The 72089-nt window shown below is 35.2% G+C and overlaps 3 protein-coding genes across 3 annotated transcripts; 1 reads left to right on the top strand and 2 right to left on the bottom strand.

The window, feature by feature from the left end:
- The first annotated feature begins 27782 nt into the window (after positions 1-27782).
- On the top strand, positions 27783-33893 carry LOC110799646 (uncharacterized). Its single transcript, XM_022004931.2, has 4 exons — positions 27783-27942; positions 28041-28177; positions 33102-33227; positions 33400-33893. The coding sequence occupies exons 1-4, from the start codon at positions 27904-27906 to the stop codon at positions 33569-33571; spliced, it is 474 nt and encodes a 157-aa protein (XP_021860623.1). The 5' UTR covers positions 27783-27903; the 3' UTR covers positions 33572-33893.
- Positions 33894-34791: 898 nt separating this feature from the next.
- Positions 34792-41205, bottom strand: LOC110799643 (FAD-linked sulfhydryl oxidase ERV1). Its single transcript, XM_022004927.2, has 6 exons — positions 40964-41205; positions 39648-39725; positions 39005-39052; positions 37102-37166; positions 35431-35508; positions 34792-35037 (listed from the first exon to the last, which is right to left on the bottom strand). The coding sequence occupies exons 1-6, from the start codon at positions 41120-41122 to the stop codon at positions 34923-34925; spliced, it is 543 nt and encodes a 180-aa protein (XP_021860619.1). The 5' UTR covers positions 41123-41205; the 3' UTR covers positions 34792-34922.
- A 2011-nt stretch (positions 41206-43216) lies between these two features.
- LOC110799642 (protein sym-1) lies at positions 43217-55358 on the bottom strand. Its single transcript, XM_022004925.2, has 4 exons — positions 54849-55358; positions 50916-51144; positions 43776-43900; positions 43217-43673 (listed from the first exon to the last, which is right to left on the bottom strand). The coding sequence occupies exons 1-4, from the start codon at positions 55242-55244 to the stop codon at positions 43590-43592; spliced, it is 834 nt and encodes a 277-aa protein (XP_021860617.1). The 5' UTR covers positions 55245-55358; the 3' UTR covers positions 43217-43589.
- Positions 55359-72089: the final 16731 nt, after the last annotated feature.

Raw genomic sequence — 72089 nt, 5'->3', positions numbered from 1 at the left:
CCATGTATACGTTTATACATTTGTACATTGTTTGAGAGTTTGAGTACAATAATGTATCTTCAAAGAAAAAATGTTGGGTTTTTGTTGTTTGTAAGTTTAAAATGTTTTTGAACTAGCTGAACAACTATCTTTACAAAAAATATTAATCTCTTGACTAACCATTGTATAACATTTTAAACTATGGTAGATTTCAATCAACTGTAGGTTTGATGGTTGCGTTGTATTGTAGCATAATCAGCTCAAATATATGTGAATTGATAAAAATATACGAAGTACGAAGTAACTTGGATGGACGAGTTTAGGAAAACATATTGGCCCATGTAAGTATAACCCCAAAGGGGTACCGGATTACAACTTACTCACATTGGTTAACCTTTGTAACCAATTGTCTGTTGGTTCAGTGGTGATTGGGGCTGAACTTGGTAGGGAGGACTCGTGTTCGATCCCCTGCAACTACAATTGGGAGGGGAATAGAACCTATCCACCCAGAACTCGCCCCGAATCCGAATTAGCCCTAAGGGTGAACCGGGTGCTAACACAAAAAAAGACATTGGTTAACATTTGTGCGTAGATATGAATAATCACAACAATTTTAGATATCTTATCTACAGAGTATTACGGAGTACATTATATTAAAAAAGACACTAGGAATAACGTATGTCCCTTCCTAAAAAATTTCAGCAAAAAATCTCTTTCCTAAAAATACGTATCTATTTTTAATCTATTATTTTCTCTCCTTTTCTATAAATTGTTTATGTATGGAAAAAATATATGATTATAAAATATGACAATATTAATTATACAATTTTGGTAATATTTTTGTCAAATCGTTATATCAATAATAGAAAATATTTTTACTCAATATTTTTGTCAAATTAACTTATCAAGCATATGAATATTTCGGTCAAATTATCATATTAAACATATAAAATATATAATACTATAGTAGGGCGGAGATTGCATATTAGGTAATTAAATGAGTACGTTCAATATTTATTAATTACGCATTACCTTTAAGGGAATAAATATTTTCGTTAAATATTTTATAAAAAAATGGTGAAATAATAACTTTCGAATCCGTCTTGCATGAGACCTAATTAGAATAACACAAATTTTTCATAAAGGCCAATCTACGATAATATATTGTGTGGCGGCTTAAAAGAGGAAGGTTATCCGCACCTATTCTGTTCTTTTAGTTACCCTTATTGATGTTATAAGTTCTCTTTATTGTAGTTATAAGTTACCTTATTTTCAAGGCATAGAAACATCTTATTCAAAAATCATTAAATGACAATTTTGGGTTGGTTTGCTGGCTTTTATGGCTTAGTTTATTTGTTAGAAAAAAAATACTTTTGACTTACTGTATTTGCAAAATAAACAATTATGAGTATTAATTAGACTTAATATGGATTTTGAGTTAGCCTTTTTATTATTTAGACTAATATGTATGAAGATCATTTTAGAAAATTGGCATGATCCCACTATTTTTAAAATAATCTTAAAGTTAGTTAGGAAGTCACATCTTTTCGATGGTTAGGGTCACATTTATCCTTGAGTAAGGTAACTTTAGTTCTCAAATAAGGTCACTTATATCTTTGGTCTGGTTCACTTTCATATTTGGATGTACAGTAAAATACCGTAGATCGGGGGCACACAAAAATTTTTGTTAGAATAAAAATCAGTTTCTCTCGCTAAATCTCCCCTTTTCCCCTCTATTTTAACTCAAGAAATCAATGGTTCCACTAAAAGAATGATTAACCCTTAACATCACTCTTTAAAACTTATAACTGGTATGTAACCCGGGCGTTGCCCCGGGATTTGACTTTTATTCGGATTTTTTTTAAACATGTGCACGTAGAGATGGTGTCATTATCAAATTACGGTGGTAACATAAGATTAGTGGCCGATCAACAACTTCCCCGATTAAACCCCACATCCAAAAATATAAACAAAGTCGGATCCTTTTCTTCAAAGTAATAATTGTACATTTATGAATTAAGTAATCATTCCTTTTTTTGCATTCACTTTTATTCAATGTATTGTTTATTGTAAAAGGAATATATAGGCTTATATGGAAAGATATTACATAAGTTGTAGTTGGTTAAGATGGTAAGAAGTGTAATTTTTAACAAAGAGGTTTGGTGTTCGATCCTTGTTAGATGTTTTTTGGTTGTAATGACGTATCATGATGCTAATTAGTGGTGACGTGGCGTAATAAGGAGAGGTCTACGTGACACGTATACGTTCTTCAAAACGCCTTTTAATATATTAGTATAGATATTGGTGTTATTCCTCCAAAGGAATCATAAATTAGAATAAAATCTTTAGGTCTTTGCCTTGGAGCATTGTTAACCACGGGGAGAAATTTTTCTCATGAGGAAAAAGGTGGGGGGAAAATCTCAGCCTTAAGACTAATGATCCTCCTTAGACTAAAACCTTTCTTAATTAGCCACTTTTGAGTGAAAAATGTCTCGTAGGATCGTGGTATCAAAGGTGATGAGACCGTCGTTACGCTTAGCTAGCTTATTGATAAAACTAGTTTTTGGCCCGTTCTACGCACGGATTATAATTTAGGAAACTTAATTAAAAAATGGTAAATTGATATACCAAAATGATAAAGGTATAAATGTATAATAATTCACTACAAACTTTCACTAATAATTTTGATAGTACGTAGACAAACTAAAATTTTCAAGATATATTGGGTGGAAAGATTACTTTTGTGGAATATAATTATGAGCTCCCACAAGACCACAAATACATTCTTAGTTTAGGAGTATAGCTTTTATCCAAAGGATTTTAAAAAAAATGAGAATAAGAGAAATATGCTAGTACGGCGTAACTAAGCTAAGCATATGTATTATTTGGATTAAACCAAAGAAATCCACAAATCTTCAATATGCTAAGAAATTCACGATTGTTGTTTGTTGAATTAAAAAACTATGTTTGATTCATGAAGTTTCGCACCCTATCCTTTGCATCACAATCAAGAAAACTACCAAAAAGGAAAATGGCCTAAGAATTAAGAGTTGTTGGTCAAGCTAACCAGACGTGATATGTCAAAATTCTGGAAAATATCAAAGACTAAACCATTTTTTTAAAACTCGAAATTATGCTTACAGAGTTAGGGGTGTAGTAGTAGTATCATACAGATTTCAAAACAAAAATGCATCCATGTTGTCGTTTTTTTAAGTCTTTTGTAAAAGAACTTGAAATATGATGATGATTGAGGCAAGTCAGGCAACGGGATGCAAATTAGATGCACTGTAGATTTAAATGGGCTAAAAAAATGAATATAATGATAACATAACTAATACCAACCTCATTAGAAGAAATATTTGTCCAAAAAACAATGAGGTGGGCATGAATTAGAAGTTCATGACATAATTTTAAATTCTACCCACCTATAGGAAAATAGTAAAATTCGTTAGAATGAAGAAAATTAGCAAAATAAGTTAGGGAGGGAGGAATGACGGTCTATAAAAAATTGTAAACATGTAGGTTAAATAAATAGTCCAATTCGTTAACCCGAGAATTATAACCATCTGAAACGTTTCTCATTCTTAATTGATCCACCATAACTGCCAATGTATTAATCAATGTCTCTATTTATTTATTTATTTTTTTGACGGCAATGCCTCTAATTAAATTGTTCTAAACGGTTAAACTAAAATTGGAAAGGGAAGGATGAAATGTTGAGGTGACTTATTATGTATTAAATGAAGAATTTATTATGTATTCTTGGCCACGTATCTTCTAAGTGATGATGATTATGTGTCCGCCACGTGTCTTCAAAATGGTGTTGCTTACGTGTCCTTAGAACGGAGTTGGTTTTCCTTTTTAAATACTAGGTATTGAGGTATTGATTTGTTCTCCATAATTTTTCCAACCATACATTAAACTCAACTGTCAAATATATATTTACAATGCAGCTCAAAAATATATTTTTGGCCAACGTATAAAGAGGAATCTCTTCCATCCAATATTCTCCTAAACTCACACCTATACACCTAAATAGCTGATTATGAATCGTTATTGTACTTTTATGGGGTTGTCTTTTCTGATTCATTTTTCACAAGAAAACAAAACAGCTGTAAGGGTTGTGAGCCAATAGAATTTAAGGATAAAAGTGTCAGCTCATTAATCAATCCAAACTTAAAACTACCAATAAAATTACAAGATTTATTGATAAACGACCAATAAAATTACGAGGTTATAAACACACATATTCACCCAAAATCACCCAAAAAACAATATGATTTCAAGGAATATAATAACAATTTCTTGCACATATATTTTGACAAATTTAGGACAATTACGGTATTTAAAATGTATTCTTGCACAAATATTTTGACAAATTTAGGACAGTATTTAAAATGTTTGATGAGGGAATAATGGGAATAAAAGGGGAGATTGAAAAGGAAAGAAAAAAAAAATGTAAAAGTTATTTTGGAACACGTTAAAAGAAAACGGGAAATACATTTAGAGATGGAGGGACTAATTCGTATAAGACTACTCGTTTTTAAACGAACAAAAGGATATATTGCAAATTCATGAAAGATTGAATATATATGCTTACATTTTTCCCATCGTTAAAGACTGAATACGTATGCTCATATCCTATTTTGTCCCCTATATGATTATGGCCATGTTCTTTTGGTCTTAATTTCAGTTTTATTCAGCGTTTATCTCTATTCAGTTCAGTTCAGATCAGTTCAGTTCAATTCTATTCAGTTCAGTCTAGTTTAGTTCAGTTTAGTTCAATTCAGTTCAGTTCATCTCCATTCAGTTCAGTTTAAAAGAACGGTGTTGCGTTCATCTTCGTCTTTAATGATCTTATTTTATTATTATTTTTATTATTATAATGTTAAATTTACTATTTATTATATTGTAATGTTCATTTTTATTTATTTATTTTATTGTTGTTGTTGTTGTTGTACGTTGTTGCTGTTGCTGCTACTACTATTACCAATGCTATTGTTATTATTATTATTATTATTATTATTATTATTATTATTACTACTACTACGGAGTACAATTGTCATATTATTTATTATTTATTTCTTCATCTGTTTTTTTTAAATGACACAATTATTTAGGCACGTTTGCCAATGCATGATTTATACATATTAATCTTCAATTTTGGTTAAGAAAAAATTATAAAAAGTTGATATTAAAAAAATATTTATTGTGACGAATCTAATAAGACCGCGCACGATTATGTTTTTTCTTAAGTATAAATCACAAAATAAAGTCAAATGAGTCTGTGTAAATAGTATCGAAAATCCAATTATATCAAGTAATAAGAACGGAGGAAATTTATTATTTATTATTTATTATTTATTATTTATTTATTTATTACACTAGATAGTGTCCAAAGAAAAACGAATGTTTATAAAGTGAACGTTTTTTTGTTTAATTTCACTTCTCTCCAAACTAAGAAAATCACGTTCTCCGATATATGGGTGTAGTCCTATTTACATTTATACCATGAAATCATACAAACAAAAATACATGAGAAATACAAAAGCAGAAAGAGAACTAACGTGTCTAAAAGAAACCAAAGAAAATGCTTTGGTAACAAGGATAATTAAAGAATTATACTTTGTAGAAAGGGAGAGAAAAGAAAAGAATATGACATTGCATCTTAAACAACTAAACTTAATTATCAAATCTAATTGGGTAAATCTTGCCTTGCAAATGTCATTAAAAAGGCTACACCACCTTAGAATTATTAAACTAATTTTAAGTTATCCTTCTCTAAAGTGTAGAATTTATATGTGACATCACTAACTTGTGTGCATTTCTTGAATATTGACTTTTCGGAAATTTCATGAAATGCCCTCGAGTTTTGCCATAATTCACCAAACGCCCATCAAGTTTCAATAATTCATAAAATACCCCTCACAATTCGTACAAATACCCAACATACCCTTACTAATAACGGGCCGTTAGTCCGCCGTTAGCCAAGTTTCCAATTCACCCAAATGCCCCTATTCTGAAACTTATTTCACCAAATGCCCCTAGTAGGAAACTTATTTTACCAAATGCCCCAAATTTAAATGTAGCTATTCTGATGTTCCGACAGCTAGTTTTTGTGTTTGAAAAGTGGTTCTTGGTCATGGTTGGCTATAAAAACCCCTTTGCTGAATGGTTCTTGTATTTTAGATGTTATTTTACTTTACTTTGCTAATTTTATAAGATTTGTGTCATGAGTTTTCTTTCAAAATCATCTTCCACACCCAATGAGTCCACATATATTAGGGTACCTAACAAATTTTGTTATTGTAGTAGGAATGGAGGTTGAAGTGGTGTTCCACAAGCTCTTCTGGATAGCTGCTAATGCTTTTTGGGGTAGTTTTTTGCACATCTGTTTTGATCTTGCACATATTCATTGAGTAGAAAATAACATTAAATGTAGTTGGTGCAAAGATGTTTTGTAAGTGAAGCTAAAAACAGAAATGCTTCCCAGTTTGGTATTTTGTGCAGATTATGCAACATCAATTATTTATGAAATGTGAATTTGTTTCTCATTACTTGTGTTTACTTCATGATTACAAACAGTAAAATTACAAACATCAATATCCCCATTTGTATTACAACTTTGACTAATTTTTGTTGTTGTTTTAGCTTCTTCTTCATTTGCTTCAATTCTTCTTGCATCTTACTGTTTCGCCTGTTTTCAATACTTTCTCCTTCGCCTAAGCTTCCCCCGCATTGTCCTTCGTGTTGTTGCCCCTTGTTTTTTTGCTCAACTACTCCCTTTCACCATCTCAGATTGTTTCAAGGATCACACTTGTAGTACAACCTTTGTGGATTGAGTGTTGTATCAAAGCTTCGAATGACAAATTTCCTACCACAATAACAAAAATTGGTAGGTACTCTAGTATATGTGGACTCATTGGGTTTGGATGATGATTTTGAAAGAAAACTCATGACAAAAATCTTATGAAATTAGCAATGCAAATCAAAATAACATCTAAATTACAAGAACCATTCAGCAAAGGGGCTTTTATAGTCAACCGTGACCAACAGCTACCTTTCAAACACAAAAACTAGTCGCTGAAACATCAAAATAGCTATACATAAGTTTGGGGCATTTGGTGAAATAAGTTTCACAATAGGGGCATTTGGTGAAATAAGTTTCAGAATAGGGGCATTTGGGTGAATAGAAAACTTGGCTAACGGCAGACTAACGGTCCGTTATTAGTAAGGGTATGTTGGGTATTTGTACGAATTGTGAGGGGTATTTTATGAATTATTGAAACTTGATGGGCGTTTGGTGAATTATGGAAAAACTCGAGGGCATTTCATGAAATATCCGTTGACTTTTTCATGGTGGTTGTACTTGAAGAGAGACTTTTAAAGGAAAAGCGACGCATACGTACAAAATTGTAAGTGAATAATGGCAAATTTGTCAAAAAGGAACACCCAAAAATAAAAATAAAACTCAAAAGATTCGAACATAAAAGCAAATAATATTATTATCGGCTAATTTTTCGACACATAAAACAAAATATACAAGTATTAAATATTGGGTATGAAATCCTTTAACGCCGGTCAATAACTACAAGGCACCCTTCTATAAAAGGAAAATAAAATATCTGTATATTTCTATAAAAGGAAAAGAAATAGATATAATTTTAAATAACAATATGTCTTACACATCTAAATACTTAGCCGAAAAAGGTTTCAGTTCTTAATAAAAAGAAAATTAAAATATATTAAATCTCAATAATCAACCATCACAACCTACGAGAAAAAGCGAAAGAGAAAAAGGTGAGATAATACTTTTGAGTTATGGTTTAATATGGAGTGTAACATTTGGTGTCTTTACTGCAAATTTTCCAATATATAGTCTTAAAATTACATATGTTTATATAAAAATAAAATTTTAAAACTTTGGACATGATTGGATTTTTGGACTCCAAACAATTGAGTCCAAGTCCATTCCAAAACTAATTGGACTTGAAAATTTGAGTATGAGTCCTATCCAAAAAAAATTCAAATTCAATACAATCCGACAAGTTTGGAATGAATTGGATTGGAATTTGTTCAATACACTTATGGAGTACATCCCTATTGGTGGAGACTAAAAACAACAAGTTACTACCATTATTTTTTCGCGTGAAAAGACGAAAAATGCTCTGGGATGTTTTTACGGAGCCATGCGACGGCAGACTGCAATACTCCGTACTCCGCATAATAATGTACGGAGTATTACAGAATGTAGAGTGAGGCCGGACATATTTTGTGTTAAAGTAGTTGGGGAATGTGGACAATGGTAGCTCCCCGTTGGTGCGTCGTTTTCCAAGTCAACGATTATAGGGAAGAATATAAAAGTTTTCTGTATCATGATTCATGGTATCTTGATTAGTTGATGATGTAACAAAAAAGAGGTGGCAATTAAGTTTGCGTATTATATTTCAACAAGTAAAATATCCAGTTAGTTAGTACTTAGTTATGACACTTATGAGTATCAATTAATCAAATACGGAGTATGATAATATACAATAGATTACAAATAAATAAATCATTGAACTAAAACGAAAGCCATATATTAAATTATTAATTAATTCATTAATTAATTAGCACGTGTAACATTGATGCCGTATATTCAAAGTACTGTTAGCTGGAGTAATGCAAAAGATAATGGAGCAACCACCAATGGTAGATTTAATTAATTAGTTTATGTCTCATGTGTTTACTAAAGTAGATGAGCAAGCATGTAGCAATAACTCATCATCACCAATGCAACTTCAATTGTATGACTTACTAATATTTTAGACTTATAAATTCTCATGAGATGATGAGATGTATGTGTTGAAAATTGAGGTGCAAATAGACCACTCTTTTACGCTTTATCTTTTCAAAAAATTGCATTTTAACTTAGCTTTTTAAAGGAAAAATTGATTCATTATTAATCTTAGGCCCTGTTTAGTTCACCTTATTTCTCTTGATCTGATTTGATTCTGATCTTTTCTGATCTGATCTGATCTGAACTTATTTTTTCTGATCTGATCTGGTCTGATCTGATCTAATCTGATCTGATTTGATCTGGTCTGATATGATCTGATCCGATTCTTTAAAATTAAGTTTAAACAAAAATCTACTTTTATTAATATTAAACGACTTACGTGTAAAATAAATGTTACACAAATTTATAATATTGTTATTATTTATTTGACTTTGCTCATGATTTAACAATTCAATTCCTTATATAAGATAGACCTATATATGATTTAGATAGATCAGTTATGATCTAGACATATAAGTGCTGATCTGTATATGATCTGTACAGATCAGTTCTGATCTTGACATAATTTGTACAGATCATTTCTGATCTGGACATGATCAATTCTGATCTGGACATGATTTGTACAGATCAATTCTGATCTGGACATGATTTGTACAGATCAGTTCTGATTTGGACATGATCTGTACAGATTAGTTTTGATATGGACATGATCTGTACAATTCAGTTCTGATTTGGACATGATCTGACAGATCAATTCTGATCTAGACATGATCTGACAGATCAGTTCTGATCTAGACATGATCTGTACTGATCAGTTCGGATCTGGACATGATATAGACATGATCCGTACATTTTAGTTCTAATCTGGACATGATATGTACATCCAGTTCTGATCTGGTCATGATCTGTACAGACCAGTTCTAATCTGGTCATAATTTGTATAAATGAATTCTGATATGGTCATGATCTTTGTAGATCAATTCTGATCTGAACGTAATCTGTACAGAGTCGATACTAGACCAGTTATAATTTGGACGTATTGCTTCTGATCTGGACATGATTTGTACAAATCGGTTTTGATCTGAACATATTGGTTCTGTAAGGATCGATTCTGATGTAGACAAGATCTTTGCAGATTTGAACATTATCTGGACATGATCTATACAAATTAGTTATGATCTGGATATTATCTGATCCTATCAGTTCTGATCTGGATATACAATGGTTCTGATCTATAAAAATCAGTTCTAATATGGACATGACCTGATCATATCGTTTCTGATCTGGACTTAATAGTTTTAATTTGGACATGATGAATTTGAATCTTTTGTTAATGTTTTTTTATGCCTTAAATAACAGATTTTAATTGCACCGACAATAACATTAATTTTCATTAAAGCAATAATAGTAATAAAATATTAAATATAATAACAATTATATAAACATATACCAATATAATAATAATAATAATAATCATCTGGTCTGATCTGATCTGATCTGAACTTATTTTTTCTGATCTGATCTGATCTGAACTTATTTTTTTTGATTTGATCTGGTCTGATGATCTGATCTGATCTAATTAAATCTGAAATAAATAATAAGGTCCTGAAATAAGTTGAAATAAATCGGGCCTTAGTCATACAATATCCACAAAAGAAATACTCTGTATAGATTTAACGGTTTTTTCATGAAATGCCCTTGAGGTTTAACGAAATGCACCAAATGCACCTGCGTGTTTCAAATTACATAATATACCCCTATTTTTCCCGTACTGTTCACCAAATACCCCTGATTTGACATTCCGTTAGTCCTCCGTTAAGTCATGTTTATAATTCACCAAATGCCCCTATTTATAAACTTATTGCACAATATACACCTATTTGTAAACTTATTTGCACAAAATACCCAAATTGCAGAAATTGAATCTAACGGCTAATTTTATTAATGCGTCAAGATAATCACAAAATATATTGATAAAGAAAATCAATTCGTGAAACAACTGTCTTTGTTCAAAATATACTCTGCACTATTGAAAATAATACTTCACTATTGAAAATAGAAATATGATGATTAAACTAACAAACTAATGGAACTATGATGATAAAAGAATTAACAAAATAATACTTCACTATTGAAAATAGAAATAAGATCAAGGTGCTTGACACTTGAACATGCTATAGAATTCAACTAAATTTAACAGATACAATGATGATGTTACTCCCCCTGCTGCCCACAGATACCCAGCAACAACTATCAGCTTTACACGCTGCACCACCATCAGGGCCTTGCATTTCTTCTATTTAATCCTTAATAGAATCAAAATCAAGAACAGGCTTGACAGGTGCAAGAGAGAACCCGCCAAATTCAGATGAATAACCCTCAAAATCAAACCTGAAACTCTCTGGGCAATGCGTATTTTTAAGTGTACTTAAATCAACCTCTTCTAGATTCTCGCACAATGGACTCATGGGAAAAAAACTGCTCCCATAACACATAATTAATCCAGGAAGTAAACATCCATATCAGGAATTTTAAGACTCTTGCAAACATGAAATTGCTCGAAAATCTTCAAGAAACACTATAATTTGGGGGGAAAACTAAAGAATAAAAAATCATTTAACACCAAAAACACTATAATTTTGTTCTTAGAAGGAGGGGTAACTGATGGCGTCTTCTTTTCTAGTCTCTGCTACTTCCTAAGACTAACCAGGCTCGAATTTCTCTGAGCTCTCCTTAACCCAAAAGCATTTGAGGCTGAGGCTGAAGCTGATGAATCATTTTTACCACTACTCAACTTCTTCGAACTACCATCATCGTTTTCGTTAGATTTCAGCGCAGAAACTACATCATTCACCATTCTCTCACCTCCGAAATCACAATTATTACGCGCCCTATCAAGGATTCATAGCAAGAAATCCCAAAATTAAAATTAAAATTGCGCTCCCAATCTAGGATTCATATCAATGAAGACACAATTCCCAATATTAGGGTGTAGAAATTAGCGGAATTCGAAAACGCCGGAATTTAGAGAATACCTAATCCGAATTTTGCATTGTAATACGGAAATTTCTTAGCAATTCAGGGGAAATTGAAGAAGTAGAATACCCTAAACCTTCAATCAACGACTCGGCAAAACCCTTGTTTCAGTTTCAGAGCCTCGATTTCAATGCCCTAACCCATCTTCAATTCAGAGCCTCAATTTTAAAGCTCGAGCACCTTGTTTCAGTTTCAATTACCTCTTTCGAATCAACAGAGCTCTTCACTGCCGGACTTCCCGCCGGAATTCCCACATGCACCACCAAATCACAGGAAGAAGAGGCTTGTATTTCTGGGTAATTTGAGGTGAATCAATGGCTATTGATGAATTGGGGGTGAAATTGAAGATGGGTAAGAAACAACAGAGGAGATGAGAGGAGAGAGAAGAAATGAGATTTTTTTTAAAGTCAAATTGTATAATATTTGGTGAATAAGGGCATAAACGTAAATTAACGCTAACGGAGTACTAACGGCCGTTAAATCCAAGGGTATTTGGTGCACTCTAAGTTTAAATAGGTGTATATTATGTATTTCGAAACACGCGGGTGTATTTGGTGCATTTCGTTAAACCTCAGGGGCATTTCATGAAAAAACCGTAGATTTAATAAGATCCCGACAAGTGATTTCGTTTACACTTCAATTGGTACCAGATTCGAAGAGTGAATCCTTTTGGCATTTGCACGAGTTTGACGTTGCTTCATTTTGTGTGTATTTTGTTCTGATAGAAAGAGTTAAAGTTTTTGCTTTATGCGACCAATCTACTTGTTATTTTCATTAATTTTTGTTACTTTGGACTCCATAAAGATTGATGTTTTATGGTGTAAAATTTCGTAGCTTTTGGATCAGTAACCAACTTTGTAAAACATTAAAAGTGCGAACGTCTAAATCTGCAAATCAAGTACTATTGTTCTTTAACTCGATTTTTGTTTATTGTGATTGATATTGATGGATTGTTGAGAATATAATGTGTGTATATTGGTGAAGGATATTGAGGTTGTTCATTGGTTATAGTTTCACCAAAGTCGAATGCTAATTTATAAACTTTTCAAATTTGCGATATAACTGTTTGTTATCATAGTAGCGTCCGATAGTTTTCAGTCATTGTGAATAATATAAATATAAATTCTTGTTATGAATTAATGTCGGATTAATTCAATAAAGATCGATCGCTTTTGATTTGTGGTTTTCTAGTTGGGCAATAAATGAAGAACAATAAATAATCAAATAAAGAACAACAAATTTATAGTGGTTCACTCATAAATGAACTACATCCACTTTGGGGGAGGGGGATTAATGCTTGTATTAATTGTTATCCCACTTTTTGGACCAACGACATAACTGCTCTAACGTTTGATCATGTCGTAGGTGTTGTCGTGTCACAGGTAACATGCGCCAAAGGGGCACGTCAGATGCGACGTCGGACGACGGGACATAGGCGACGATAGACCAGCGACATGAGACCAGCGACGATCGACAAAGGAGTAAGCCAAGATAGGTTAAGATCCAGGCCCAAAGCCCAGAATATGCTGCGCCGTCACGCCCTCAGAACGGGTCCAAGAAGTCACCAAAGATCACGGAAGTTGTTGGAGAACAGAGAGGAACGTGGATAACGGCTAGAGGAAGACCCCTATCTTTTAGGGAGTCTTCCAACCAACAGGACCGTGACTCTTCAGATATAAAAAGAGACGAAGCAACAAGAAGAAGGGACAAGTTAACTTAAGCTCTCTACATTCAAGCAATTATTACTCTCGCACTTTAAGGAATTCCTTGTATCAGTTATTTTCATTAGAAAAGCATAAACATTCATACAAATTTCATAGGATACTTAGTGGATTGATAGCCTCATAGCTATCCGCGGTTTTTTACCTTATTCCTGGGTTTTTCGCGTCAACACCTCTCTGTGTCGTGTCTCTTTTACTTGCTTTATTCATTCATTTCTTAGTTAGTGTCGACCCGAGCCAAGTGTCGCCCCTAGACGAAATTTGGCCAAGGCGAACATTGTCGACGCACGGCCAAGGCAGCCTGCGACGCCTGCAAACATGACATATCTCCACGAATTAAAAATAGTACAAACTCACACACGACATGTAAAAAGAAAGTAAACTCACCCGTAAACTAAGTTCAGCAGTGTCCGATGCGACAGATAGAGGCTCCACCTCATGATAACGCTGATACGTCGACGGTAAAATCAATCGATCCGCATAAGGCCAAACAACGGCAGCCTCGCCATCACCCAAGAAGCGTGGGGGCAGAGAGATAACCGTATCCTCGACAGAACCTTTCTCGGCAAGACGCTTCTTGGCCGACCCGGCAGAGACACTACCAACGTTGACGGAAACAGTCGATGGTGCCTTGAACGGCTTCGGAGGTGACGACGAAGCAATGGGATGAAAACCTTCGCCGCCTATGACGACAAGCGTATCGGGCGACGCCCCTATCTTAGAATGTCGAGGAACGATAGACATGGCCCGATTGCCAGACACAGCAGACGAACTCTGCCCACCAGCAGCAGTAGTCGACCTCAGACGCTTCCTCGCCCTTTCCATCACTTCGCTCTGCGACATCCTCGACACCAGCCTACTTGACAACGTATGCTCTTCAAAAAAAAGCACAACACCATAAAACACAAATCCCCAAAAACGTAATAAAAAAGACAAAGAAAAATGTCGGCACAAAATACCTGAAGTATCAGCCATATCTTCTTCCCCCTCAGCAGATGACGAATTTGCTACCACCTCTTCAGCTAAATTCAACCTCTTTCGACGACGAACCAAGCAATCAGTCTCCTCCTCTACTTCCTCCTCTGCACCTTCGATGTCGCCCGTATGAGTCTCCTCCTGCCCGTCTAAAAGACCATCGTCGCGACTGAAAGACCTGTCCTCGACGGAATAGCCTAAGAACTTCTGATACTTGTCGTGCGAATCAGCGTTCAACTCAGCCAACGACGATACCTTGACAACTGCAAAACAAAACCAAGTAAGGCGACGTTCAGTAAAACGACGAGAAACAAAGACAAAAACCACCTTTACCTTCCGTCGTCCACCCTTCAACCAAAGAATGTCCTTTCTCTCCCAAAGAATCCTTGTTCACATAGACAAACCGACTCTGCCAACCCCTGTCGTTCACAGCTAAACCAACGCCTAAATTCTTCTTCCCCTTCTCCGTAACCAGTGTATACCTACAACACTCCTTCAGCGCCAGGTCGTAAGAATACATCAAGTCGGCCAAGTCAAAAGGCACCTGCCAGTCTGCAATAACCCCTTGAACCACCGCGAAAACCCGCCAGATCTGGGGCATTAACTGACCCGGACTCAAATGAAAAACCTCAATGAAAGACCTAGCTAGCGGAGTAAAAGGAAATTTGAAGCCAATTGTGAACAGATACTCGTACATGACTACGTACCCCTCCGGACAGTCAAGAGATTCTTCATCTGGATCTGGAATCTTCACCTCCGCTGACGGCGGTAAGCCAGCGAGCTCGACAAACACCGCCGGATCCACTACGGTAGAGTATATCGGATTAAGGGACTTAACCCGACCAGATCCCGACTCCCCTTTCCCTTTAGCCACAATCGACTTAGATCTAACCATCTTACTTATGAAATTCTACAGGAAAATCAAAAGAAATGAGCAAACTTTACCTGAATTTGGACGAACTCAGTGCAAAAACCAATTTCTCTTTCTCCCTTTTTCTCCTTTTCTCTCTCTTGTTTTTAGATCTGGAAGTTTTTGAAAATTTTCTATGTGAAGAACTTTATTGCGTGTCGCAGGTCAATATTTATTTCTTTAGAATTTCGAACGGTTTATTCCCACGAACTAGGCAGTTGTGGACGGTTTGTTTTTCAAAATTGAATTGTTTCTTTTGCTTTGTATGACCCCGCAAATTCACAATTGGGGGCAAACTGTTATCCCACTTTTTGGACCAACGACATAACTGCTCTAACGTTTGATCATGTCGTAGGTGTTGTCGTGTCACAGGTAACATCGCGCCAAAGGGGCACGTCAGATGCGACGTCGGACGACGGGACACGATAGACCAGCGACATGAGACCAGTGACGATCGACAAAGGAGTAAGCCAAGATAGGTTAAGATCCAGGCCCAAAGCCCAGAATATGCTGCGCCGCCACGCCCTCATAACGGGTCCAAGAAGTCACTAAAGATCACGGAAGTTGTTGGAGAACATAGAGGAACGTGGATAAAGGCTAGAGGAAGATCCCTATCTTTTAGAGAGTCTTCCAACCAACAGGACCGTGACTCTTCAGATATAAAAAGAGACAAAGCAACAAGAAGAAGGGACAAGTTAACTTAAGCTCTCAACATTCAAGCAAGTATTACTCTCGCACTTCAAGGAATTCCTTGTATCAGTTATTTTCATTAGAAAAGCATAAACATTCATACAAATTTCATAGGATACTTAGTGGATTGATAGCTTCATAGCTATCCGCGATTTTTTACCTTATTCCTGGGTATTCCGCGTCAACACCTCTCTGTGTCGTGTCTCTTTTACTTGCTTTATTCATTCATTGCTTAGTTAGTGTCGACCCGAGCCAAGTGTTGCCCCTAGACGAAATTTGACATAAACATTAATCACTTCACACTTTGAGGAGGCATTACAAATATAAATAGTGTGAGAATGAGTTTAAATCTACTTTCTCTCTCTAACTCTCTTGTGTTAATGTGTTTCTCTCACTATAAATTCTCCACACAAATTAGAAAATAGGTTTAGTTGGTATATATAGTACAAAGAAGAAATCAGATCAATGGAGTAGAAAATGCCACGTAGCTCAAACAAAAGGCAAGAAGGGACCCCGCTCAGTTGCGCGAGCGCACAACTCAATCTGTGAGCGCGTACAAAACTTCTGTGCGCGCGCACAAGCCATTTTTGTGCGTGCCCACAAAATGCCTACAAACTTGCAGTAGCTCCGTTGAAATCTGTGCGTGCGCACAACCCTTCTTGTTCGCGTGCACATGCCATTTCTGTGTGTGCGCACATAATGCCTAAAACCTTCTAGTAGCTACTGTGAAAGAGCACGCCATCAGGCTGTGCGTGCACACGTAGCAAAAGAAGCAAATTGCTTCATTTATTTTCTTCCTTCAATTCTTCTTTGCAGTGCATAATTAGCAAACCCAACTATATTAATCCGTCATTAAGGATTTAATTCACCTATTCACAACAAATCTAGATAGGTAAATATGCAATTGTGATGATTGAGCAAAAGTGCAAAACTATACACTTGGGCCCGACAAAACTTGTTAAGGAAAGATGAGCAAGTCGAATTGGTTGTTGGAACTGGTAAGAGAAAAATATCAATTAGAGGTGGTAAAAAAAGTTATGAGACCGAATTTCGTCTATTAATGGATTCTACAACGTCTCCTTGGGGCAGGAACCCAACGAAGCTTATATGTTGTAGCCGTATTAGATGTGAAGATGACACACGTCTCGACGGAATACGGCGACAACATAAGCTTTGGGTAATCATGCAAGCCTATGTTCTAACATATACTTAATTGTATCAGATATGTCTTACAAATATATAACGAGTGTATTGTGTATATATTCTTGCAAGCCTATGTTGGATCTCACTCTCACCTCAGACTAATTTAGAGCAACCTTAACTGCACATATAGAAGCGCGAAGCCCCAACCAGTTCTTTAAATAATTTATCAGACCTAGAAATAATTTTTAAAAATCATACATCAAATGTTAACCAGAATATATTAGTAAATTTAGGATTCAAGTAAAAAATCAGTCATTAAATAGTTAGGCTAGTAGTTTAAAACAACAATAAGGACACTTACCATAAAAAACAATATCTTAGGGTCACTTTAGAAAGTCAAAGTTATTTGTTTCAACCATATAGAATTTCTCAAACTACGAGGTCATCATATAGAATTTCCCAACAACAAAGACAAAAAAATGGGTGCACATAGTTTTGTAATAGCAATGATATATATAGACGAGATATAATTCAAGGGGTACCAAAAATATCATGAACTCATGGTACTAAAATTGTTATATGTATTGGATGAATAATTGATGCTCACCTTGTTGGGGTCTTTCCAGCAATGGCGAGTTCACAGTCAAATCAGCTACTTGGTTAGCTCATAACTTCTCTTCTAAAGCTAAATGAGAATTTTCATGGATTTGGAAACTCGATATTAACCCTAAGCTCAGAAATTTCTCTGGCAACTACTTTATAATGGCCTTCCAACTCGAGAAAATCTAAGGTATCGAAATAATGACATACCTACGTGTTGTCCTCTTTGCAATAGCCAACGGGAGACGCAAGATCATTTATTTTTGCTCTGCCTAAAGTTAGAGAGTTTTGGAATTCTGTTGTTGCTATGCAATGGTAGGGAACTCCCATCCATTATACCTATGTCCTACACCGTACCTATTTCGTGACCTACGCCAAAATATTAGACTCTCGGTTAAAAAGATAGTGACGTCACTTTGGAGTATCTAGAAGTCTCGTAATGCACTCATCTTTCGACGAACTCCTTTCTTGGTTATGTCTATATATTCCAGGGTTTATCGAACTTTTACCGAATGGGGTATTCTTACCAAACTTGATTCTATGGTCATGGAGCTTGAGTCCAAAAATCCTCGTCTTCTCCCAAGTTTATTCAAGTGACATGGTCTCCCGCTGCGTCTGGTGTGCTAAAAGTTAATTTTGATGGCTCTATTCCTAATAACTCTGGCACAAGTGGGGTAGTGATTAGGGATTATCTTGGAAATAACATTGTTAGTCACACTTATAACCTTTGAGCCTCATCTCCTCTTGTAGCTGAAGCCATGACCTCCATAACGAAATTTTACTTGCCATAGAACGTAATATTAGACATATATTTATAGAGGGAGATAACCTTCTAGCTATGAATATTTTGCAGGGTAAAGCACAGTTCCCTGGAAGATCCAATTACTTCTTGATGACATCAAGCAGTTGCTGACTCGTTTCGACGCTATAGATTCACAACATGTTTACTGTGAATCTAATCGTACAACTGACTATGTTGCCGCTTTAGGACACCTTGTCCAAACGCATCAGGATATTGACCCTTTTGTAAATAGTAAATTTTCTTATTTTCTTTTCTTCAAATAAGTTAGGTTTCGGTCTTAAAAAAAATATTTTCCTAACTTTTGTATTTTTCCTACTAAAAAAAATTAATATAATAAAATAATTGATGCTCTACTCGTGGTAGAACAACAGTATAAAAACGATGAGTACTCGTGGTATTAGCATAGTACGGAGTAATTTGACTTGAGAAAATGCAAACAAATTAGTCTCTGCAGGTACAGTAAAAGTGCAAAACATTATATTAGTGGCTAATCAAATCTGCAACCTTAAAGTTGAACAAATTAAACAATATTAGCTAGTCGCATTAATAACTAATTAAATATGCAAGGCGTGTGTGTGTGTCTGTAGCTTAGAATATACTCCAAGATAATTTGGTTAAGTGTTGTGATTTTCTGGTAACACATCCACCATTACTAATTAAAGTAGTTTTGTTAATTATAGTATTAGTTTACCCACTTTGAAAGTGATCGCAAAGAATCTTTGGTGATTGCCAGAAAGTTTTTGTGGAATGATTTTTGCTTAATTAACTCCCCACATTTCAACGGAACAGTATATCAGCTTGTGAGTTCATGAATAGTTCTAGATCTATGAATGTTTGATTGATACTGTTCTAGATCTAGTATAATACAAGTATGGGTTTTAAGGCTTGTTCTACATCGGTAGAAATACAAAGTATGAGTTTCAATATTACTATGTAGTATGTACTATTTAATGGGAATAAATTTGTCCCACATTGGTAGAAAAATGAACTTTTCATTTGTTTAAATATGGGCATGTGATGTACTACGTATATACTTTACTATACTTCCCTTGGTAGTTTGGGCTATAAGGGGGCATCCCCACGCGTGTTGTGTTAAATACTATCTACCCCCAGGATTCCCTAATCACAAATGGAATACAGCAAATTAAACTATTCTCCATGAACATGTATTTTGGAAGAAACTGACATTGTGATAAATATGAAGAAAAACGTAATTAACATTATCAATATGCATTAGATTAAATAGGGAACCATATGGCAGTTACTAATAACCGCCCTTTGTTATTATCCTATTTAAAATAAATAAATAATTAATATCGAAATATTAATTAATTAACCGCAAAAAGATTAACGTTAAGTGCTAAGTCTTGATTAATAATATATAGCTATATTACCAACCGAATACTAGCACACCAACCCCAATGCTCCATTTGGCCCAACAACTCAACCCATCACATATTTAATATATGATGCACATGGGTCTATTTAAAGACATTCTAAACTTCATATTTCTTCCATGTGGGAGAATACTCCAACAATCACAAATAGAAGACTATTATCTAACATGTTGCCATTTGGCCGGTTCAGGTTGTGTTCCGCGGTGTGGTGGGGCCTCCTTTGAGGCTACGTCGTAAACTGTCGGTCACGATCTTATGAGATCATTCAGTTACGAAAGCTCAACCCACAACCTTAATTGTTTTGTAAGGCCCTGTTTAGTTCACCTTATTTCAGAACCTTATTACTCATTTCAGATCTAACCAGATCATATCAGAAAAAATATATAAGTTTAGATCAGAAAAAAAAAATAAGTTCAGATCAGAAAAAATAAGTTCAGATCAGATCAGACCAGATTACTACTATTATCATTATTATTATTATCATTATTATTTATTTTTATTATTATTATTATTATTATCATTATTATTATTATTATTATTATTGGTATATGTTTATATCATTGTTATTATATTTAATATTTTATTACTATTATTATTGCTTTAATAAAAAATAATGTTGTTATCAGTGCAATTAAAATATATTATTTAAGGCATAAAAAACATTAACAAAACATTCAAATTGATCATGTCAAAATTAAAACCATTAAGTCCAGATCAGGAACGATATGATCAGGTCATGTCCATATCAGAACTGATTTTTTTATAGATCAGAACCATTATATGTCCAGACTAGAACTGATAGGATTAAATAATATCCAGATCATAACTGAACTATACAGATCATGTCCAGATCATGTTCAAATCTGCAAAGATCTTGTATGTAATACCTCGTATGTTTCTATAATTATAAATATATTTTATTATATTTATAAAGAATTTCGTTGTATTTATAAAGTATTTTTATAAATTAATTCCATTTAATGAGAATTAAATGCATTTTTATTTTCAATTAATTTAAATATTAATTATTTCGAAAACCGTATTTTTATTAAATAAATTCAATGAATTTATTTAATCGAGATTTATTGGGTCGTATTTCGAAAACGAATTTAATTTAATTAAAAGCCCAGTCGTTTTGTCTTGAGCAAACCCTGCAAAGCTTGCAAGGAGTAAACTTAAATGAGCCCGGTAATAAGCCCAACTCAAAATTTCCCTAACCTAGCCCACATGGGAGAGAAAACCTATAAATAGACCTCATATCAAACCCTCACAAGGAAATTCAGCACTCTCTCTCTCTCTCTCTCTCTCTCTCTCTCTCTCTCTCCTCTATTTTCTCTCCTTGCGGAACACTCCACGCCCCACACCCCTCTCTTCCTTGCCTTCTTTGCTTGCAGCCCAAGGAAGTCGTGTGCGCGCCCAAGCCTGTGCTCGCCCAGCTCGCCCGCCTCGCAGCCGCAGCGTAGCACGAGTGTGCTTGCGCGCTGTGTGGTCGTGCTCGCCCAGCTCGCCTGCTCGCTCTCCTTGCCCCGTCCCGCGTCGCATCGCAGCATAACACCCCTGATGTGTGTGCGCGTCTCGCCCGTGCCAGCGCCTCGTCGCCCCTTTCGTCCCTTTGCGCGCGTGCCCTGCTTGCGGTGCGTTGCGTGCGTTGTTGTTGTTGCTTGTTGTGTTGCGTTGATCGGCGCACTTACACACAAACGATTATTCGTTGTGTGTGTGTGTGTGTGTGTTGTTCAATTGTTTCAATCAAATTATGTTTTCAAAAAAACATTAATTTTCAGTTTTGAATTGTTTTAATTGTTGTGATTATTTTAAATATTTGGGTTATTTAAATTGATTAGAACGGTTATGAACACCGTATTGGGTTAGAGTTGTATTTCAATTAAAGAGATTAGTTTTGATGATTGAAAGTATTATTTTCAGATTTAATAAGTTTATAAAGTGTTGATTTTTAAAGTCAAAACATGTTTTTATGATAAACTATTACTAGGGTTTTGTTTCCAATTAATTAAGAGATTGATTCACATAATTTAATGACAATTTAAATTATGGGAATCAACTTAAATTTTCAGATTGTTTATAAGCTTTAAAAAGTTGGTTTTAATGGTTTTAAAGCTAAAAAGTCAATGTTTTTATGTTAGGACTTGAGTCGACTATTTAAGACTATTAAATTAATGATTAATGAATGATTTCTAATTAAACTAAGAGTTTTAGAATCTTAAATAGTTGCTGGAAATTTAGTAAACATGGATAATAATTTAGTTTCTCCTTTTGTGTTTATAGGAGTTGATTTCTAGTGAGTCGTGATTCGCACAGTGGCCCCCGTACTTAGGTATTCCAGGTAGGGATGGAAATATCCAGTGGATGATCCATTAACCCGATCACCCGCTATAATTAAACGGGTGAAAATCCGAATTAAATGGATGAAAAGCGGGTGATGGGTGAAGTGGGTGATGGATGCGGGTCGGATGCGGGTGATGTTTTTTTATCCATCACCCGATCCATCACCCGTTTATCACCCGATCCGTCACCCATTTATTTTAATTATATTATTTATACTAATATTTAAACATAAAATGTGTTGATAAATCCATTATTTATTAAAGTTAGTGCTTATTTTATTTTATTTTTGGTTATAAGTTATGCGTGATAAGAAATAATTATATGTTTCGAAAATAAATGTAGGTATATAACCTTTTACTTTTGGTTAATTATTATGCATATTTTTAGATGGTGAATTTTTAATAGTTAATAATTTCCACCCGAATATCACCCGATCCACCCGGTTCACCCGCGGGTGATGGATGGACGGAATGCGGGTGATGAGTAGAGCGGGTGACGGATGGACCAGGTGGAGCGGATGGAAGCGGGTGATGGATGCAGGTGATGCTTCACCCGATCCAAATCCCACCATTTCCATCCCTAATTCCAGGTACGTACAAGACTAGGGTGACCACCCATCCCTTGAGGACTTTGTGAAGTATATTGAATGCGAATCATGTGAACTTATATGTTGTTATGAATTCATGTTTGATTTTGAGAACGAGCATGTTATTATTATTATTGAATCTATGTGAACGAGCATGTTATGAATTGAATTATGCTTTATAGATTCTATTGAACTATCATGTTATGGACTTTTATAATCGTTGAATTATGTCAAGCATGTTGTTCAAGTGGGTTTGCATGTATGAGTAGTGCGCATGCAAGTTATTATTATTATGCTATAGTACATGATGTCTAGCATATATATTGAGCCAGTCGAATATTGCCAGTGAGCAATATATATATTCTACCAAGGGGTATAATATGTTAGAGAGTCTACGGGAATTGAATTAAGGACAATTCGTGCTAAGGGCACACCCCGCTTGTTAATAGGCAATGCCGGGTTATCTCAAACAGTGTTTTTGAGAAGGAACAATGCGAGTAATTTCACTTGAGTCTATGTTTGATCACAAGTCCTAAAGAAGTAAAATAATGAAGTGTCATTGTTGAATTGTTTAATTGTTCAATTGTTTGTATGTTGAGTCTTGAGTCGCCTTGAACATAATATACTAATTAACGTAAAGTGTAACCCAAAGAGCTTCAAAACTCTTGGAACGTATATACCTTGAGTATGAACAATGGGGGGGAGTCTTGCCGGAAAACTTGTACTCCTAGAATGATACAAGACGTTTCATTCTCTTTTATGTCGTTGTGCATTGGAATTCCTGCCGGTATGGCCCGACTGTCGGTAGTAGCCCGACTTATTTTGGTGTATGGTTGGCTCCCATCACCATTTTATTTCCGTTTGAGGATACTTTACTTTACCCGTTCGAAGCTACTTTTTATTAAACTGTGAGTCAAGAGTCGTGTCAAGTGTCGAGTCTTGTCTCCATGTTTACTTGTTTATTATATGGCTTTTGCATGTGGATTATCTAATTTGTTGAGTGAAGCATGTTAGGATAGAATGTTATTCTAGCTTGTTCGTACTCAGCTTTCGCTGACTTCGTGCTTCATGTCTTCTGGTCATGGCCTTTGCCTTAATGACCCTATGATGATCCATCAATTGCATTTGCGTTGTTGGGGAGTAGATTTATAATAAAGCAGGTTTGTAGAGTAACTTGCGAGAGAAGTTATCATGGGATTCGAGTGGAGAGTTTTATTCTTCCGTATTTTATAAACTCTATTTTTATTATAGTCATGACTAATATTAATGCTTATAGTTAATGGATTTTTCAAATGGTTTAATACTTTGGATTTGGGCCTCAACGGTTCCAACTTGTTTTAATAACCATTAACTATTAATTAATATGTTTTGAAAGTTAGTTAATTCCGCTGCGTAATTCTGGTAAATAGCCTTAGTCGTTATCACGGTGGCGGTAATATCTTAGTAATTCCTGTGTTTTAAGTCGGAAAATGTTTTATAAAAAGCAAGGAATTATTAGGGTGTTACATTGTCTACATCAGAACCGATCCTTACAGAACCAATATGTTCATATAAAAACCGATTTGTACATATCATGTCCAGATCAGAATCGATATGTCAAAATTATAACTGGTCTAGATATCGACTATGTACAGATTATGTTCAGATCAGAATTGATCTGCAAAGATCATGTCCATATCATAATTGATTTGTACAGATTATGACCAGATCAGAACTGGTTTGTACAGATCATGACCAGATCATAACTGATCTGTACAGATCATGTCCAGATCAGAGTTAATTTGTACAGATCAAGTCCATATTAGAACTGAACTGTATAGATCAGAACTAATTAGAACTGATCTGTACAGATCATGTCCAGATCAGAACTAATTTGTACATATCATGTCCAGATCAGAACTGATCATGTCCAGATTATAACGGATCTGTACAAATCATGTCTAGATCAGAACCGATCTGTGCAGATCATATCCAGATTAGAACTTATATGTCTAGATCATAACCGAGCTATCTAGATCATGTATAGGTCTATCTAATATAAGGAATAGTTAAATCACGAGAAAAGTCAAATAAATAATAACAATATATATTATAAATTTGTGTAACATTTATTTTACACGTAAGTCGTTTAATATTAATAAATGTAGATTTTTGTTTAAACTTAATTCTGAAGAATCAGATCAGATCAGATCAGATCAGATCAGATCAGACCAGACCAGACCAGACCAGATCATATCAGATCAGATCAGATCAGAAAAAATAAGTTCAGATCAGATCAGAAAAAATAAGTTCAGACCAGATCAGACCAGACCAGACCAGACCAGACCAGACCAGATCAGATCAGGAGAAATAAGGTGAACTAAACAGGGCCTTAGAACTTATCTGTAGCAATATCTTAGAAATTATCCGTAGCAATAGTGGTACTTACGCTCGGACTTGCCCAACTAACAGTAGAGCGGTGGTGTCATCACCAGATTTTAAAGGGGAGACACAAATTTGGTGTCGATGCAACCATAACTGGCCCAACCGAATTGCATATAGTTGGATCAACCCGATATCTGATTTAACCCGACCGCATCAACATGTATCCTAATTCAACCGAAATTTTGCCAATCCTACCCCATTATATCTGATCCAAGTTAATGACCAAAATCCACAAGGGAATAATAATATAAAAAAACTCGATTTAACCTGATCACGATTCAATTCAGTCGTTATTAATCTGACTCAGGTAACAAAATTAAAATATTAGTTATTTAAATCCAATTCGATATATAAATGTGAAATATTCGAATAAATAAATTAAGTGATCCGAAATTGATCATGAGCTCGAGAGTCACACAATCCATAGAACACAAGTATAACCCGGTCTAAACTCGAACCACAAAGCAATTGACTCGAATATGAAGAACATATGATCTAAACTTGACATGAACCGAGGTACCTCCGATCCGAACTTGACCAAAACCCAAGACTTATCCGATCCGCACATGACCTATACCCGCAATAAATCAGTCAAAATTGTAACCGAATCAGACATACACCCAAAAACTCAACCCAAAGCAAATCAAGCTGGTACAAAACCGTTTTTGACAGGCACCAATTCAAAACGAACCTGAAATTGACCCGAACTGAATCAAGTGGGGACAATTAAATTTTTGAGGGGTGTGGGGTGGGGGGTTTATGAAATTAATTTTTTAATGTGGTAGTGGGTGTGGAGTATTATTTAGTTAGATGGTGGGGTTGAAAAGTTACTAAAACTGACAAGTGTATCTCCTATTTAAATACGGCCGGAAATGGTAAGCGTATCTCCTATTTAAATACGGAGGGAGTAAGACTCAACTTAATCCGGAATCAAAGTTATCTGAACAGCTCCAAAGCAACACGAATAGAAACATTGATCTGACGTTATCTGGATTGAACTGAATAGAAACATTGACATAACTTTATCCGATTCAACGTGATTCAAACCACTTATATCCAACTAGATTAGCTCCTGTCCACGCACATATATTCAAAATTTATTATTTGACCATCTTTTTTGTAAAATATTTAACTGAAATATTTATCCCTTAAAGCTAATGCGTAATTAATAAATCTTCAACGTACGTACTCATTTAATCATCTAATATGAAAATTTCTCCCTAATAGGTATTATATATTTTGGATGTTGAATACGATAATTTGACCAAAATATTTGATATGCTTAATATGTTACTTTGACCAAAATATAGAGTAAATATATTTATATGATTGATTTCTTGATTTGACTAAAATTACCAAAATCGTCTAATATTGTAAAATTCTACAATTTTATATTTTTCTCGATACATAACAATTTATACAAAATTAGAGAAAATAAAAGGACAAATTTTTTACCTCCTAAAAAAAATCGAATTTTTTTGTTTTACTAACTAAAAAACTAAAACATGTATTTTACCACCTAAAAAAATAATTAAACCTTGTTTTTTACCACCTAAAAGTGGGAAAAAAAATGAAATCGTTATGTGGAGTGCCACAATAACGGTAATATATCTAATATTAGTGTTTGAATTTGGATGAATTTTATTTTAGATTTATTTTTTAATTTATTAGAGTGTTTGATTTTTGATGGAGTTGTATATATTAATTAATTAATTAAAATATCTACGTGGCACTTGATTTTTTTAATTAAAAAAAAAATTAGAAATCTTATTTTTCATTGCCCGAAACCAATAGTAATCCTAGGTGACGCTCTAATATTTCAGCATATATATATATATATATATATATATATATATATATATATATATATATATATATATATATATATATATATATATATATATATATAAAAGATTTCATTCTCTTAATTTTCACCCCAAATCTCAAACAGGAAGAACTTAATGGAACAAATGGAGTAATTTTTTGGGGGGGAATTACGAAAAGGCTACACATACCCTTAGGGTGTGATACACTTGACTGTGATTGGTCTAAAATTTTAAATTTCATGTGGTGTTGCTATTTTAGATATAAATTTTAATCCTATGTGTGGTTGCTTATGTGAAAGCAACCAATGTGAGCATAGGGTATGTTACTATTTGATACCCTGAGGATATATGTAACATCTTCCGAAAAATTATGCACCAGGAAATTACATGTATCATTCTTGATGTATATTTTAATATAATGTAATAGATTCGAAACTAATCTGATAACATGATTTGGCATTCCTATTCCTAATGTAGGTTTTAGTAGAAAGTTATACAACTATACAAGTAGATAAATTATATTTTCCGGAGCCGAATAGAAGCTCGGGATTTTCCAAGAAGGGTATTTTAGGAATTTCGGATAAAAGAAGTCTGTGACACCGGCCGGCTCTCACGAATCATGAATACATTTTTAAATTTTTTATAGTGCAGTAAAAGTTGAAGTGGGAGAGAGCATTTGAGACGACATCAACATGGCCGCCGGGGAGGCTTGTTCATCATCAGCTGCCAAGGTATATTCACTTTCTACAATTATTCATGCTTTTTTCAAACGTATAATTTTTTTCCGGGGTCTTACAATTTGGATTTTATTTGGGCAATAAACGATCAGAATTTTGAAGATGAAGAAGATTTGATGTTATATGGAGGTGGGTCTGGTTGGGTTGAGCCAAGAACATGGTGTGATCATCTTCCTTCTTTGACTTCTGATCTTTCTCACATTCCTACTCCTGACACTTCCTGCTTCAGGTACTTTTCTCTCTCCTGCTTCCAGTATTACTGCTACCCTTCTTAATTTGACCATATTTGAAATTAGAGCAAAATTGTTTTGATTAGTGTTACAGTTTACCCATCAATTTTTGATTTGTGCTGATTTCCATCAATTACAAATATCATGTCAGTTTTATTTTATTTTATTGTTGTATAGTTTATGGCTTTATGCTTGGTGTTTGTACTTTTAGTTCTTATAGACAGCCGGCCCTTAAGGTTGGGTGTGTCGTTTTGGATTATAAAAATGATGATGAGTCCTCAGTAAGTCAGGATTACTATTGTAGAAGATTATCTTCCACGGAGATAGGTATAAACTTTGAACATCCAAAATGTTTGTGACTTTGTGTCAAACATTCAGGAGAAAAGGAATTTGTCTAACTGTATTGAAGTGTTTCTGTAACATATGTTATTCGTGGATGATTATTTTACTGTTTTCATGGACTGTTATTGTGGCGTACTGGCGTATCCTACAGTTTGTATGAACCAGCCAGATACATGCTGAATTACAAAAAAAAAATGAACATTGGGTTATTAACACTTTGTTTGAATAGGAAGATATAAGTGAAAGGAAGGAGAGGGGGAGGTAATCTCCATTTTCCTTCTTCGAACCTCTTATCCAAATAAGAGAACTTGTTCTCCTCCCTTTCTCTCGATTTCTTCTTTAAGTCAGTATGTCAGGGTTTGAGAGATGAATGCAGGGAAAGTATTAGGAAGTTCATTATGTAATACTAGATGCTGTCCTTTACTGAACTTGCTAATGCCTGTATGAATCAATACCATTCCTGTTGGTCACTCTGCCCTTTCTACCCCCCTTCAGAGTGTGGAGTCTTTTCTGCTAGAAAATTGCAGTGTTATAGTGGCAGGTGCATCTAGAGTGTCAAGGGATCGGAGGATCTGACACTCCTCTGACAACCTGTTTTGCACTGCTACCCAGAGATTTAGTACATCTAGAGTGTCAGAGGAGTGTCATATCCTCCAATCCCTTGTCGGCTACGGCACCCCAATAAGAGTCTGAGCAACATAGTTTTGGGGACTAGAGTGACCACCGTATTGACCTGTTTCAACATTTTCCATAGATTGAATTCTGTAACCGCAGCATAACCTCAACTTTGATTACACTCCAAGCTTTCTGAAAGAACAAACTGTTCAAACCATCTATGCCTGGTGCTTTGGTGATTTCAATGCCAAAAAGATCTGCATCAATTTCCTGGTGAAGCACTGGTCTAACCAGGTGCACTGCATATGAAGCTGTAAGCTGAGAACCCCTCCTAAAAACTGGAACGTCAATACCTATCAAAGCCACATAGAAAGCATTGATTTCTGTTTTGATTTCAACATCAGTAGTGAGTTTAGCACCTGTTGCATCATAAAGCATATCAATGCTATTTCTACTATATATTTCTTTCATGGCATTGAAGAAAAACATAGAATTGGAATCCCCCAACTGTCTCATCATTACTGTGTTTAGCCGGAGTAGTTGAATTTGAGATAGTCCCAAAAGTTCCTCATTGGGAATTGTCTTAGTTGTTTTTTTCCATCTAGTCACCACTCTCCATCCATCATCATTTGCAACAGTAATAGGCACAGTAGGCGTAGCAGCAGCATCGGATGTGGCAACATGGGTTTAACAACCTTAGAAACAGGTTGTGCCACTACCTTAGGTTGCCATATTTAGCTTGTTTTCGAATCTGCTGAGTAGCAGCAGGCCTGAATGTTGTAGTATTTTGCTGCTTCTCTTTGGCACAATCATGTCCCATTGTCTTACACGGCTTACAATAGGGAGAAAGGGGGTCAAAAACCACTTTTTGTGTCACAAGATTACCATCAGGCCCTTGAATACATACATGGTTAGGAATGTCTAGTCACATCCACCTCAACTAGTATCCTAGAAAATGAAACTCTAAGTTGTTTAGTACTCCCTCCATTTCTCTTTGATGTATCAATTTGGAATCTGGTGTGGTTTTTAAGAAAATTGGAATATTGGTTTGTATGGGTATAAGTGTAATGATTGGGTGTAAGAGAAATGATTGGGTGTAAGAGATTATAATAAATAAAGGAGTGAGAAAATAATAAAGAGATAAGGTAAGAGAGATGAGTGATAATGATGGGTGATAAAGGAGGTGAGAGAGTGGGTATATGGGGAAGGGAAAACAATTAAATATTATGGGTGGGGAAAATTAGGTGGGAATATGGGTAGAATCTTTAGGTATTTTGGTAATTAGATAGAAATGTAAGGGTATTTTAGGATAAAATGTATGTCCAAAAATAGAATAGATTCTAAATGGATACAACAATATGAAACGCTTAAAATGGAAACGGATACAACAAAAAGAAACGGAGGGAGTAGTACATTTATCAGCATATATACGATTTGATCATTTGATCATTTACCCTTCTATCCTCCTAACCGGGGCATCATTTGATCTTCTGCTTACATGTCCAAACCATCTTAAACGATTTTCCATCATCTTAAACTCAATCGGTGCAACCCCTACTTTCTTCCTAATAATCTCATTCCTCAAACGATCCTTTCTTGTATGCCCACACATCCAACGTAACATGCGCATCTCCGCCACATTCATCTTGTGCACGTGACAATGTTTCACTGCCCAGCATTCCGTGCCGTATAACAAAGCCGGTCGAATTGCCGTGCGGTAAAATTTTCCCTTCAATCTTTGGGGCATGCCTGGATCACATAGGAACCCCGTGGCACCTTTCCACTTCAACCAACCTGCTTTGATTCAGGCATGCCCCAAAGATTGAAGGGAAAATTCAGACACCCTGATCAAACTACGAATTCTAAATTCTACTCAACACATTAGGACCCCAGCAATTTAAAGGAATGTTAGGGAGCTTAACCCGAAGAGGAATGACCCTAAATATCTCCTCATTGAAATTGAAATTTGCAGCAAAGGTTTCACAATAAGGAGTGTGTTGCTAAAGGTATGAGGCCTTGCAAATAGCACGGCATTAGGTTTAGCAACATGATTCCATCTTTGTCAATAAATCTAATGACTACACCAATCGAAGGTATTACCCCAACTATGTACATAACCACAGAAGTTGCCCATTTCTCCGACATTTTATCTATTTCAGTTCTGTCAAGATGAGCAATTGATTTACCGTCAGTGACAACAGGGAGATGAAGTTGAGAGTAATTCCTTTTGTAGTCAACTCATTGCCCTTAAACAAAGTCGACCAAGATTTTCCCTCCATATTCAGTTTCCTGTAAATAGGAGCATCCATATTTCCAGCAACTCCAAAATTTATAGATGGCATAGGCCCCGTAGGTTCAATCAAGAACTAGAATGAGCAGTTTTACCCAAATCCGCATCAATTGGCAGCCGCAAAACTTGATTCATACCTGGAGTAAGAGTTTGTATTCGTGCCGTCATATTTCCCCCATAGTTTCCATTATCAATCGCCTCTGTTAACGATCCCACCAACAACGGACCTTGCGGAGCAACCCGACCAATAGCTCGTTCAGACGACTGTAATAGGTTGAAAGGTGTTGATAGATTCTTGAAGCTTTGGTGATACAGGCCCAGTACTCGGATGTGGTGGAGTCAGGGTTGAAAGCAGCTCCTCTACTGTTTGAGTGGAAGAACTGGTATTAGATTCCTTCACTCATTCTGTTCATAGGACGAGTAGATTGAAACGGGGTTGAGAAGGCGAAATCCGATTAGAGTCCCCTATTGTTTGCTTCTGGTTTTCTTGCATTTAGGCATGGTGATTGGTGAAAGAAAATGGTGTACGGGAGAAGAAACCTGCTAGTACGGACAATCGCCATTTTTGGAGAGAGATTCCATTTTCGTCCTTCTATTTTTGAATAGTTCCATGCTAGGTACAATTATTTATTAAATTGTTAATCAGAGGCTTCTGCTTAACTTGAACTATATGCTGCTATTAGCATTCGTAACCTGTTTTCTTTATTTGAAATGTGTGGCGCATGCCACCTGCCCTTCTGCCTGTACGATGTGCGTCCTGCAGCACAAATAAACTTTAGTTCCATTTGTGCCTTGGTATTTAGCTGACTCATTTTTATGCGTCTTGTTGCTTGGTAATTTGATTGGATTCAGTTTTAATAACACCTCGGCTGAAGCCTTTAAGCCCTAGTGTAATTATCCATTTCAATAAGCAATGTCCGGACAATGGTATGGACAATAACTGATTAATATCTGCAACTTTCATAAAACGAACTTCGTATGACTTGCAGTTTGTCTTTAGGATGTTTGCATATTGAATTTTTTTTCCTATTCCATTATTGTTTATGAGATAGTATCTTAAAGTAGTGGAACATGAGAAAATGATGTATATACTGAATTGCATAAATGTCAACTGGCCACCAGTTATTTTCATTTTCTTGGACCCATGGGATTTGGGGGTTAGGGTGAGGAGAGTTCCCTGAATATGTTTATCTTGCTGATTTGTATTTCTCATTGTCTTTGGACCTTGATGACTTGATGTTCGATGGAAAAAACTGGACGTTGGGGCTTCTGCATCTGATACCACATAGGAAGTCCCAACTTTTCAAGAAATTAATAGAAGACTAGAGACATTCTTGCTTGGGTTTCGAAGATCCAACGTTACGTTAGCATATTTATGCCAAAGTTTTTATCTCTCTTGAATTATACTTCATGTTAGATCTATTTTTCTGTTATCTTTTAATTAACTTGATTAGAGCAAATTATTTTGTCCATGCCTCTTGTATTGTCCTCAAAGTTTGGTCTTGAGCCGTGTGTTGTATTTGTGGGAGACATTTATTTTTTGTTTTGAAGTGTATAATTGAAGTTTTGTATTGAAGTGCATATGTACAGAATGAAGTTGTTTATATATGCTGAATTTATTTGTAACAGAGGCTGAGTCCTCAACTGGCAATGACAGTAGTTATTTATGTTTTTAGGTGCCAACACCCTAGTGAAAACTGGGTATGCTTGTTCTGTAAGGATGTCCTTTGTAGCCGATTCATAAATCAGCATATGCTTGAGCACTATGAGCAGAAAGGCCACTGCCTAGCTCTTAGCTACAGGTGCATCTCAACATTTACTTTTACTAAAATACGGCTTCTTATCCTTGAAAGCTTTCATCATTTATCATTTCATGTATCAATGAGATAATTTGGGAAGGCTGATAGGGGATAACAAGTGGTTGAGTTATTTTGGCAGCTAATTTGTCTGATGATGTTTAATTTGTCCTAACAGTGACTTGTCAGTTTGGTGTTTCGCTTGTGATGCATACTTGGATGCTCAAGTCATTCAACAACTGCGCGTTGCATATGAAACTGCTTACATACTCAAATTTGGTGAATCTCCACCAGCTCGCACGATGGAATGCATGCAGTTGGAAAACACTGGGGCTCACCATTCATCCTAGAGTTCAGTTTTAACATGTATGGACATTGGTATTGCACATGAAGCTAACAGAACGCTGCAAGATTAGGGAGTTTCATAGCCAGGTTGTGCTTAAGTTGACGAGTTGAAACTTTTAGCTTATAAATTCTAAATTGCGTTATAATAACTTAATTGTACTTGAGAATTCGTTTATATTACGAGATTAAAGCCTAATTTCTACTCCGTAATATGAAGGAAAGTTTGTGTAAATAGCCAATATTAGGGGACCATCAACATTTGTTTCTGGCATTTGGTCATATGCGATTTCAACAACTCAATAGGCAGTCAGCTCGAAGTTTCTTCAACTGCATGTTTACTTTGTAGCCAAATTGTGAATTTGTAGAAGTGATATATTAATATCTATTTCGTTCACTGAAAATGTTTTACGCCCAACTAAAGGAAGCCTAATTGACTAATACGCATACATATTCTAAAACATTAATGGTTTTAGTTGAGTTTCTAATATTTCTCTACAGATAAGTGACAGTGAGAAAGTACAAGTAACAAATTCTGTAACTAGTGAACGATGCAGATAAAATACAAGTGAAAATTCATTTCTTTTAATAATAGAGAATTGAGACGATGTGACAACTAATTTAGACATTTTGGTTAAATATGATATGACAAGTAAAACACAAATTCTTATTTACATGAGGTGTACGATAAATATTGTACACCGAAGTTAAAGTTGACGTAAAATGCTTAAAAGTCACCATCATATATGTAAAAGTTATCTAATTTTTAGTAATAAAAATTTTCATTTTAATAAAAAAATATATTCCAAATCACTAATAATGTATAAAATTAATCATTTAACACTTTAAAATGTTTATCTATTAACTTTTTTTTAATAGTATAAAAGTTAGAGAAAAATGAGTAAAAGTTAGAGAAAAATGGATTAAAGTTATGTTGGTGCACAATAAATTTATTGTACAACTTGTGCACACAAGACCTTTTGCAAATAAAATTCAAAAATGGCAAAATTACTTTTCCAAGTCCTCGTATGGAGTCATATTTGGATGTCTTAACATGTCCATACACCTGCCCAGCAGTATCCAATACTTCGACTCCTCTCTCCCTCTATGTACTGTAATAGAACTATACAGCAGTGGTGCAACTTTAAAAAAATGTCACCTAAATACAGCAGTTATTTACGTCACTCGGTCTGACCAAATAGCTGTATTTAAGTCAGAACTAAAGTAATTATCACTAGTAACCTGAAGAAATTTCAAATAGATAATCATGAGCATCTTCAACTACAAATGTATCCTCAGCATCAAAGTCATATACTGATAAGTGATAACCTAATATTAACAAAAGATGGTCAAGTAGTATCAGATGTCATCCCCAAACGTTGTAGTTCCCTGTAAATCACACAGACGCTGCTCGCAGTCCAGCTTGCCCCATCTGGCGTCGACTCGCTCACAGGGAAATATTGGCTTGCTTAGACTGTTGGACAAAAAAGTAGGATGAACAAATGGAGTTAAACCACTTCCGCAAAGTAATATTCCCTCTATCACAAAATGATTACAGACGATTGAGTTTACGATACATGTTAGAATTGTCTTGAAAAACAGATTCACATGATCAAAGTCCGCTCATACTTTTAGGTTAAACGCACGACAGTAATAAAAAAATGCTACATATGCTTAAAATTCATCAATTAAAAGAGGAGTAATCAATTGAATTATGGTATATCAGATTCAAGATCAAAATCAACAATCACCCGACATAGTTACAGAACCTGTTATCCATCTAACAGTATTGATTAGATGTGTGTTTTCATAGTTCAAAAACCCATCAATGAACTTTTGGCCAAAGTAGTACAAGCATGGTTCTTACCTTCTGTTAACAACATTATGAACATGACACATCCATTGAGAGAACTCAGCTTGAGATCCAGCTTGTACAGGATTTGCTCTGTTTTAAACAAAAAAAAGAAAGAGAGATTGAAAACAATAACAGTTAGTTTCCTAGAAATAATAACCAGATTTACCACATAGTTCACTACAGATTCACAACTAAAAAGTTTAACATATATATGGCCTTCAATAATGTCATCATAGCCACATAAAGTCTGAAGGAAGTGGGAAACTAGTGTAATCCAACCCTAACAAGGCTGGAGATAACTAGATATACAGACAACTTGTAGCTAAACCTATGCTGAAGTGTCTTGAAGCAAACAAAGTCCTCTAGAGGACCTTGAAATTGAAACAGATCACTGAAAGGTGGGTCCCTAAACTTCCATAACCAGTTTTAGTAACATATATGAATGTAAGTGATAGAATTCTTGCAACAGTAAAAGCCATTTAATTAATGATACCAGTCTGCCTGTTTTGATTACGCGCCCCCTCCGCCCACCCCGCCTGTAACCAGTGAGAAACTGTGAGCTAACCCCAACTGTGAATTCAAGTGTTCATATTTTCATTAGAAGCCCTCCTTGCAAGAATGAGTCTGAATTTTAAATAAAGCGGAGGTGACCATGTCACATTGAGCATTTCACTATGCATATATATGCCGCTCAATTTTTCCTCTCGATAAATGAGAGAACTAGCAATCTGGTGCTCAAAAGATCTTGATGTACTGCAATATTCTAGCATGACGTCAAAATCTTGGGGTGAGTCTGATTACACTGTCGAAGCTTCATATGCCACTTAAGTTGATCTATGTTCCAAAAAATTCATAAAAATCAAGATGCATTTATCTCAACACTAACGCAACGGTGCAATAAAGTGTGGTTCCGGGATGCACAACCGTTGCCACAATTGCAACTTTGCTTTCCACTATGTGATTATGAAGCATTGAATCTCATAACCAACACATATGGCTAAGAGAAACACTCTTAAACAGCCCCATTCATACCCATACATAACTACACTATTCCTAGCACTGCAAAGCTCCAACACTAAGTTTAGTCCCAAACACTAGCTGCTTACTAAACATAAGACACCTGATTGTATATTACAATGAGAACTGAACAATTAGCTTTGGAAACAAAGATACAAACACTATACCTAATAAAAGTTCTTTAGAGCTCGCTATTAGAATTTAGAACATAAGAAATCATTCTCATTTTCAATCTTCCACGAAAACTAGACAAATAAAACGAAAGAAACAGAAATGACGTTCTTGTCAATTATTAAGGCATCCCTATTTACTTCTGTTCCAACACAAGTTCTCAGGTAATTTCTTAAAAGTCTACCAACTTTGTGAATAGATTTTTTGTTTTCAAGGTTTGTGATCATGTGTACGCTCCGTGTGATATGGTCATTATTTATGGTTTACACCGTCGAGCTTTATAGGAAGTGTTTTAAGACTATCACAAGGTTGTTTCATGAAAACAAGAACATGGAAAACATATATACACTAGCTCATGCCCAGAAACAAACGACTTCAGCAAGTGTTTTGAGCGCGTAAGCCGAGCATATATGAGCAGTTTCTTAATGTCAACAACCAGCATAGATTTTTTTGTTTTCATGCTCCCACTACAAAATACCAGAAACAAATGCGTACCTTAAAACTTCATTAAAGTGATCGGCACATTCCTTGCATGGATACATCCGTGATAATATTGCCATCTGCACGCAACATAATTCCTACATCCTTAGATCAATTAACCGGTGGGGACAAAGAATTTTATAACGGGCAAGGAAAAAATATGTTTCAATTCATAACAATAATTTTCAAGTACTATTTTAAAATGTTACTAAAAAGTGGTTACATGACTTTAAATAGAAAGAATTAGTATTACATTGCCTAAGATACCCACCTAGAATGACTCCTGGAGAGCAGAGAAGTGGGAGGTAAAAGAACTACAAGTATTAGAAATTAGTGGAATCATAATAACTTTTTCTAATGGGGAAAATTGTTTTCAGACAAAGGGAATAGAAACAATAACATACTACTCCGTTTCTGAAAGTTCTTTACACTTACTATTTGCATGGACTCAATACAATTGACTATATATGCAATTATGTATGAGATAAAATGATTAAAAGGTGATATTTTGAATATACATATCGAGATGAATCTAACAAGATATCACGTGATAATGTTTTAATATATATAATAGCGTATATATATGGTCAAAGTTTTCATACTTTGGCCACATATTCCAAAGTGTAAAGAAATTTTTGGAACGGAGGTAGTATAACTTTTCGGTTATATTTTGACAATTCCTCCTAATTTGTAAGAAGAATCATGAAATGTAACTTTTTTGTGAATATGCTAGTATAACTTGGTGTAGTAATACTGTAATAGGATAATAACAGTATCTTTTTCCTTTTTTATTTTTCCTTTTAACACAATCATAAGAAAACCTTTTGTAGTTACTAAATACATCCGGCTTCTTATATAACTGAAAAGGCGAGACAAACTTGAAGAAGAGGCATTGCCCTAAAGCAGAAGTGTGAGTATATACAAGAACTTGAATGTACTAGGATGGGACAATCTAAACCAAAAAAACTGGCAAGTCCAAAGTCTACTGTTGCTCAGCCACATTAACTCGAAATTGGAAGAAATTAACGGTTCTAGGCTACCTACATGTGTTGAAAGGTTAAACACTTTGAGAATGAAGAAGCAAGACCCAGTTAGGAGAGGATTGGAAGAGCTGATACTGTTGAACCCAAACACCCCTCTTAAGTCTAGGTACTTACCTCATTATGAAAACCAGTATTACCTAATTTGCTATTCTCCTACAAACTAAAATCTGAAAACCTTATACAGTGGAACACTTTTGGACTATTTAACACCATTATGTACTTATGTAGCAAATTAAATTAAACGTAATCGTACGAGTACCGTAACTTAAGTAACAACGAATTCAGAGTTTCAGCCAATCATTTTACTACACAACAAAACATTACTTAAATAGGTGCACATCATTAACCCCTGGGAGGGGGAAGATGGTACTAACTGTACTCGTCCAAGGAATCTCAACAGGTAATTACGAAACCAAATAAGTTTAAACTATTAGAGATCCTGCTCTCATCCACAATTTGGTTCAGCAACAACAAATAAGCACCATAATTTTTACCAGAAAGTATTAGGTGGTGTGATAAGGTACAAAGAGAAAAACTCAAACCCTTTAACTAAAATCTCCCCAAGAAGTGAATAAAGTAAATATATCAATGGCTACATTTGAAGTCAAGTCATTTCTGCGAAGTCTTAAAAGGTACTTAGGTAGTTTATTATGCCATAAACTAGAGTGCTACATGTTTAGACATAGAAATCAAAGTCCCCTACCCATGGTAAATCCCCCAATACCCTAACATTCAAAAGGGACAGGGGAAGGAAAAAGATAGAAAGAACACAAATAATTCAGTCTCCTCCAAGTTCCATTGACTGATTTCTTCGTTATCATGACTACATTCAAACAAACTCCAAGAGGACATGCAGGAGACAGAATATAACTTACCAGTTCTTTCACATCCTTCTTTTGTTGCCTAGTTGGGCGTTCTGGATACTGGAGAAAATTCGGAACTTATGTTACTCAGTACAGTGAAAGAAAGATAATAAAAAACAAGCGTAGCATTAACTGACTACTCTTCAACTTATTGGCACTATTAGAAGTTGATACAAATTATGTATATTCTATTTACTAAAAAAGAGAAGGAAGAAGAAAAGTCGTTCACATTCACCACATACACATACTCTAATCCCTTGTGTATAAAATCAAATACGTTAAACATATTTAATTAAAACCTACTGGCAGTAAATTAAGAGAACTGAAAGAGCAAAAAGAAAAGGAAGATAAACATCAGAATAACTTCTTTTCATCAATTCTTGAAGCAGTTTGATAGTTCTAGAATTAATTGAACGGTTTATTGTAGTCATTTGACGAAAATGTATTCATTATTTCATTACAGTCTTGATTTGATGGAAACATGAAATAAGTAAATTGAAATTGCAGCAACCTAAAGATACTGCATGGCATCCACATATCAACAACCACAGAGAAACCAAACTTACTGAGGAACAGTAACCTCAGTAGAGAAAAGCAACGAATAATAAACGAGTGCACAACATCAAGGTGCTTGTCATGACAGGTAGAAGAGTACCTGTGCTGCAAGAGTGTGAAGGAATGTCCAGGTGGACCTTCCGAGATCCTCCTTTGTCACTGGCTTTGAGGCTTTACCCTATATTAAAAAGAGTCAAATAAAACCTAAGAGGAAAGTGATGGTATTTAGCAATAAAAAGAAGTTTACCTTGTATACCATGACTAAGCAATACACCAATTATTAAGCCATCCTATGCATAACGGTGACCAAATATAGAACAACCACAAAGAAAGTGGCTTATAAAAACTATTAAAAAACTATTTAGTTTGTATATTATACTAAGTACTCCGCACTATTGTTTTCTTTTGTGAATTTAAGGAGATGACAAGTTAAAAATTGCCTTCTCTTAAGGTGGATGCCTATCTGCAAGTACAAGATGATCAATTTCATAACATTTCCCTATGTTAATTACCATTTGATCTAGATCTTGATGGGTAAGGGGTGCAAGAAAGTCCAAGATCCTATTAGCTTCACCATATACGTGTATGCTGACGACACACAGGAGTTCTGGAGGTGATATAGCTTTTTCTCATTGATCTAAAGACTGAGCAGTTCAAATCTTTCTAAAATCTTAGAAACAATAAGCAAGATGATAGGCAAAGGAAAATCTATCGAAAACCACATGAGTGGGCTCTAGTGAAACTAAAATTAAAAAAAGTAATAAGAGTTTCTAATATAAACTTCGGCTTCATGAAAATTGTTCAACGCTAGTAAGCGGGTTCATTCAAGCATCATTATTGTCTTATATTGAAATCTGAAATCAATCAGCTCATTGGCAGGATCTTTCCTAACTTAACTTCCAAGATTGCACAACATAATCAAACTTACCTCATGTAAGACATATAAAGCATAATTCAAAGCTTGATCATCTTCATGTCTTGCTGGCCCAAAAGCTTAATAAGGTAAGAGTAACTAAATCACTTATTTCAACACTTAAAGACGAATTGACTGCGAAGAAAAATCAGAACCATCAAGTGTAAGAATTTTATATATTTTGTCTGCAAAAGACCCTCCAAACTGCACATTCCAATTGAATATTTCAAATTTATTTTCAGAATTCAGTTTCGTTTAACCCTTAAATTTCCAAAGAAAACCAATTCCTGACTTAATTAAATGAAGTAATAACACACAAAATGTTCCAAAAGTCAAAGTTTTAAGAGCATTTCAACAAATGGGTAATTGAATTTAGCAAGAGGGTATCACAAATTCCACATTAATTATCTATAAACTGGTTATTGAAATACTCAGACAAAAAAGGTCCTGAAATTGAAATTGAGATGAATTAAATAAATTATACAGTACGAAGTAGAAGATACCTTGGTAGAAACGACAGTGGTGGAGAGAGAGAGAAGTGGCTTTTCATTCGGAGGTGGAGGCTGAATAGGTAAGCCAGCGAGTGAGAACAGTTGGGTTTGAATACAAATTGAAATTTTTTGGAAGGTCTGGAAGATGTGCTCCAATGGATTCTCAGACATTGGTGGAGAGAGAGAGAGGAGGGTGAAGCAGGAAATCAGTCTTCCGGGAGAACTGACGGAACAGGTGACCCGTGCGGGTTAGAGAAGCTATAGAAATACGAAAACGACGTCTGACATGAGTAGTTAAGGGCCTCTTGCTTCTTAACCAAGGTCTCGGTTCGAGTCTTGGGAATGGAAAAAATCTCAACTGGGAGTGATGCTGCCCATCGAGGTACCCATGCAAACTCTCACGGGAGATTACCTCGCCGAAGACGGTGGAAACTCCTTGTAGTAGAACCAAAAAAAAAAAAAAACGAAAACGATTAATCTGTGGGTTCAATTACTAATGACTAATCACGTATACACACCATGTTTGTAACATGATAGTTCAGTGGTGATTAAGGATGAACTTTGTAGGAGGACTCGTATTCGATCACCTGCAATAATAATTGGGAGGGGGCTGGAGCCCTATTCACCCAGAATCCGCCACAAATTCGAATTATCCCTAAGGATGAATCGAGTGCTAATACCAAAAAATATAGCGAAGAAAAATTGCAGATTCATCTTAAGAAAAGTTGTAGGTTCACATGCATCTATTCACCACAAATACAGAGTAATAGCTAAGAAAAATTAAAACGTCATCTCTATTTAAAGGGTCAATTGATCAAATTGGTGTAAAAGTCACTTGGGTATAAAATTTAACAACGACGACATTGAATAAATTATGTTCTTGCTCTAACTTTGCATTTAATGCATTTAGTAAATACTCTAATAATGGATAATCGGAAATGATGGATGTTGGTTTCAGTGAGAGCTAAACTAACCATCAAAAGACAAAGACGAGAATATTTGTCTGAAATGAATATATTGTCGGAAATTGAAACAGGGTTCATATCTGAAATATTATCTGAATATTATCACAATCGGAAACTTGCAAATGGAAATTTTGTCAGAATCGGAAATATTGCTGGAAACGGAAATATTGTTCGAATCGGAAATATTGCCGAAAATGGATTTGTTGTTGCAATCGAAAATATTGAAACTCATTGCTCGCCAACAATAGAATTTCATGGATTTTTGACATTAAGATACCTACATATCTTTCTGGATGAACCCTATACCTTTGCGATCTACACTAGGGAACAATTCTAGTTGGTTCTTGATCATCACCAAATACTTTTAAAGATCTATGAGTTTCAACCCAAATATCATTTTGATCATTTTCCAGAGTTTGTTGTTCGACTCGTAGTTCTTCGAGGTCTACTTTTCTCCAAGCAATTAGAGCAATAAACACGAGAAAAAAACAAGATAGAATAACCAGTTATGAAAAATGAGCAGCGCAATTAAGTTGTTAATGTCCGTAAATATTTAGGTAGGGGGGGGATTCTTCGAATGGTGAAAAAGAATCAAAATGAGAAGGAAGAATATGAATAAGATTATAAGAGCCAGGCAAATTTCGAGAGACTTTAAAGTTGTGACCTTTTAAGTGTTTAAGAAGGGGCAGTCATTTGTGAGGGTGAGTTAGTAAGTACTCCCTCCGTCTCTTTTTGTTTTTTACGTTTTCCTTTTTGGGTATTTCAAAATGTTCTTTACATTTCCTTTTATATTATCACATAAATAACTTAGTATTCTATCAAAATTTGTGTCCAATTATTATTTTAACCAATCAAATTCATTGGGTCATTTAATCTCTCCACTTTTCCATTGGAACGTTAAATTTTTTCTCATTTCCCAATATCAAAATTTTGATAAAAGTGAAAACATTATAAATAAACGTAATTTATCTTGTTTAAATAAAAAAATTGAGGGATTTCAATGCAAATTATACGTTAAAACGCGTGAAAAATACAAAACGTAAAAAATAAAAAGAGACGGAGGGAGTAGTTATTTAACTACATACATTACCATTAAGATCGGCGTAACAAATAAATTATAATCACAGGGCCATTTTTGAAACCATGATTTTTTTACTTCCACCATTTAGAATTTGTGATACTTGGAGGTCACCACCTAGAATTTCTCAATATTTACCCACTTAAAAAATACATACAATCCAGGCAGGTCCTGAAGAGGAAACAACACTTGGAACAACCCTAAAGTACTGGGTAGTAGACATACCAAAATCACAAAATCCATTTGAATATATGGAGGAAATGACTACAAAATCTGGATTTGATGGATTACAGGCTTACGGTAATACCCCTCAAAGAATATCAGTGGCTAAACAAATTGCCAAAACGCCACGCAACCAACATCCCTTCACCACCTAACTAAAACTTTACATACGGAGTATTATAAGATAACAAAACTGCATAGATTAGGAAAATTGACTTGTATATTGATTCTGAAATATATTACAATCTTAACCAGACAATTGCGCTTCTACTGAACAGGTAAGGAGGCTGGTTTAGTTGCTTTAAGAGACGAATAGTTGATGAATGTGTTCCAGAAAGTTATCCAGCTCTTGAATGAAACGAAAATTGCATCATCAAGCCACGCTTGGTTTTTCCAGACTTGCCATGTATGTCATATAAACAGTCCATAAATATGAAAATGAATTGCTTACTAGCGGCTGCAAAAAATAACATCACACGAGAAATGGTTATAACCTCATATTTAAGGAATTGATTAAATACCGTAATGTACCTCACGAACAAGCTAAAGGTTGTCTTACCTGTAAGTGGACAGGAACAAATCTGAATGTGATAAAATCACATATTGGCCAGTACATGACACCATTAAACATTGTTGGGAGTAAATCCCGCTTCAATCTCGCAACAATTTCCATGGTATCTTCACCTGAATGAACAGTAATGCAAATACAGAAAAGAGTAGTTCATATTCATCTCAAGCACATTCAAAGAATTTAAGAGGTGAAATCATTGTAATAGTTCATATAGGCAAGGACGGCAGAACGAACAAAAGACCAATTCAATGCATATTAAGTAGTGAACCAGCAGATAAACTTCACCAAAACAAAACTGTACTAATTACTATGGAGAATACCCACTAAACACAAAACAACTACCACTTATGAAGTTCACAAGAAGGAACCAAACAGATGAAGACACATTATGGCCCGTTTAGGAACCTGAATTTTATTTGAAATTCTGGATTTTGCCCAATTCACTTGTTTGAAAACACTTAGAATTTGGCATTGGATTTGGCCAAATCAAAACCCTTACGAAAACAAGTCCAATGGTAAGAATTTGAAATTCCACCTCCAATGTTGTCATTTCAATTCCACTAGCTCCAACCCCTCTCCCTGTCATCCTTGCCCAATATTCCTAACAAGTAAGAACTCATTTTCTCTCTCCTCTCCCATACCCACCGCTCCAACCACCATTCCTCCACCTCTCTTTCTTCTCTCAAGCCGACCACCCCATCCACCTACTTAACATACGCCTAGGTGCCTCCACCCTCAGGAGTCACGACTGCGACACCCACGTCTAATCATCGCCGGCATTCAATCCAATAACTTTGCCCCACTCCTTCGCCGGCGTTAAAAAAATCGTCGTTCATCCGCCACGAGAGATGGTGGCCATTACTTATCCATGATTTATTTTTAAGGATTTGCTAAATCATTTCTATCTTATTCTTCTATAATCAAACTGAGATCTTTCGATGGTCCAAATCATTACCTTTGGAATGCAGCAAGCTTGAATGGGTGATCTCGATGATTAATTTAAGTTTCAATTATATTTTGATGCATTTCGATGACTTTCAATCAAGGAAAACAAAGGGTGGTTTCCCACGCTACTGTTCTATGCCCTCACTTTCTCCCTCTTATTTTATTTTAATTTTTTTTCCTAGAATTTTCGGACTGATAATTGAATGCAACTTTTTTCCGTTAATGTAATTAAATGTAAGCTACACACTATTACTACATTTTTCCACTCTGCATTTTTCAAAAAAATGTACATTTTTTTCCCGAGGTAATGTACATTTTGGGACTAAGGCTTTGTTGTTGTTGTTGTTGTAGAATTGAAATATCATTTATTACCCTAACACTATTATGGAACTAAAATATGGAATTGAAATTATTGGTGTTTTCAAAACACTTGATTTGGAATTCAAAATTGAGCATTTCAATTTCATATTTGAATTCAAGGATTTCAGATGAAATCCAAGTTACCAAACACTACCTCAGAAACTTTGTGCTTTTAACTGATCAACTATCTCTGCGCACAACTTGTCCGAATTATTATCAGTTCTGTGTATTAGAAATCAACAGAATTTGTAGCATCAAACCAAACGATACAGCATTGCTTTTCTATTATAATGCCACGTCATGCTTGATGAGTTGATGGTCAGTAACATTTGGGTTGGTAAGTAAAGAGAAGTGTTTGTGGTCACTTATGAAACAAGAGATGAATATTCATTTATCTAGGACAATAAAAGAGAAGAAAAAACTATTTTGATGAGCAAGATTCCATCAGTCAACAATGTTCTCAAAGTTTAAGTACTGGGCGGAATGGCACTGATTTTTATGGAATAGGAGACCAACAAAATATTCCACTCCATTGAAAACAACCTTACAAAAGCACTAAGGCTTGGAAAAACTTCTGGAAAACAGCTTCTGTTTCCTGCAAGTACTTACTGTCTCTAGAGAAATTATGAATACGGCTGGCCTACAATACTGAAAGTACTTTTGAGAACAAAAACAGCATTTTATGTATGGCTAATTTTTAACCCGTTGTTTCTGATTATTTTTCAGGGAAATTCTCATTGGTTCCATCGTGTTATTTGACTTTTCTCAATGGTACCACAAAGCCATTGGTACCATTGTACTTTAACCTTCTTTACTACCATGACATTAAATTAAAAAAAATATTACTAATTGTTTTTAACTTAATTTCAGGAGGAAAGGACCTTGATAACCCATTTTCTTCTCCTCTCTTTTCCTCCGCGACAGCACTGGAGTGTTATTTACCTTCATAGCAAACAATTAAACACTAGCTTCTATTAAACTCTTTTATACCTAACATCTCTAATTTGGTCTCAAAATATAATTGTTGATTTCAAAAGAAACATCGACTATAGCACATGCAGGCGACGGGTGAGCAACCAAACTTTAGGTGAGATAAACTTGCTAATATGGGATTTCGTTGGGTGTTTTACTCCACATTTGCAGTCAATGGGTCCTTGGGTGTATATTGATTTATATGGTGCCCAAAAGAATGACAAAAGGTGGTGGGATGGGTTCTGATTTTCTTGAGGAAAGGTCGAAAATTTTAGAAGAAAATGAAACTAAAACTAATGATAATTAGATTCATGTTCGTGATGGATTCACCACAACTTACGAAGAGGAATAGAAGAGGAGATATAATAGTATTTAGGTAAAATTAACGTTTTTCCGTCTGAAATAAAAATAGTAAAATTAACATTTTGGTAATGATGTCACAGTTGAAATGAAAGCCAAAGTAACGTGGTATCATTGATAAGTCAAAAATAAAAAGTGACATCATTAGTATAAGTCAATAGTACAATGGTATCATTCGCAAGGCAAAAACAAAAAGTGGTTAAAATCGTTTATTGTTGTGGTTCTAATTGCATCCTTTGTAAAGTTGAGATGTAAATTTTTTTTTTTTTTTATAAAGTGGGAACCACGACTAATACAAAGAGCATCAGATCAGAAATGAAGTCAGTATAAGGCAGGGGTAGCTTTAAGCCGGAGATGAAAGTGAAAGTGGCATGAAAATGTTGGGTGCTACGGTGGTGGGAGCAATTGAGTGGGCATGAAGGAACATGGGTCAACTTTTCTACAAGAAAGAATGTTATTTGAAAGTTGTTTTGAAACTCAAATTGAAGCTTCAGTATATCCTCCTTGCAGAAGCTATTTGGGGCTTATTTGGACTTCTAGAGAAGTAGAAACAACTTTTGGTTAACCCCTTGTTTGGCCTAGTTTCTATGTCTCAAGTTGAGAAACTCTTATAGAAACCAGGTCAAACAGCACCTAAAACATCCGTAATATGGTACGAGACTCATTTGTACTTCTCTGTCCCAATTTACTGTTTTGAAAGAAATACGCAGTATCAATAGGTATTACGGAGATAAAGACCACATATATCTTAAGTGCTCAAACCTTATTCCAGTCTTTGAGAAAAATAGGGTGCAACTAAATGACATAAAGCTACTATTCTAGTTGACCACTTCCACATTGATAATTTACTGATCTGTTGATCATTCCCTTATTTTCCCAGCCAAAACGCCCAAAATTATTCCGGAATCACAATTTTACAGCAGAATTATGATAGTGTAAAAGAGAAGCTTTCTTGTTTATTGAACATTCATTTACTTCTTTAACCAAAGATATTTTGCCTCATGTGGTTGCCACAATATACCCAATTTCTGTGTTGGATAAAAAATTTATATACTACTTTAAATTGCAGCCCAACCTTTCTTCAACAGTCCAACCTTTCTGCCAAATAGATAAGAAAAGCACATACTCAAAGCTGAAAAAGATTTCCCCCAGTGCATTATTTGCATTCGTCAGCCACCAAAGTCACCCTGCCAACAGGGCCTCCACATGACCAACTATACTTTGTCCCTTCATAACAACTACTGCAATGAAAATGACTAGAAAATCAAAAGGTAGCTTTCTGATGATAATCTACCATCAAGACAGCTCCGACTCGCAGATTAAGCATAATAACTGTCCGGTAAGCATTTATTTTACATTAAGAGATATCTTTTCCATGAGAATCCAAGTGTTATTCGTAAGAAAATGAGAATACCGCTTTTTATGATAATCTGCTAAAATTAGTTTCTTTTGCATCATTTTTCTTTCAGACATCAATTTTGCGGTTAACTTCTTATAGAAAGGGGAGAGATTGATGTGGCGTATTACGCAACCAGCTGGACATTAGCAGACTAAAATAGTTGGGAAACATTGATACTAATGTTCCCAACTATTACACTCTTCTTTAAACAGTTCCACCTATTGACTTACTGACAAAGGTCCCAACTTTGAGGGTATCTTCCCAAAACAGTCCCGAACCACTTACAATAGGTTAAAGCGGTAATAAAAAAGAAACAAAATTTGTGAACTTTTATCTACTTAGTTCTCTCTCCTTCTAGCCCCTTCACTTGGACCTTTTCTTTCTTCAACCTCACTGTTGTCTCATCATCCCTCCTCCCCACCCATAACACCATCGTCTTCCTCCTCCCACACCCAATCCAGTCCCATTATACCCTTAGACACCATTGTCATCTTTATCCAACTCCACTAACCCCTACCTAGCCAGTAGCCTCCTGAACAGACAGAGATAAGAAAGACAAATTAAAACCATAGAGTTGGTGGCCATTCTTCACACCCCTAAAATCTCAGAAAACCATAAACATGATTTGTCAATTTTTTTCTCCTTATATGTGCATAGACCACACTTTCTTGCTGTCTCCTCTTCTCACAATCATTTCATAAGAACTAACAAAGTAAAAACAAGAACAATAACTCCTCATTGAAGTAAGAGGAGGAAGAGGATATTTATAAGATGGATAAGTATGAAGCCCACAGTATAGTTCAAAGTATCAAGAAAATTATGTGGGCTCAAATTTAAAAATGTCAAAGGAGGTGGCTCTTTTTCTTCTTACTCTGAAAAAAATGATAATTGTTTTCTTTGATTAATAGTCTCTCTAATTTTATCCACCAATAAAAATAAAATTAATCATTCCAACTTATATTAAGGTAAAAAATCTGGTAAAGCAAGAATAAATCAATAAGATTGCACAGTGGTGGTTATGAAGGAAAGGCAGAGGGACAAGAGGTTTGTGGTGGTCAGAGGAGTGGAGAGAGAGGGGGATACGGCAATCAATTGATCATAGGAGTGGAAAGAGAAAATGGGGTTCCATCATGATGGCCTGAGCAAGGTGGTGGAGTAGAGGATGCACTCGGTTGCGCATGTGTTGGGTGAAAGAGAAAATGCGGGAAGGATGGAATTGATTTATTTTTATTATACTGGCATAACAAAAATGGACGTATCCAAAGATGCCAAGTGACCCGTTCAACCTACGTAGTAGGTAAATTCGGTTGGGATTGTTTTTGGAAGGCAACGCCAAAGTTGGGACCGTTGTCAGTACTCTTTTTTTATTTGAGGGGTTCGCTTCCTTTCCATGAAATAGAAGATGGTCATCCCGTTGTCGTCCGTTATTACTTTTGGGTCAATTAGAAACAACCTCTCTGCAATTGCAGGGGTAAGGTTGCATATGTCCGACCCACCCTACCCTGGTTCTTGCGGGAGCCTCTTTGAGGCAATGGGGTAATGATAATGAGGGGGTTGTCAGTTCATCTATAGGTGGGGTGTTTCAAGAAGATGTGTAATTTTCCCATTTGATTATTGAGAGGTTACCGTACTACAGGGTTTGAATTTAATTAACGATTCCATTTAGAAAAAGTAATTTAGTGGCATTAATGACATTTTAGAATGCCATAAAAATACTTTGACATGGTATCGAATGAAGTACAGTATACAACATTTGGTTATTCAATTAACTTTTTAACTTATAACTTCAATTCAATCACAGAATGCTCCCGTCACTAGAACTACTAGAACTTGGCAGAAACATCTGCTAAAACAACAACAATTATTATAACTGCTTAAACAATGTTTTACTAAACAGAAGGTTATCATTCTTTACTAAGAAGAAGCATGCTGCTTTTTAGAATTAAGATCTAAGGTCATGTTTCTTCATGAGACATCATGACCCAATGCGGCTATTCAAACTGACACTTTTTGCTACTCCTTCAGCTGCCGCTACAGCCAAATGCCGTATAACTATGATTTATTATTGATATATACCCTCATCAAAACCGCTGCTCCTTCTGCCCATATTAATCATGCTGCTAGTCTGCTATTACTACAAGTGTACAAGCTACTACAAAGCAGAATTATAGGCAATTCAGCTAGTACTCCCCTACTGCTTGTCCTACATTTGCTTGAACCAGGCCCATTGATAAGGGTGTGCAAACAGACCAATAGCACAAGGCCCCAATTTTAGAGGGGCACAAAAAAAGTCCCCATTAATTATTTTAAAAAAAAGTCAGTTTCTCTCTTCTACGTTGTTTTGGAAATTGGGATTACCGAACCAACTCTTCTCATCCCTCTTCAATCCATTCAATTCCATGGAAACTCCCCATCTTTTAATAGCTCAATCATTACATACATTTACCAAAGTTTAATCCATTAAAACCGTTAAATTTTTTTGGGTAAACATTCATTTCTTCCTTCTGAAATCAGTCATTTAATTTATTTATTTTCCTTTCAATTGAATCTCTTGTAAAACACTATCATTTCCCCAAGTTTTCTCCATTAGTTGATTGAAAACTGATCAAAACATAAGAATCCAACTCTCCACAAGTTAATTCATCCAAAACTTCTGTTGCACAATCCACCAATTCCGACACAGTAATTTTAATTTAGTTTTTATCATTAGTTATTTTAATTTGTGTCGAGTGAGTTACAATTATCACACAAGTTTTTGCTCCAAGTACTTATGAATAATGGCTTTGTGTGTGACTGAGAGTTTTTTTTTTGTGTGTTAGTATGAGATTGGTTTTGTTTAATTGTACTTTTTAGATTATGTCATATTTCTCATAGGTATGATACTATATGCACTTTGTATAAACATGAGATAACCTGTTGTATTACTTGTATGTATATTCATCATTAGGGTTCATCTTTTATAATCCGCACAGGGCTCCCAAAAAGTTTAAGACGGCCCTGGCTTGAACATCAGAGCATGGCATATGACCGCATCACACATTTCAAAGGTACAAAATTATGCTGAATTTAAATGGGATTTGAGGATTGCTTACCTTGCAAAGCAGCATTCATTGAGAAGAAAACGATGGTCATAGTTGGTCCATAAACTGTCTGCCCCAAAACCATTTTCTTCACTGTTGTCAATATACCCCTTCCTGGAAGGATTTTTGATATAAAATTGAACCAATAATGCAACGTTGGTCCTAAAATCAACCCCCCATATCCAGCCATGCGTAGCGTTCTAATCAAGTCATACGGCTCAGAAGATTGCAATGCGATACTCTGTACCAATCCAATCACACAACATAAAACTGTATAAGCTTCAGTATACTACTTAGGAAGAAAGGAACAAAGGAAATAAAAGATAAATTGAATCTAAACAAACACTTTTTGCCAATAACATCGACGCACTTTTCCTAAAGTGACTAAAATGGATATAGAATTGTTTACTAAATGCTACACAATTAAATACAAAAGTTCTTATTTTCTTCGTAGTTTACTAAACTTTTATGGAAATTTTGTCAATAACTACCTAACTTACTAAGGAGTTTGTCAATTACTATCTAACTTAATATAAGTTTTCATTTACTACCTAGTCTTCTAACAATTGATGTCAATTGCTACCTTAATCCAGTTTTTGTCAAATAGTCGACTAATGACATCTTAATTACTTCTAATTATACGTAAATCATTTTAATGAATTAATAAAAATTAATCCCACCCAATTTTTTTTAAAAAAACCAATAAAAAAATTAATTAAATTAATATAGAGGAGAGAGATACATTTTGGTAATTAAATTAATCTTTTTTTAATATTTGGGTGGGATTAATTTCTTTTTTTAATTAATTCATTAAAATGATTTAAGTGTAATTAAGGGTAATTAAGATGTCATTAGTAGAATAATTAGTCGGAACTAGATTAAGGTAGCAATTGTCATCACTTGTTAGAAAACTAGGTAGTAATTGACAACTTTTGTTAAGCTGGATATTAATTGACCATTCTCCAATAAGATACGTAGTAATTGACAAAATTTCCAAATTTTATTGAGTCACTAAATTTAGAAACTTACTGAACGTAGTTGTGCAATTATAGAAAATTCCATGGTAATGATGATTATATATCTAGGGGGAATCATGGCATTATGATCATCTTTTTTCCTCTTGTGGGTATATTCTATTATTCTTGAAAATGTGCAAATCAACCCCATTAGTTTAGTATAATACTATAATGTGCAAATTAGCCCCATTGTTTATATTGGAGAAAATTAGCCCTCCAAGTATCCTACAATGTGCAATTAACTCACAGTCATCAATCTCCAACCAAATTCCACCGGAAAAGTATTCTTATTGTCGAAAAAACAAATGTATGTCTAAGTGTTCTTTCACGAAACTCTACCTCACTTACCTGGCTTTTTCTCTCACATATGTCACCATCTTCTACCTACCTTTCTCTCTCCTCTATTCATCGCAGACATGGCAGATTTCTAGTTACACTAAAATAACAAGTAAATGAGGCATCTTCCAGGCAGCTAAGCCTTCCTTTTCATCAAAGTATAATCCCCCTTTGAGTATGTACTTGAATGTCAATAAATGGTACCAAGTTGCAACATAAATTATACCGGACACATAATAAAGTAAGTGAATTTGGCAATTCATGGACCATTTGAATTGCTTAATTATGTAACAATAAAAATTTGAATAAAGATCTACATTGAGAAAAGACACCAAATAATCTGTTGAATTCGAGAAAGTTGTAGAAGTGAACATAGACGTATTGCAATTGGCTCTTTTTCTCTCTTCGATTTGTTCTTTCAAGGTCAGTGCTTACAGTTGACATGGGATAATTAGAAAGGTAATAAGATTGTTTTGTAAAGTTATTTTGAATGCAAAGAATGTATTTTTTTGGTCTAAACATTCCTTTCTGGTAATTATGACACTTTCTGGTGGAATTTGGCAAAAAATTGGTAATAGAGAGTTAACTTGTTTTTAGCCCATGCATTGAACGGGTTCTTTTAATTACAAAAAATGATAATAATTTTTTATGTTGAAACAATGGCGAAGAATTAATATGAAATTTGATGAAAATTATTCAATTCAAATTGGAATGTGAAACTATTAAATATAAGAATGAAAAGACATAATGGTTAATAAAAATGAGAACATAAGAGAAAGATGTTTGATTCTTTTGTTTTAAAGAAAAAAAAAAAGAAATACAAAGAGAGGGATACAAGTGGCATTATGGTGTGCAATATTATTATTATTTTTAAAAATATTAGTAAGACTATACCCTAAGAGCTAATTTTCTCCAATTAAAAGTTAAGGAGTTAATTTGCACAATGGGATAAACTTATGGGGCTTATTTTCCACTTATCCCGATGATGATTGTATATCTATGGGGAATCATGGCATTATAATCATCAAAAAATTTCCCTCTTGTGGTCCTTTAATCGAAAAATATATGTACTCTTACTTTTACTTATTTTAAGACTTGAAACTCTTTCGTTTGAAGATTCTAAAGGCAAAAGATGTTGTTAAGTGAGATGCGTCCCAAATCTTTCCTTTATGCGTTTGCAAAAATGAGATAGACGGATATGCCATAATGTCCTAGACATATAGGGAGTATGTGTATTGGTGTCAAACATGCGTCACGTGCCATATACATGGATTGTCTTAGCAAACTAAGTACATAATCTACATCAACACAAACAAATCCAAGAAACTGTGACCCATATAAATTTTCAAATCATTAATGAAACAAAACAACGTTACATTCCCTTATATTTACCCAATCCACTCCTCCAACTATCTTCACACCTTTCTCTAAAACAGAAATTTGCATAGAGTACGTCCAGGAATGCCATGTTCATCCCCTCCATTAATAAGATGTCCCCCAAAAATTAGGTATTTTTTTGCTCAATGGTATACACATGAACATGAATAAGGTATATTTTCTCATCCTAAACGCAAACAATTGTTTATGATTTTAGAAGACAATTAATCATCAATACAATATCATTGGTATTACGATTTTTGCCCTTTCTGTTTAACACAATCCTATCTGCAAACCAATGCATATATATCATCTACATTTATAAAGCTCAACAAATCTACCCAGATACCCTGGTGACAGAGTACTAATAGACTGAAAGACATAATGACTAAAACTGAATAAATGAGACATAAGAATGCAAAACCAGCTACAAGCCTACAACTTTACAATATGCCTAGACAAAGCACATTATCCTCAATCCTCAAAGCTGAAAGCTGAAAACTTCATCCCTTTTAGGCCTAGTGAGACCCTATCTAATCGCTTTCCGTAAAATCCCTCCCAATTTCTACAACAAATAGTACACTCGTCAAACCTAGAGCATGCCGCCAATTAACAAAACCACTACTCCCTCAGTCGATTGCCCCCAATGCTTTTGTGAACTTTATTAAGAATTAGTTGTACTCCGTACTCAAAAGTAAATGCTATGTAGATTTGTTTTTCAGTTAGATTAAAATCATGGTAAAGACTAAAGAGAAACAGGTAGGAACCATAACACCAAATAAGGTATGGAGCAAACAGATAGGGACATCCATATTCCATTTATAGTATATTGGGCAAATCTTTTCGGGCGCGGAGACTATGAGAAAAAACCACTTCTTCAACAACAGAACTCCATTTCTTCCTTAGTTTACCGTTTTGAAAACCCTTTTTACCAAACTCAAAACAAAACCTAATTTGCACAAATTAAACAAGCTAAACAGGCTACTCGAATAAATAATGTGTACACGATAACGAACTTTCATCCCCAATTTACCAAATTCAAAAGGCCCCTTTTTCTTATGGGCTTAACTTCCACTATACTACTTTCAACACCGATTTTTCCAATAAAAAAAAGCAACCAATTTATATTGTTTTTTCTCCAAATTAGGTATTTTACTAACTCAAATTGATAAACTAAATCAACAAAAACACAGAAAAGACCGTATAAGAACAATACCTGAGAAGTTAAGTCAGCGGCAATGTAAATAAGAGAAGAAGTAACACTTTTAGTAAGAACAGGGCGAGATTTAATCATCCCTAAATACCACCGAACAAAGCCAATCCTCGAAAAAAAAGACGATTTCTTTGATGCAGTTGATGAAGAAATCGACGCCCCAAACAAAAACGGCGGTGCCGGAACCTCAAATTCTTTCCCCGATTTTCGAAAAAAATTGGAAAATCTGGAGTAATACTTGACATACTGCTGTTGTTGCAGTAGTTGTTGCAACTGATTATGAGTATTTTGTGAAGCAATTTGTTTGGAACTGTTGTAAAAATGGTAATGTTGAATTTGTTTAGAGTAAAAATGACCGAAATTGCCAATACTTTGTTTGCGCAATAAAGCAATCGCCATTGTTTACGGGGTTGTGCAAGTAGTTAGTGAAAAGGGGGGAGGGTTTTAGAAGGGTTTGAAGAGAGAGAAAAGTGGAGTTGGTGGGTGTGTTTTGAAGAAGAGGCGTGGAAGGGAGGTGGGCCTAGTGTGGCAGGAAGATGGGAGTTTATGTGGTGACGAATGTGTTTGTTTTTGTTACAAGTGTCTTTTATTGGTCGACTATTCCTTATTATTAGGAGGTGAACCAATGACTACACACTTCACAGTACAGCTGTACATTGCATGTTGAATAGAGTATATGTTCCGAATCACGTCGGTTTCATAAACATGTACACCTTCGTTAATTTGTTTTTTTTTTTTTGGTGTTAACCTCCATTAATTTGTTGACGCATTATCAAACCCACTAAACAATTAGAATGAAAGACAATAAATATGTCATTTCAACCAATAGAAAAGCATGGTGTATAAGATGGCTTGTACACTAAGTATACCGTATACATGTAGTAGGACCCAGGTTTGTGTTCATTAAGATCGTCCACCGCTTTGGTAGTTTGGTTTTTGTTGAAATGGTCTTGAGTCGGGCTTTGTTTTTCCTTTTATGAATGCAATTGTGAGGTTCATGCTAATTCGCGCACGTTATTATTGTGCTGGAGCCTACAAAATTGACTTGTATTTGGCTTCAAACTTGTCTCTAGGGTTGTCAATGGTGCGAGGCGGGGCGGGGTGAGGCTAATGCGGATGTAGGTCCCTCCATCCTCATCTCCACCTAACATTTCCATCAACATCCCAGCGCCATCACGACATCACGGCATCACCCATGGCGAGTACAAATTTATCCCCATCCCCGCCTCAATGATACAAACTAAAATTCATCTTCGTCCCACCACTTGCCTGCATATCCATCCCCGTCTCATCCCCGCCCCATATCCGTGCCAACATCCACCTAATTTTTCTTATTTAGCAAACATTATGGAAAAAAATAACTCTCGTAACAAAAAAAAATAATTCAAACAAACAAACTTAAAAGTCTCGTTTTAATTCATATTATCACATACTACAAACAAATCCAAACGTATAAAAAAAATTGTTCAACTTTTTATCTTCTTTAAATTTTTCAATTCACGTATGAAATGATTGTAACACCCTAATAATTCCTTGCTTTTATTTTCTTGCTTAAATAAAGGAATCACAAGAGTATTAACGTCACCATGATAACGGTTAAAGCTAGTACCGAAATTACGCAGCAGAACTAACTTTCAAACATGTTAAATATAGTTAATGACCTCCATTACAACTTTGAACCATAAAGGCTCAAACCAAAATCCAACATTAAAACAAAATCCATTAACTAAGCATTGCCTAGACATTAATTAAATAAAGAGTTTAAAACATGCAACAATTCTCAACATCCCAATCCTGAATACTAACTTCACTTGCAAGTCAGCTCTAATAGTCCTGCTTAAGAATTACTATTCATGTCACCAACAACGCAAGTGCAACTGCTGGATCATCATAGGATTGTTGTGTAATAGGCCATGACCAAAAACACATGAACGCACGTATTCAGCAAAAGTTGAGTGCTTACAAGCTAGAGCAAAACCTAAAACTAATCATGTTTTACTCCAATGTAAATAACTAACTTCCACATGAAAAAGCCACATCCATACAAAATTCAACATAAGTAAGACAAGACTCGACTCTTGACTCGGCTCTTGACTTTACAATTTAATTAAGATTGGAATAAGCATCGAACGGGTTACCTTTCTCCTTGTGTCCAAAATGGGCTAGTGTTGGGAGCTACCGAACTCTAAATAAAGTGATCGATAACATGTGCCACACATAATGTGACAGAATTTGCGCATAAAAAACAATACAATTAAGAGTACACGGCACTGAGACCGAGCACTGCCCGTTGTTCATACTCGAGGTGCATACGTTCCAAGAGTTTTTGAAGCTTATCCTCTTTCACTTTACGTTATTAATATTTTATTTAAAAGGCCGACTCAAGACTCAATTTAAATAAACAAAGATTCATTCGTTTAGAATCATTTAGGACTTGTGATCAAAGAACACTTGACTTCCAATTATTAATTTCTTTCTACTCTTCTCAACATGATTAACATGAGAGCTTCCGTCATGGCCAAGTTAACATGAGGGCATGCCCCTAGGCACGAATAAACTTAAATTCTAAATGAACTCTTAACATACTTGACATTACGTACAAAGCATAAACAAACTCCTTAGCATGCTTGACATTACGTACAAAGCAAAAATAAAAATTCTTGCATGCAAATAAATAATACATACATAAACCATAGTTGGATAACATGCTTGCTCAACCAATTCAACAAACATAAACTCTTAATAAACATGCTTGCCATACTTGCCATAAAATCAAACATGAACCAATATCCAAGTAACATGAATTACAAACCAATCACATACTTAACATATACACGCATGGATAATTGGGTTGTCGCCCCCTAGACTTATAAGTACCTTGTGTACTTAATTAATGGGGTCACCTTGTGATTCAACTCTACCTAACTAGAAATCACCTCCTATAATAAAATAGTAATTTTAATTGATCATCATGTTCATTAAATTTCCAGCGATATATTTTAATTTTAAATCACCTTAATTAATTAGAAATAAAAGTTATTAATTCCTTGAAACCCTAGCATGAAAGTTTGTTAATTTCATGCATAAAACCTTTAAAAATCAAAACTTTAATGATAAGGTAATCCGAAATTATAATCGATTATCATAATTAAAATTGACATCTAATTATGCGAATCAATAATTAATAACCTTTAATTCAAACCCTAACCATAAAACATAACTAAAACTGTTAAAACTCAATCAATATCCATGCTTTAATAATTAAAACCAATATGAAATTACTCTGATTTTTAAACATCATTAATAACAATCCCAAAATAATTATTTAAATAACGATAATTTAAATAGATGAGAGATAAGAGGACCGAAAACACACCGACCAACCAAAATAAAGGATCACGACGAGGCGAAGGATATAAAGGTGGTGCACGGTGGTGCACAAGCAGCGAGGTAAGGGACGAGGAAAAGAAGTAGCGCCCGCGGGCACTGCGTTGCTAGTTGTCGCTGCCTTTGCTTCTGTACGGGGCGACGAGCAAGAGGAGAGGGGGACAACATTGGGTGCGCGCACGGAAGGATGGGGCCGAGGGCGTTGGGCGCGCTTAGCGCGGGCAACGAACAAAGAGGGAGTGTGAGCAGCAGGGCTGGCTGGGCTGGCCTTGCTTGCTCATCTCGTCACGCACGAGAGAGGGAGAGAGAAACAGAGTGCCAGGTGAAGAGAGAGAAATAGAGAGAGAGTGTTTAGGTTTTTTTTTCTTCTGATTTTTGTGTTGGGATTTGTGAGGGAGTACGACATATTTATAGGTTTCGAATTCATAATGGGCTAGGATTTAGATTTTCCTTTCGGGCTTTCCTTTAATCAAAGTTGGGCTTGCATAATTTGTACGGACTTCAAATTAGAATTAGACTGGGCTTGGCTAGATTTAAAAACCTTTTCTTTTCTTAAAAACCCACTTAGTTCATCAACTTAAAATTAAAATTTCTCTCTAATTATAAATAATTAATATTTGTAATTAATAAAAATACATATAAAAATATTTAATGCAACTTTTATTTTAAAAAATCTATAAAAATGAATTATAAATATAATAAATATATTTATAATTTGAGAAAAATATGGGGTATTACAATGATACTCAGGTAGGGTTGACGAGTTTTAAGCAGGGCGGGTGGGGATGGGGCAAGGCGGGCAGAGATGGGGGTTTCCAACACTAAATCCACACCCGCCCCATCACCCATGGCGAGTATGATTTTTATACGCATCCCTGCCCCATCACCCACCAAACCTCTCTCCATCCCCGCCTACTTGGGGCAGATGTAGGGCGGGTCTCCCATAAAATCCGCCCCACTGACATCCCTACTTGGCACCTTTCCACCGGCTGTCCTATTAAAAGTGACTAGTGGTGGAACGACGCAAAGTCCCCCACATTAAAGTGATAAAAAAAACATGTGACGGTCGTCGTCCAATGACGACTATTATATCATTAATCAATCTAGACCCTTAGACTATAAACTAAATCTAGGTCAATGGTGACTAATTTTCATTTTATGTGTTGTTTGGTTTCATAAAATAATGGTAAATCTTATCATTTACCTGTAACATATTTATTTTCTTCAAACTAGTTGTTGGACCGTGTGCTAGCGCACACAATCCCCCCAAGATGTAAAAATCATTTCCATAAAAAAGTTAGGTAAAAAACGGGATTGAAATTTATGGTTAATGCAACAACATGAAATGCCAAAAATGTCATGTTTAAGTTAGAATAACATGTAATGAACAACGTGAAATCCAAATATATTACATTGTAGGTGTCATCGTTAGTTAAGAGTGCCAACAGCAACGCAAAAATGTGTGTGTCATCCCAAAATAGCAAAAAACAAAGTGAGAAATTATGATTGGTATGTGTAAAATTACATTTTGTTAAAGTTAATCAATATATTTATACTCAAGGAATAACACTTAGTATGTATGAAATCGAAAAGTGTACTTAGATACATTTGATAGCCATTTTGAGCAATTTATTTCACATAAACCAAACTATATTCGTCATAATTTCAAGCGAAACATATACAAAGTACATCCAATAGTTCAATAAATATTGAAAACTATAACCTTTTTTTACAAACTGATTTCAACCTATACAAAATTGTCATAAATCAAGGAACAAAAGAACATATCCATACTTGAATGTCATGAGGAAGCACACCAACTTTAATTCATAAGAATTCATCTCTAGGTTGGGTCCTTACTTTGGTAAAAATTTCCTTCACAACTGACGTACAAATCTGTATTATAAAGAGATTGGGAATCACATAAGTCGTTTTAAAAACGACAAGCAATTGATAAAATCAATAAGATGTGCAGAGGCTGTGAAAACAATCGATGCACACCTTTGAAAACAACAAATGGTACTTAATGATTTAACTTCAATAACAAGGCCTAGAATAAATTGTAGAAGTGGTGGATAACTTTAAAAAATGTTCCGATACAAAGTAGAACTTCTAGAAAATCAGTAAGTTATCATTGTCAAATGATCAATGGAAACATTCTCAATTGCCATGTCCACCTTCTCCAAAATCTGAAAGCAACAACTACATCAATAGAAGTAGAAACAAGCAATATAATACGTACAATAGAAGTATATACTCCACAAAATAATGTTGAAGGCCAATTATTTCAAGTCATCCAAAGATGTTGAAATAATTCTAATATATAAAACACCAGACTATCACTAAATGGATCCCATTTAGAAAAGCTTATTCGTAACTTTTCAGATGATTGATCAGATGTGTAATAGACACATAATTTACAACGTTATACTTTATTAATAGCTTGTCAGGGTAAATTTACAAGAATTTGAACCTACATAATGATAGTTGCACTGTGCACCACTGTAAATTTTTCAATCATAGGTTTAGTTGGTTTAAAGGTAGACCATTATAAAATCTTTTAAGAGTAAAACAATAACTTCATATTATAAAATCTTTTAAGAGTAAATTAATAACTTGAGAGTAAAATAATATCTAAATTTTAAGACGTCCCATATAATCCAATAAGATAAACTTGCTTTCATAATTTTATACGTAGTACTTTGTATTTATTTTTAAAGAGGTGGGGTGGTACCATATACAATTCAAGTTAATTAGATATTTTTGATAAACTATTTCACCCAAGAAAGGGATATAGGAAAAGGTTCCAACTTTGGCCAATGTAGGAACACATACTCGAGTTCTATTTGAAATCTTTCTATCATAATGTATAACATAAAATGTCTAAAGAAAGTATCAAAGTAATCCATTCAATAAAAGAAGATAACCAACAAAGTGAACCTATTAAAGAAACAGAAAAATTACAGACTTCTATGATAAAACAAATATGTAAAGTACAAAATTTTCTAGCAGGTCTAGCGTGTAAAAATGGCTTCATTTAGATAATTGGAAAGAGGGTCTAAATACTGGTCTCCGATGACCACACGTGTAACGCCCCGACCTCTAATTCAATAATTTAAGCATAATTAGCAGCGGAATTAACCTAATTGGTCGGGCCATTACCAGCCGTAACTTCCTTTTCAGACATTACAAGGCAAACATCAATCATAAGCCTTTAAATACTCCAAAATATATATAATAATCCTTTATATTATCAAAATAAAAGTGCATAACTTACTAAAAGTCTTTAATTAAAACTATTAAAACTTTAAGCATAAACTAGGTAAATATTATTAACGTGAAATTCCTCGCCACTACTCGTGTCCATCGTCCCCCGCAGTACCTAAAACGGAAAACAAAACGGTGAGCCGAAGACTCAGTAACGAACTATTCTAGCAGCGTAAATTCATTTCAATTCATTTTATTTAATAACATAGGGAGAATAGAATAGTTAAAACATTTAATAAAACATCATATTTAATTCATTCATAAACTTTGCAATTTAACATGCTAGTTGTCGGCAAGTACGAACCGTGAAGGAATTCCCCACTGGGCCTGGGCCCATAAGAGCCTGGGCTCATCGTAACATGGGGCCTGGGCCCTGAGCATGGGCTCATAAACCATGGGAGCCTGGGCTCGTAATCCATGGGTGGACATGTGTCCGTGGTGCATGCATGACCGGTAGATAGGAAGATGGTAGTTTATATACCGCCAGACAAACCAGGTCTTTCACTTTCATTTATCATGTTTTATGTATTTTTACCAAGCCTTGGCTTGTATTTCAGTTGAAATAACATAACTTATTTATATCATAAAACATCATTTAGATCCTGGGATCCATAAAACATCATTTCATTCAACGCATTATATAAACCTCATTTTATGAGAAAACTCAATCAAATCATATTATAAAGAATAATTCAACAAATCATAATTCATTCCCACAATCCATAAAACATGTCAAAACATTTAATTTATAAATCATAACGTCATAATTTCATAATACATTTATAAAGGGATTGCGGGTACTAGCAATAGCCGTTACCTCACTTCCACGACTTTGCTAAGGATTTTCGTTGGTTCGTTCGTCCTGAGCTCCGAGTCCAATTTCTTTAAAAATATTAAATAATTGAATTAGTACCAAAATGATAAATAATTTAACTTAATAATTTCGAAACTTTATAATTAACCAATTTTCTAATAATAATGTAAAAAAAATATATAATTTCATAGTTTTAATGAAAATATAATTAAACGCCAATTTTAGTGAAGAATAAAATTAATTGAAATTTCAATCGAAATATATATATTTTTCTTAATTAATTTACACGAAAATCTTATTTAAATTTTGTCCTTGATAAATCCATTTAGTAACTTATTTTAGTTAAATCGATAATATAATTTAAAATCAATATTTTATAAAATCATAAATTTTATAAGTTTTGAATTTTATAAATAACGAGTTCTAATATAAATAACGAATTTTTAATAAAATTATACTTTCGAAATTTAACGAAAATGTTATTATTAATCGAATTTTCAATCGAAATACGTATATATTTTATAATTGATTTTCATGTAAATAATATTAAAAATTCCGTTTTTGTTAATTCAGGCTAAGTAATTTATTTTAGTAAAATCGATATTTGATAATTAAACCTGAAAACAATAACAATTTATTAGTAAATAATTATATCATAAAAATTATTAAAACATAAATATTGCTAAATTTAAAATCTGAAAATTCAGATTGGTCTTACCAAAGGCCCAAATGGTTAGTTGGCCCAATTGTATGAGGGTTTGAGGAGAGTAAAAACAAGGCCTAAGAAAATCTGATTTTTATTTGCATTGGTTTTGGTTGAGGCACGAGCAAAACAGAGAAGGAAGGGAGGAGAGGAAGCACGACACAGGGGAGGAGAGGAAGAAAGGGTGGTGGCTGGGCGGAGCAGCACCGCGAAACCGCGCTGGAGGTGACGGTGTGGGTGGTGGCTGACAGCGACGGCTCAAGGGGGAGGGAGAGGGTGCGCGAACATGGGAGGGGGAAGGGAACGAACGAGGAGGAGGAGAAAGAGGAGGGGGGTGGCTGGGTGGCTCGGTGGTTTGGCGCGGCGCCGGAGGTGAGGCGACGATGGTGGTGGTTGATTGGTGCGGCGAGGCGAGGAAAAGGGAGAAGCAGGGGGGTGTGGCAGGGGACGTGAGAGGAGGAGAGAGCAGGGGAGGGAGTTGTGGTGGGGGTGGTGGTGTTCGGTGGTTCTGGGTGGTCGAAAGATGCGGGGTGGTGGAGTGGTGGTGAGGATGGTGGTGCACGGTGGTTGAGGTGGTTGTTGTTGGTGGTTGATTGGATTGAATCACAGAAAAACAAGGATTGTGATTAAGATTGAGATTGGAATTATTTTTGGTTTGTTGTTGAAATTCCATCCAAAATTCTGATTATGTACATGAGAAAAGTGATGAACAAGCTAGGAATTGTGCTTGGGGTCCAAGTATCTGCACTTGGACTGAATTATGGGAAAGAAGGAAGGAAGTTGACTTCCTGGTTTGAGCGTGGGGAGCAAGGAAAATAAAGCAGACATTTTCATTTTTTTTAAATTTTTTTTTTATATATATTTAATAAATTCACAATATTTGGCAAAAATTCAGAATTTGTAATTAATTTTCAGAAATAAAAATGTTTAATTAAAATAATTCCTTAAAAATAAATAAATTATCGTTAACGAAAGATAAATAATTTCAGTTTATAAATTCGTCGTTTAAAATAAATCGTAAAAACGATTAAAATAACGAAATTTGTTATTCGTAATTTAATTAAAACGACATCAAGTTAATAAATATTTTTAATTTTAATAAATCGAATTTAAAATTTCGGGGTATTACATCCTTACCCCCTTAGAAAAAGTTTCGTCCTCGAAACTGGAGCTCAGTAGAACTAGCCATTCATAGAAATCATACAATTCATACTTATTCGTTCTATTCGCTATACAAAAATGGCGGAATAACATTATAACATAATCATTCAAATAATATATTAAAATGCATACATCTTATCGTTTCTAAACGAATAACTGGGGATATTTCGCTCTCATTTGCGCTTCGACTTCCCATGTAGCTTCAGATGTCAAGTGATTGGCCCACAAGACTTTAACCATTGGAATTACTTTGCTTCTAAGTCGTTTCTCTCTTCGTTCTAGAATTTCAATTGGTTTCTCCTCGTAGGTCAAATCGTTTCGCAATAACAAGGGTTCATGCGTAATCACATGGCTAGGATCAAGAACATATTTTCTTAACATCGACACGTGGAACACATTATGCACCTTTTCCAAGTCGGTTGGTAAGGCTAGTCGATATGCTACTGCACCTACTCTTTCTAATATCTCATATGGCCCGATGTATCTTGGGCTCAACTTCCGTGTTTGACCAAATCTCATTATTCCTTTCGTTGGCGAAATTTTCAAGAACACGTGATCTCCAACCTCAAACTCTAGTGGTCTTCCGGGTTGGTCTGCATAACTCTTTTGCCTACTTTGCGCTGCCATCATTCTTGATTGGATTAAACGAATCTTGTCAGTAGTTTCTTGAATTAATTCTGGTCCTATAACACGTGCTTCATCGATATCACTCCAACATAATGGTGTTCGACATTTCCTTCCATAAAGTGCTTCGTAAGGGGCCATACCAATGGTGGCCTGATAACTGTTGTTGTACGAAAATTCAACCATAGGTAGAAACTTTTCCCACGTTCCTTGAAAATCCAAAACACATGCTCTTAACATATCCTCGACAATTTGATTGGTACGTTCGGTTTGTCCATCAGTCGTTGGGTGAAATGCGGTACCGAAGTTAAGTTTCGTCCCAAGAGCTTTCTGCAATTCTTTCCAATAGGTTGATTGATACCTCGTATCACGATCAGAAACAATCGAACTAGGCACTCCATGCAACCGCACAATGGTGTTCACATATAGTTCAGCAAGTTGATCTAAACTCGAATTGTTCTTCATGGCTAAGAAATGCGCTGACTTTGTTAATCGATCAACAATGACCCAAATAGCATTCATTCCCTTGGTTGATCTTGGTAAACCTATGATAAAATCCATTGAAACTGAATCCCATTTCCATTCTGGCACATCCAGAGGTTGCAACAAACCTGCTGGTCTTTGATGCTCGATCTTGATTCTCTGACATGTCAAACATTTAGCCACATATTCTGCCACTTCTTGCTTCATGTTGCTCCACCAATACACTTGCCTTAGATCCTTATACATCTTATTTCCTCCAGGGTGAATCGAGTATGGTGAACTATGAGCTTCTTCTAAAATTCTCTTTTTCAACTTCTCATCATTAGGCACACATAATCTTCCCTGAAACCTTAACGTGCCATCCTCTTGAATGACAAAACCAGGTGACTTCCCATTTTCCACTTCACTCCTTATTCTTTCTAATTGCAAGTCCTTACATTGCGCTTTCTTAATCTCATCAATCAAAGTTGGTTTCATTACCAACACATTCAAGCAAGCATCTCCTTTGATAAACTCAATTTCAATATTTTGTAGATCATCTTGGTTGACTCGGGAGAAAGTTAGGATAGAATTTAGGTGAGACTTCCGACTTAATGCATCTGCAACAACGTTAGCCTTTCCGGGATGATATTGAATATCAAGATCGTAATCTTTAAGAAGTTCTAACCACCTACGTTGTCTCATGTTGAGTTCTTTTTGGGTGAAAATATACTTAAGACTCTTATGGTCAGTGAAAATTTGACACGAAACTCCATACAAATAATGTCTCCAAATCTTAAGGGCGAAAACAACAGCTGCAAGTTCGAGGTCATGGGTAGGGTAATTTTGTTCATGGACTTTGAGTTGGCGTGAAGCATAAGCTATAAATTTTCCGTTTTGCATCAAGACACATCCTAACCCATTCTTGGAAGCATCGCTATAGATTACAAATCCGTCAGTTCCAGATGGAAGGGTAAGAATAGGGGCAGTGGTGAGACGTTTCTTAAGTTCTTGAAATGCACATTCACAATCATCATTCCACACAAATTTGGTATTCTTTCTAACTAATCGGGTTATGGGTAAGGCAACCTTAGAAAAATCTTGAACGAACCTTCGATAGTATCCAGCTAAACCCATAAAACTCCGTACTTCGGGTACATTAGTTGGTCTAGGCCATTCCACAATTGCTTTTATTTTCTCAGGATCAACAGATACACCTTTCTCAGAGATAATATGACCTAAAAATGATATTTCCTTAATCCAGAATTCACATTTCGACAACTTAGCATATAACTAGTTTTCAATCAACATATCTAACACTTTTCTCAGATGTTCCTCGTGTTCCTCATTACTCTTAGAATATACCAAAATATCATCAATGAAAACAACTACAAACTTATCAAGGTATGGTTTGAAAATGCGGTTCATTAAATCCATAAATACGGCTGGTGCATTAGTTAACCCAAAAGGCATCACAACAAACTCATAGTGACCATATCTAGTTCTAAAGGCTGTCTTTGGAATATCCTCAGGTTTAATTCGAAGTTGATGGTAACCTGACCTCAAATCAATCTTAGAAAACACTTTTGCGCCTCGAAGTTGGTCAAACAAATCATCAATACGGGGTAAGGGATACTTATTCTTAATAGTAATCTTGTTTAACTCTCGATAATCTATGCATAACCTCATAGTTCCGTCCTTTTTCTTCACAAACAAGACAGGGGCTCCCCAAGGTGAAACGCTAGGTCGAATATATCCTTTTTCAAGTAACTCATCTAATTGTTTCTTTAATTCTTGTAACTCAGCTGGTGCCATTCTATATGGTGCCTTGGAAATAGGGGTGGATCCTGGAATTAATTCAATGCTGAAATCTAATTCTCTTGGTGGGGGCATACTAGGTATTTCTTCTGGAAAAACATGTGGGTACTCACAAACAACAGGTATGTCGGTAATTGAAGTTCCAGAGGTATTTAAGTCAATAACACTACACAGATAACCAGATAAACCACTCTCAATCATTTTATGTGCTCTCAAAGCATGGACAATTTGAATCGTTGGTTTTCTTACTAACTTACGGAATGAAACTTTATCTCCATCTGGCGTTTTAAGGGTCACACTTTGCCTCGAACAATTAAGGTTAGCTTCATACTTAGTCAACCAATTCATTCCCAAGATTACATCAAATTCAGATAGGTCAAAAGCTATTAGGTCTGCTCGAAACTCAACTTCCTCTATTACAATAGGGCAATCCTTATACATGGTTCTACATTTCACAATTTCTCCACTAGGAAGGGAAACACTCATAGCATGAAAGTCACAACATGGTTTCAAATTTAAATATTTTACAAACAATGGAGAAATAAAGGAATGCGAAGCTCCAGAATAAAAAAAGAACATGGGCTGCTAAAGAATGGATAGAGAAGGTACCGGTGATAACATTATCATTCTCATCTGCCTCATCCTGTCTCATCACAAAAACTCTTCCAGCTGGCGGTGGTCGGGGTGGGTTGCGGTTTGAACCTCCTGTGTTGTTGTTGTTCCGACCACGATCGTTGTTAGTTGAAACTGGTCCTCTCGTGGTTGGAGTTACCTGCTTCGGACAATCTCTGATGTAATGATCATGGCTCCCACATCGAAAACAAGTGTTCGATCCTACACGGCATTCACTCTCGATATGGCCTCTTCTCCCACACTTGGCACATTCTTGTGTCCTATTATTCTGGTTTCCACGATAACCTTGTCCTTTGTTTCCAACATCGTTCCTCCTTTGGTTTCCCTGATAGCCTTGGTTAGGCTTCTTTGCTCCTCCTTGACTCTGGTTTTCATTTCTCCTTTTATACCCAACATTCTTCGCTTCTCAAAGCAGTACCACTCTCTCTACATTAGCTGCAATATCAACCATATCATGGTATGAAGTAAACCTCTGAGTGGACAACCTATCCTGGTACTTAAGGTGCAGACCTCGCTCGAAACGGTTCATCCTGGACTGCTCTGTCGACACCAAGTCTGGTGCAAACCTTGACAGCTCCATAAACTTATTTGCATATTCCAACACGCTCATTGTTCCTTGTTGCAAGTGTAGAAATTCATCTTCTTTTTGTTTCCTCAGGGATGGTGGATAGAACTTGTCTCTCATTAACTTCTGTAGTTCGTTCCAACCAAATCCAGGCCCATTCTTTCGTTCCTTGTTAACTTTCCACCATAATCCTGCTTGACCCGTCAAGTAAAACACTGCGAAATCAACTCTCCATTTCTCAGGGTATTGCAGGGTTTCAAACAACTGATCAATGCGACTTATCCAATCCTCGAACTCAACTGGATCGGGCTAGCCATCATAGGACGGTGGGTTGAGCGACGAAAAGTTCTTGAACATCGTTGCACTCTAGTTCCCACTAACATCTTTCTTTTTCCGAGAATCATGGCCATAAGTTATTAACTAATTCGGCCAACATTGCACTCACATTTTCCAATCGTTCCATCCTTTCCTCGTGGCCATTAACATGGACATACTCCTCGTGAGTAATGTCGTTATCATCGTGAACATGATGCTCGTTGCGAGCTCCGTTGGTAACATCGTTGATAGCATCAATGGTCGACATTCTGCATAACAAATCTTATCAGATTGAAGCGAAATAATAATATAAAATAAACCCTTTGATCCCGTTCCTACACTCACACTCATATTCATTTTAACTTAGCAAGATTTTAGAACATTATTTTTAACTCATTCCTTAAAATTCTTTACTTAAAGCCTAATGAATTCTATTCGTGCGAAAACCCGTAAGGTTTAGCACTTATGGTCCAGAACCTTTGCTCTTGATACCAAACTGTAACGCCCCGACCTCTAGTTCAATAATTTAAGCATAATTAGCAGCGGAATTAACCTAATTGGTCGGGCCATTACCAGCCGTAACTTCCTTTTCAGACATTACAAGGAAAACATCAATCATAAGCCTTTAAATACTCCAAAATATATATAATAATCCTTTATATTATCAAAATAAAAGTGCATAACTTACTAAAAGTCTTTAATTAAAACTATTAAAACTTTAAGCATAAACTAGGTAAATATTATTAACGTGAAATTCCTCGCCACTACTCGTGTCCATCGTCCCCCGCAGTACCTAAAACGGAAAACAAAACGGTGAGCCGAAGACTCAGTAACGAACTATTCTAGCAGCGTAAATTCATTTCAATTCATTTTATTTAATAACACAGGGAGAATAGAATGGTTAAAACATTTAATAAAACATCATATTTAATTCATTCATAAACTTTGCAATTTAACATGCTAGTTGTCGGCAAGTACGAACCGTGAAGGAATTCCCCACTGGGCCTGGGCCCATAAGAGCCTGGGCTCATCGTAACATGGGGCCTAGGCCCTGAGCCTGGGCTCATAAACCATGGGAGCCTGGGCTCGTAATCCATGGGTGGACAGGTGTCCGTGGTGCATGCATGACCGGTAGATAGGAAGATGGTAGTTTATATACCGCCAGACAAACCAGGTCTTTCACTTTCATTTATCATGTTTTATGTATTTTTACCAAGCCTTGGCTTGTATTTCAGTTGAAATAACATAACTTATTTATATCATAAAACATCATTTAGATCCTGGGATCCATAAAACATCATTTCATTCAACGCATTATATAAACATCATTTTATGAGAAAACTCAATCAAATCATATTATAAAGAATAATTCAACAAATCATAATTCATTCCCACAATCCATAAAACATGTCAAAACATTTAATTTATAAATCATAACGTCATAATTTCATAATACATTTATAAAGGGATTGCGGGTACTAGCAATAGCCGTTACCTCACTTCCACGACTTTGCTAAGGATTTTCGTTGGTTCGTTCGTCCTGAGCTCCGAGTCCAATTTCTTTAAAAATATTAAATAATTGAATTAGTACCAAAATGATAAATAATTTAACTTAATAATTTCGAAACTTTATAATTAACCAATTTTCTAATAATAATGTAAAAAAAATATATAATTTCATAGTTTTAATGAAAATATAATTAAACGCCAATTTTAGTGAAGAATAAAATTAATTGAAATTTCAATCGAAATATATATATTTTCCTTAATTAATTTACACGAAAATCTTATTTAAATTTTGTCCTTGATAAATCCATTTAGTAACTTATTTTATTTAAATCGATAATATAATTTAAAATCAATATTTTATAAAATCATAAATTTTATAAGTAATGAATTTTATAAATAACGAGTTCTAATATAAATAACGAATTTTTAATAAAATTATACTTTCGAAATTTAACGAAAATGTTATTATTAATCGAATTTTCAATCGAAATACGTATATATTTTATAATTGATTTTCATGTAAATAATATTAAAAATTCCGTTTTTGTTAATTCAGGCTAAGTAATTTATTTTAGTAAAATCGATATTTGATAATTAAACCTGAAAACAATAACAATTTATTAGTAAATAATTATATCATAAAAATTATTAAAACATAAATATTGCTAAATTTAAAATCTGAAAATTCAGATTGGTCTTACCAAAGGCCCAAATGGTTAGTTGGCCCAATTGTATGAGGGTTTGAGGAGAGTAAAAACAAGGCCTAAGAAAATCTGATTTTTATTTGCTTTGGTTTTGGTTGAGGCACGAGCAAAACAGAGAAGGAAGGGAGGAGAGGAAGCACGACACAGGGGAGGAGAGGAAGAAAGGGTGGTGGCTGGGCGGAGCAGCACCGCGAAACCGCGCTGGAGGTGACGGTGTGGGTGGTGGCTGACAGCGACGGCTCAAGGGGGAGGGAGAGGGTGCGCGAACAGGGGAGGGGGAAGGGAACGAACGAGGAGGAGGAGAAAGAGGAGGGAGGTGGCTGGGTGGCTCGGTGGTTTGGCGCGGCGTCGGAGGTGAGGCGACGATGGTGGTGGTTGATTGGTGCGGCGAGGCGAGGAAAAGGGAGAAGCAGGGGGGTGTGGCAGGGGACGTGAGAGGAGGAGAGAGCAGGGGAGGGAGTTGTGGTGGGGGTGGTGGTGTTCGGTGGTTCTGGGTGGTCGAAAGATGCGGGGTGGTGGAGTGGTGGTGAGGATGGTGGAGCACGGTGGTTGAGGTGGTTGTTGTTGGTGGTTGATTGGATTGAATCACAGAAAAACAAGGATTGTGATTAAGATTGAGATTGGAATTATTTTTGGTTTGTTGTTGAAATTCCATCCAAAATTCTGATTATGTACATGAGAAAAGTGATGAACAAGCTAGGAATTGTGCTTGGGGTCCAAGTATCTGCACTTGGACTGAATTATGGGAAAGAAGGAAGGAAGTTGACTTCCTGGTTTGAGCGTGGGGAGCAAGGAAAATAAAGCAGACATTTTCATTTTTTTTTAATTTTTTTTTTTATATATATTTAATAAATTCACAATATTTGGCAAAAATTCAGAATTTGTAATTAATTTTCAGAAATAAAAATGTTTAATTAAAATAATTCCTTAAAAATAAATAAATTATCGTTAACGAAAGATAAATAATTTCAGTTTATAAATTCGTCGTTTAAAATAAATCGTAAAAACGATTAAAATAACGAAATTCGATTATTCGTAATTTAATTAAAACGAAATCAAGTTAATAAATATTTTTAATTTTAATAAATCGAATTTAAAATTTCGGGGTATTACAACACGTCTATCTTAAAGCTAAGACAAGGTTAAATTAACCTCGACATCTTGCACTCACCATGCAAACAATCCTCAAAAATAATCTTCTCAAGTATATCTTGGTTACGTGTAAATGAATGAAGAAAAAAATCATTGAAGTCAAATAACTCAACGAACTTGCAAAAGGTAT

The sequence above is a fragment of the Spinacia oleracea genome, chromosome 2 (assembly GCF_020520425.1).
Source record: "Spinacia oleracea cultivar Varoflay chromosome 2, BTI_SOV_V1, whole genome shotgun sequence".
Taxonomy (NCBI): Eukaryota; Viridiplantae; Streptophyta; class Magnoliopsida; order Caryophyllales; family Amaranthaceae; genus Spinacia; species Spinacia oleracea.
Note: the sequence above shows the minus strand (reverse complement) of the source record. Positions and strands in the feature narration are given on the sequence as shown.

Bases quoted from the DNA above. Each gene is read 5' to 3' on its own strand.
- LOC110799646 (XM_022004931.2), top strand. From the start codon at position 27,904: ATGGCCGCCGGGGAGGCTTGTTCATCATCAGCTGCCAAG. The intron at 28,178-33,101 runs GTACTTTTCTCT...TTATGTTTTTAG, and splicing joins CCTGACACTTCCTGCTTCAG to GTGCCAACACCCTAGTGAAA. The intron at 33,228-33,399 runs GTGCATCTCAAC...TTGTCCTAACAG, and splicing joins TGCCTAGCTCTTAGCTACAG to TGACTTGTCAGTTTGGTGTT.
- LOC110799643 (XM_022004927.2), bottom strand. From the start codon at position 41,122: ATGTCTGAGAATCCATTGGAGCACATCTTCCAGACCTTCCAAAAAATT. The intron at 39,726-40,963 runs GTATCTTCTACT...TTTTTAATATAG, and splicing joins CCACTGTCGTTTCTACCAAG to GGTAAAGCCTCAAAGCCAGT. The intron at 35,038-35,430 runs GTAAGAACCATG...TTTGTCCAACAG, and splicing joins CATAATGTTGTTAACAGAAG to TCTAAGCAAGCCAATATTTC.
- LOC110799642 (XM_022004925.2), bottom strand. From the start codon at position 55,244: ATGGCGATTGCTTTATTGCGCAAACAAAGTATTGGCAATTTCGGTCAT. The intron at 43,901-50,915 runs GTAAGCAATCCT...CTGTTCATTCAG, and splicing joins AATGAATGCTGCTTTGCAAG to GTGAAGATACCATGGAAATT. The intron at 43,674-43,775 runs GTAAGACAACCT...TATTTTTTGCAG, and splicing joins TTGTTCCTGTCCACTTACAG to CCGCTAGTAAGCAATTCATT.